This window comes from Erythranthe guttata, chromosome 4, assembly GCF_056151865.1.
Source record: "Erythranthe guttata isolate IM_541 chromosome 4, IM_541, whole genome shotgun sequence".
In the NCBI taxonomy this organism is placed as follows: Eukaryota; Viridiplantae; Streptophyta; class Magnoliopsida; order Lamiales; family Phrymaceae; genus Erythranthe; species Erythranthe guttata.
Window position 1 is genome coordinate 13,464,177 of NC_142536.1, and position 68,195 is coordinate 13,532,371.

General features: G+C 36.6%; 1 protein-coding gene and 11 non-coding genes across 12 annotated transcripts; 2 read left to right on the forward strand and 10 right to left on the reverse strand.

The window, feature by feature from the left end:
- The first annotated feature begins 12,002 nt into the window (after positions 1-12,002).
- TRNAL-CAA (transfer RNA leucine (anticodon CAA)) lies at positions 12,003-12,086 on the forward strand. The gene has a single exon. It is a non-coding gene; the product is annotated as a tRNA-Leu (tRNA).
- Positions 12,087-13,878: 1,792 nt separating this feature from the next.
- On the forward strand, positions 13,879-13,962 carry TRNAL-CAA (transfer RNA leucine (anticodon CAA)). The gene has a single exon. It is a non-coding gene; the product is annotated as a tRNA-Leu (tRNA).
- Positions 13,963-20,458: 6,496 nt separating this feature from the next.
- ATP3 (gamma subunit of Mt ATP synthase) lies at positions 20,459-25,960 on the reverse strand. The gene is made up of 9 exons (XM_012998515.2): positions 25,531-25,960; positions 23,997-24,040; positions 23,713-23,865; positions 22,426-22,539; positions 22,180-22,307; positions 21,412-21,534; positions 21,182-21,301; positions 20,956-21,077; positions 20,459-20,825 (listed from the first exon to the last, which is right to left on the reverse strand). The coding sequence occupies exons 1-9, from the start codon at positions 25,629-25,631 to the stop codon at positions 20,756-20,758; spliced, it is 975 nt and encodes a 324-aa protein (XP_012853969.1). The 5' UTR covers positions 25,632-25,960; the 3' UTR covers positions 20,459-20,755.
- A 2,154-nt stretch (positions 25,961-28,114) lies between these two features.
- Positions 28,115-28,188, reverse strand: TRNAI-AAU (transfer RNA isoleucine (anticodon AAU)). Its single transcript has one exon. It is a non-coding gene; the product is annotated as a tRNA-Ile (tRNA).
- Positions 28,189-30,235: 2,047 nt separating this feature from the next.
- TRNAI-AAU (transfer RNA isoleucine (anticodon AAU)) lies at positions 30,236-30,309 on the reverse strand. Its single transcript has one exon. It is a non-coding gene; the product is annotated as a tRNA-Ile (tRNA).
- Positions 30,310-31,987: 1,678 nt separating this feature from the next.
- Positions 31,988-32,061, reverse strand: TRNAI-AAU (transfer RNA isoleucine (anticodon AAU)). The gene has a single exon. It is a non-coding gene; the product is annotated as a tRNA-Ile (tRNA).
- A 1,646-nt stretch (positions 32,062-33,707) lies between these two features.
- On the reverse strand, positions 33,708-33,781 carry TRNAI-AAU (transfer RNA isoleucine (anticodon AAU)). The gene has a single exon. It is a non-coding gene; the product is annotated as a tRNA-Ile (tRNA).
- A 1,651-nt stretch (positions 33,782-35,432) lies between these two features.
- TRNAI-AAU (transfer RNA isoleucine (anticodon AAU)) lies at positions 35,433-35,506 on the reverse strand. The gene has a single exon. It is a non-coding gene; the product is annotated as a tRNA-Ile (tRNA).
- Positions 35,507-37,155: 1,649 nt separating this feature from the next.
- Positions 37,156-37,229, reverse strand: TRNAI-AAU (transfer RNA isoleucine (anticodon AAU)). The gene has a single exon. It is a non-coding gene; the product is annotated as a tRNA-Ile (tRNA).
- A 1,647-nt stretch (positions 37,230-38,876) lies between these two features.
- TRNAI-AAU (transfer RNA isoleucine (anticodon AAU)) lies at positions 38,877-38,950 on the reverse strand. The gene has a single exon. It is a non-coding gene; the product is annotated as a tRNA-Ile (tRNA).
- Positions 38,951-40,599: 1,649 nt separating this feature from the next.
- Positions 40,600-40,673, reverse strand: TRNAI-AAU (transfer RNA isoleucine (anticodon AAU)). Its single transcript has one exon. It is a non-coding gene; the product is annotated as a tRNA-Ile (tRNA).
- Positions 40,674-42,322: 1,649 nt separating this feature from the next.
- TRNAI-AAU (transfer RNA isoleucine (anticodon AAU)) lies at positions 42,323-42,396 on the reverse strand. The gene has a single exon. It is a non-coding gene; the product is annotated as a tRNA-Ile (tRNA).
- Positions 42,397-68,195: the final 25,799 nt, after the last annotated feature.

Below are 68,195 nucleotides of genomic sequence, written 5' to 3' on the forward strand. Positions count from 1 at the left end.
GAACCCTCCAAGAAGCCTAAACTACTAGGAAGGGGAGACGACACCCAAAAATCCGACAAACGGAAGTGGGTCAATGCGATCATTGAGGACAATAAAGAAATCCTCATCAGTGTACCAGACGATAGCATCAAGTTGGCAGCTGTCGAAGAGCTTAAGTTCATAGAGCTCACCCCTGGAGATGGCTCTAAACTCCTACGCATCGGATCAGATTTAGATCCTGAAATGGAGAAGCAATTAATCAAATTCTTGCGACACAATGGAGATGTGTTCGCCTGAAAAGCTCAAGATTTGTCGGGCATTCCCCCTCATGTAGCCCTACATCGGCTTAACATCGACAAAAGGTTAAAGCCGATCAAACAAAGAAAACGAACATTTGGACCCGAACGCAACAAGCACATCAAGGCAGAAGTGGCGAAACTTCTAGACGCGGGACATATACGACCAGTTCAGTATCCTGAATGGTTGTCGAACGTGGTACTCGTTCCCAAACCCGGGGGAAAGTGGAGGTTATGCGTGGATTTCACTGACCTCAACAAAGCCTGTCCCAAGGACCCTTTTCCTCTACCTAGAATCGATCAGCTCATTGATTCGACATCATGATGCGAGCTCCTCAGCTTCCTCGATGCATACCAAGGGTATAACCAGATCTTACTTGCGCCAGAAGATCAAGAGAGGGCTAGTTTCATCACTGACCAGGGCATCTACTGCTATCAAGTCATGCCCTTCGGGTTGAAAAACGCAGGAGCCACCTACCAGCGTCTAGTGAACAAAATGTTCGCAGATCAGATCGGTAAAAATATGGAGGTGTACATCGACGATATGCTCGTCAAAAGTATTAAGGTCTCGGACCACATAACGGATCTGGAACAGTGTTTCGCCACCTTGCGAAAATATAAGATGAAGCTCAACCCCCTCAAATGTTCATTCGGAGTTCGGGGAGGCAAATTTCTGGGATATATGATTTCGCACCGAGGAATCGAAGCTAATCCCGCGAAAATCGAAGCAATTACCTCCATGGCTCCGCCAACATCGATAAAGAAAGTTCAACAGCTCAACGGTTGTTTGGCATCCCTGAACAGATTCATTTCAAGATCAGCGGACAAGGCTCTCCCCTTCTTCAAGATTTTAAGGGGAGGAAAAAAGTTCGAGTGGGATGAGGCATGTCAAACGGCCTTCACAGAGTTAAAGTCATATCTCGCATCACCACCACTGCTCACAAAACCTCAGCCTGGAGACACCCTCCTACTATACCTAGCTACCTCAGCTAATGCCGTCAGCGCAGTCCTCATCCGGGATGGGGAAAAGGGCCACCAACCCATATACTACATAAGTCGCGCACTCCAAAGAGCCCAACAACGCTACACCAACATGGAGAAACTCGCTCTCGCCCTTATCAACGCAGCTCGGAAGCTTCGACCGTACTTCGAGTCACATCAAGTGGTGGTTCTCACAAATTATCCTCTGAAACAAATACTAAGAAGTCCCGAAACATCCGGGCGATTAGAAAAATGGGCGATAGAGCTAAGTGAATATGGAGTGGAGTTCAAACCCCGCCCAGCTATCAAAGCGCAAATATTGGCTGATTTTCTAGTCGAAATGACTTCAATGGAAGAAAACACCTCTCTACCTACTTGGTCTGTCAGCGTGGATGGATCTTCCACTGCCACAGGAGGGGGAGCGGGTATCGTCCTAACGAGCCCTGATGGAGACGAGTTCGAATATGGTCAACGATTCGAATTCACAGCCTCAAACAACGTCGCTGAATACGAAGCACTGATAGCGGGAATTCGCCTCGCCCTAGCAGCCGGAGCGCGCAAGCTCCTAATCCAAAGCGACTCTCAGCTCGTCGTTAACCAAGTACTCGGAGTTTACGAGGCCAAAGAAGACATCATGGCCAAATACTTAGCTCTCGCGCACACTCTCTTATCTAAATTCGAGAGCTATGAGATAAAGCAAGTACCTCGCTCCAATAACGTCCATGCAGACAAATTAGCTAGGTTAGGAAGCTCCATGGCCAGCATCGGAAGTCGGAAGGTGACGCTCCTCACCTCACCTCAGCCGGAGATAAATTCGCCTACTGAAGTACACTACACCGACGAGGATGAACCATGCTGGTTCACCCCAATTCTGAAGTATCTCAAGGAGGGAGAACTTCCAACGGATCCCAATGAAGCACGGAAGTTAAAAACAAGAGCCGCCCGCTTCACCATAGTAGGAGAAGAACTGTATAAACAGGGTTTTTCATTCCCCTATCTCAAGTGCCTCGACCCGACCACAGCGGATTATGTACTTAGAGAAGTACACGAAGGCATCTGCGGCAATCACTTGAGCGGGAGAACCTTAGCCCTCAAACTACTGAGGCAAGGCTACTATTGGCCAATGATGCGTGAAGATGCGAAAAGATTAGTCCGGAGGTGTAAGCCTTGCCAAGAGCATGCCAATATCACTCACCTACCAGCGGCATTAATGCAACCGATTGACAGCCCCATCCCTTTCGCCCAATGGGGGATGGATTTAGTTGGACCATTCCCGCCCGCCACAGGTGGACGCAAATACCTCATTGTAGCAGTGGACTACTTCACCAAATGGGTGGAGGCTGAACCCTTAGCACGCATCCGAGAAGAAGAAGTCATCCAATTTCTATGGAAGAACATCGTGTGCCGCTTCGGAATCCCACGTTCCATCATCTCGGATAATGGAACCCAATTTTGCGGCGACAAAGTAAAAAATTGGTGCCTCGGCTTGGACATCAAGCAGTTCTTCACATCGGTAGCAAATCCACAAGCTAATGGCCAGACGGAGGTTACAAATCGCACCATCCTCCAACACCTTAAGACAAGGCTGGGAAGTGCCAAAGGAAAATGGGTGGAAGAATTGCCTAACGCGCTATGGGCGTATCGTACAACCCCACGAGCAGCAACCGGAGAGTCGCCCTTCAATCTAGCTTTCGGAACAGAGGCTATCGCACCCGTCGAAATCGGAGAACCATCCTGGCGAATCACCAACTATGATCCAACAGCTAATGAGGAGGCTATGCGGGGAAGCCTCGACCTCGTAGATGAATTACGTGAAGTCGCATACATCCGACAACAGATGTATAAATCACGCATGGCCAAGGCATATAACTCAAAGGTCCGCCCTCGCTCCTTTCAAGTTGGAGATTTAGTCCTCCGAAAAGTTGAAGCCTCTCACCCCATCGGTAAGCTCGACCCAAAGTGGGAAGGACCGTACAAAATCACCAAAGTCGTCAACACCGGAGCATATCGCCTCGAGAACACTGACGGGCACCCTATACCCAGAACTTGGAATATAGGGAACCTCAAACGGTTCTACGCCTAAGGTACACATCTACCTTACTTCAGATCAGTTGAGATCATCACCCATATTTCTTCTATAGGAAAATTACTCACGAATTACTACCCATGCAGGCTCCACGACCTTCCACGTCAATTGTCTTGTAAAGCTGCTTATACATGGTTGGAAATTTGACACCACATAACGAGGTACGTGAACGTCCCACCTAAACTGGGGGGCTAGTAATTTTTACTTACATCAGCGAGTCATAATTACATCCCATCATCTTCTTACAGGTTGAAAACCTATTACGGGAGGATGCATATTACTCAATCAATCCCCCAAAGAATGAAGATACTCTATACCACATCGTCAAGGGTAATTATTATACATCTACTAGAATTCAACACACAGATAATCTTATTTACGATTACTAACATGACAAAATAATCCCACCAGCAGGCATGATTGCATAGCAACTCGCAGCAACTCACGAATTCATTTCATATCTGAGAGCGCGAGAAAGAAATATCAACCCCCATAGTAGGGTACGTGAAAGAGCAATACACATTACCATAGCTTCAATTACTACATCATCAATACAAGTGATTAAATAGATTCTCTTTTTCTCAATTGTACTTGACAGGCATAGAGACGCCAAAAGAAGTCAATCTACCATCCGCACAGTGAAACGACCAAGTACAAGGAAGACGTGGAAAAAGAACAAGTGTAGCACAATCACTCAGAAGCATTTTTTTTTTTTTTTATTATCAAGACAATTTATTGCTTTAGCAGTAGTTAGTTACCTCCACCTCATGTAGGCCCATCGCATTAGCGATTTATTTAAATTCGCCTCACATCGGCTTGTAACAACTCTCCTTTGCTATCATCGAATATATCACAATTTTCGTTTTACTATTTGTGCCTTTACATCGATAAAAACTACTTCTCATCAGGAGTCTAATTCAATACCACCCTATAAACACTTAGAGAGATGTAGATGATCCATATAGCCTGGCCAGCTGGATTATCTAAGTCCCTTTACTTGTTTCACGAGGTGTTAATTTTAAAACGTGGCCACGGACAAATATATTTAAGACCCACGCGGTCCAAACAAAGGGCACGACCCTTAACAAAAACCTTGAGAGACTGATCCCCTCCTCAAGTACATCGCGTACAATGCTAAATGTAAATACATATAAACAACGCAGTAATTCAAATGAAATAGTAGTGGACATACCCATCTACATCAGCGATAAAAACAAACTAAGAAATCCATAAAAAAAAAATGAACATAATAGTGATAAAAAAAAAGGGGGGGGGAGAAGGATAACTATCCTAGCAACTAAGTCTAAGCTCCCATACCGCGAGCGGACGACGTACCCACAGTGGGGTCATCCGCAACCATGTCGTTCACGACCTTTGTGCCCGTCCCATTAACATCTACCTCATCCTCCTCTTCATCGGATATGCCAGCTTCCATTCCACGAATCACTTCCTCGCTGATCCCACCCGCATCACGCAGATATTTGCGACAAGCACGCACTAATGGCTTATAAACCACAGCCAACGCATGCTCCTCAACCATAGCAGCACACTCATCGCTACCTCGGAAATTAACCTTGGTCTCCTCCACAATGGACTCCTTGTAAGCTGCACCACCTGATGTCGTGAGGAACCTTTTCCCCGTCGTCTTCTCGACATCGTATTTCTCCTTAAGCTGGTCGTAGCATTCGTTCAACTTGTGAACATCATCCTTATACGCCTGCACATCACCTCGGATGACCTCGAGCTCCTCTGTCTTCTCGGCAAGCTCCGCTGTCCTCCGAGCCAACTCTTCCGAGCGTTGAGCAAGATCGAACCGCGCTATCTCCAATTGGCTTAGAAGCTCATCCTCACGCGCTTGACCTCGAGCCCTCTCCTCTTCCTTCATAGCTTCCGCATTCCTACCATGCTCCATGAGATATCTCCAAGTCGCTACCAACTATATATATATAAAAAACAAAAAAAATATTTTCCACAAGTCAAAAAAAAAAAAAAAAAAAAAGAATTTTAAGTAGACAAGTACTCACCCGACATATGTCTCCACCAGCTAACTCTGCATATGAGAAGGACCCTTACCAGACATCCGAGCACGATCATACTCTCGAACGAAACCCTCGGTACTCAACATCGGCAAATCATAGTCCGACACATCCCAATACGACTCCTTACCGCGGTTTACTCCATAAGTAAACAGTTGTTTCCCTCCTCCACCATGGAAAGCATAAGTCTCCTCTGGGTCTACCCGTGGACGCTTAGGCACAACCACATACTCGGTATCCACCCTCTTTCCCTTGCCACGGTCCATCGTCGGTGGACGCCCCTCCACTTCACCAGCACTGCTACGATCATCTGCGACTACTCGAGGAGCTTCTACATGGACCTCCCCACGAGGCAAACCATTTGAAGAACCTCCCAAGGTAGAGGGTACCTTCTTCGATGCCTTCTTCGACGTCCCATTCGCCTTAGCTTGAAGTGCCGCAAAGGTGATACCCCCATCTACAAGAGATAACGAACACATAAGAAACATGGGATATACACTACAAAAAAAAAAACAAAAAAAACAACAAAGAAGAGGAACACAAGTCAAGGCAACAAAAGGATATACGATGCTGACCCTTCACCGTCGGTATCAAACTCCTCGGATCAAATTCCACATCACACAACCCAGATTCCTCAATCCTCTTCGCCATATTTGCAGTCATCGCGAAACTCTCACACGTAGGATTCCAAACTAAGGGAAAGTCAAAAGTGGGAGCCCTCACGTAAAAAAAATAGGTCTTCCATTTCCCCAAAGATAGCTTCACACTCTTCACGAATTGGTAATGAACGCGAGGATGAAAGCAAAAGAAAGGCATCTTATTGGGCCGATGTAACGTAAATAACGCCTTAAATAAACTCACAGACACAGGCAGACCTACTCGAGCCACCCTAAAATGAAACGCCTGGAACATCAGAACAGCACTGGACGTTAGCTGACTATACCCAATCTTGAATTCCTCGCAGACCTTCAACAAGGTCGGATGCGGTGTAATCTGAGATGTACACGTCAAGTAACCCAAAAACACCGTATGAAATCCATTGGGTGGCGAATACAAACGGTCACCCTTCTGAGGCAACAACAACTCAACGTTACTTGGCGCTCCAGATAAACGACGAATAGAGTGCAGATGCTCTTCCGTCAACACACTATCAAAATCAACTAAGTCCAAATTAATTGGCTTAATTTTCTTTTGCTTCATCTTATCAATCTCAATATCACCTGGCGGAATATCATCTTCCTCCTCCTCTTCATCCGTCACCTCAACTTCACTACTTAACACCGCTTCATCACTCGCCAAAGGAGCTTGATTCGAATCATCACTATCGCTCCCAAAATCCACGACTCGACGCCCATAGCGACCTCTACTGGAATCCGCTTCATCAACGGTAGAGCAAATAGTCATATTGTTATGCACTTCTACATCATCACTCCACGATTCAATGATTTCTCGCCGACCAAAACCTCCCCCATTTAAAACAACACGCGCATCAACACCCTCGGAAATTTGCCCTTCAATTTCGCCCGAACCGCGCCTGAAACCGACCACTAACGCGCTCTCACGCGCGCGCGTGACCCCAAATGGGGCTGATTCACGCGCGCGCGCGTCTCCAGTACGCCCCGGCACACGTGTCGCCGCTCCACTCGCCAGAAAATCAGACGCGCGCGCGTCACCAATAGGAAGCGCGGCTGACGCGCGCGCACGCCCCCCAATTCGCCCTCCGCCTCCACGCGCGTTTGAGCCACACTCACCAATCGCGCGCGCGCGTCCCCCCACACCCGACGCGCGCGCGCCTTCTTCTGCCCCCAGCTTTGACGCGCGCGCGCGTGCCTCGGCCACCGTACCCGACGCGCGCGCGCGTCCTTCCGCCATTGGCCCACGTGGAGAAGCAGCATCTCCACTCCTCTTCTCCTTCCCAAGGCAAGCCGACGGCTCACGGCTCCGGCTCGGCTCCCCACGCTCCACAATAGAACAACTCCTCTCACAGGTCTTGGAGCGGCTCGTGGCACGGCTTGAGTCGACAACTGCATCCAAGCCACCTTCTATACCCACCTCTCCATTAATTCGTGCACCTCCAGATGTAGATCCGATTTTCACACCCGATACCACAAGCTTCTCGCGTTCCATGCCCACGGAACCAAAAGTTTTCTTGCCCCCTTCAACCGGATCTCGAAGTTTAATTCTCAAAGATTTCGAATTACCCGAGTTCGACATGAGAAAATTTTCTCCCCGAAGAAATAATCAAGAAACAAAAAATCTCTACTCTACCGCAAAAAAAAAAAATTCAAGAGAAAAATAGCACAGCGGAAGACCTAGAGTTAAAGATACATACCCATATTTATTCCGCAAGAGTTGAAGTTTTATTCTTTCCACCACCAAAGGAGTCTATTTATCTGGCCCTGATATATTATTTAAAACCCTTAAATATATACCTTGCTGCCAAATAAATACAATATTCCCTTATTTAAGCTAAGGAAATAATTCACCACCAATGGAAACAATTCAATCAACGCCGCAATTAACTCTCGACACGACCCGGATCCCTCTACACAAGGCCCCGACTCGAATCGAGAGTTGGGGGGCTTAATGATATACCTAAATGGGCCGGCCCAATGGGCCCTCAAATTTATCTAATAATTAGGCCCAATACACGAAACCCCAATCACATACAAGTGGGCCCATTACACGAAAGCCCAAACTCCTTCAAAATAAGGCTTGGGCCCAACAAAGTAAGCCCAACCCATTCAACGATATATAAATAAGTGTTTACTCATTCGAAAAGGTACGTTCTCATTATTGATAATCGACCACGAGTTTATTCTCTCTACTCTCTCTACGATCCATACATCTGACTTGAGCGTCGGAGGGGTTTCTGCCGGATCAACCCCCGGCTTAGTTCACGTGTGTTTATTTTGTAGGGATCTCAGGATCATCGAGTTATCCAGCTACTGATCCGCTTTGCTCTCCCAACTCATTTTTCCATACCCCCTAGGTGAGCTACACTTTAGCATCATCAACACAGATAATTAATATGAAACAGAGATAGTATAGTTTCCACTTTCCACGTTAAATTTGATTATTTATTCCATATATCATATTTGATATCATAATTTAAAGGGGTTTTTCTGCATAAGTCTCTAACCAACCATCTTTATTATTCTAGGTTCAGGGGTTATATCTCTTTCGTCAATAAACACATCCCTTCATATGTATTATAAATAGATGTCTTAAGATATAGGTCCCTGGTGACAAAATTAAATAGAATTAAGTGACAATCTTAACTAAACATTTGCTTCACATCCTTTCTTATATTCATTCCAAAAATGTCCTTCCACTCATCTTTATTTTTTTTCACTTTAGCATTTTTTACAGTATTATAAACAACTTATTTGTTTCCTTATTTTTATTGAAAATTACGAAAAAATATATTTTTCACTTTTTGTTAAATAATACATCAGATTTTAAAAACTATTATGGTGTACTATGGTATACTATGTTGTATTAGCTAGATTAAACTATTTATTTTAAATCTTTTTTTTTCTACATAATATTGAAAATTACAAAAATAACGCGTTTTTCGTTTTTTTAATTCAACCTACAATTTTTTAATTTTTTAATTTAATTTTTTTTCACTACTGTAGTAGATTATGGTATACTACGGTGTACTATGATATACTACGGTGTACTATGGTCTACTATAGTGTACTACCAAACCCTAGCAGCAAATACCTAATCTCGCCAACCCTAGCAGTCAACATTCACAGCCGTCGAAATCATAGTCACCTACCAACTTTGAGGAAACCTAGATTTACCATTTAGAACCCAAATAAAACAAAATCTCTTGAAGATCAATAAAATCAGATGAAATTGGTAAAGAATATACTTTCAATCAAATCTCCACCATAACCGCATCCCCCTTGCTGCCTCGACCTCCACAGCCCCCCGCCGCCGCCTCGACAACCTCCCTCCGCCGCCTCATGCACCACAGGGCCTTGCCTCGTGCTACTACTGAAGAAAGCAAGAGAGAGAGAGAGAGAGAGAGAGAGAGAGAGAGAGAGAGAGAGAGAGAGAGAGAGAGAGAGAGAGAGAAATCGAGAGTACATAAATAAAGGGAGAAAATTAACGAAAAAGATGGAGGGGGAGTACGCTTCAATTCATCTAACTAAATACATAAATATGACTATAGTCCTATTCGAATATGACTATAGTCATGTTGCTGCTAATGTACATATTTCCAGATCTGTACAAAAAAACAAAAAAAACACAGGGAGAGAGGTAGAGATAGAGAGAGAGGGAGAGAGAGAAATCGAAAAATACATAAATAAAGGTAGAAAATTAACGAAAGAGAGTGAGGGGGAGTCAACGACAACGGCGATGGCGGCGGTGGTGAACGAAGATAGAGTGAGAGAGGCGGCGACGGTGGTGGTGGTGGGCAGATCTGGAAAAAAATGGAGAAAATTAACGAAAAAGATGGAGGGGGGGTACGCTTCAATTCATCTAACTAAATACATAAATATGACTATAGTCATATTCGAATATGAATATAGTCATGTTGTTGCTACTGTACAGATCTGAAATTGTATTTTCAGATCTAGAGGAAAGAGAGAGAGAGAGAGAGAGAGAGAGAGAGAGAGAGAGAGAGAGAGAGAGAGAGAGAGAGAGAGAGAGAGAGAGAGAGAGAGAGAGAGAGAGAGAGAGAGAGAGAGAGAGAGAGAGAGAGAGAGAGAGAGAGAGAGAGAGAGAGAGAGAGAGAGAGAGAGAGAGAGAGAGAGAGAGAGAGAGAGAGAGAGAGAGAGAGAGAGAGAGAGAGAGAGAGAGAGAGAGAGATGCAGAGACAACGTGGGAGAGAGATGGAGAGAGAGAACGTGAGAGAATACCAAAACAAATAAATCTGAATTGGAGAAACGTGAATATGTAAGTTAGAGAATTTAGGGTATAGAGGCAAGAGAGGAATATAAAAAAAATTAGGATGTGGCTATATTATTTCAAGCTAAGGATTTAAATTAAAGAATGAATTTGGACTTGTCAATTAGTTCAAATTAGGTTTTGTTTGAGGGACTCATAGCATATTATACCTTATAAATAAAGGAAAAATTAATGTAAATGACAAAATTACTCTCAACCCTTTAAACCCAACTCTTAATTGTAACCCCAATTTAACTTCAATTTAATCAATTTTGACTACAAAAATTCAATTTTAACTTTTTTTTTAAAAAAAAATTTCTGAAATATTATTTTGCCGCAGGTTTCCAGCATTGACTGGCGGCCAACGCCAGACTCCGGTGTTGACTTTTGTCTTATTTTTTTCGCCGCCGGTTTCCGGCGTTAACTTTTTTTTTTCCGCCGCCGGTTTTCGGCGTTGACTTCTTTTTTCCCTAACATTTTTATCCATTTTTTTACGACCGATGCTGCACGTTGACCATAATTGTACTGTCACTCACAGTAATTATACTGTCGCTAAAAGTACATTTACGTAATTGTACTGTCAGCAACAGTACAATTACAGTCAACCACAACAATATTATTATTTTTTTGGTAATTTTTTTATTTTGTGTGATTTGTTGATAAGTCAACGTAATTATACTACTGTCATTGACGCTAAAATTACTGTAAACACAATAATATTACTGTCAATCAAATCAATATTGTTATTTTTTTGCTTTGTTGTTTTGTTTAATTTGTTGACCGATTAACGTAATAATATTATTGTCTACTATTGTTATATTACTGTAAACACAATAATATTACTGTGGTTGAGGTAATATTATTGTTGTTACAGTAATATTACTGTCAACCACATCAATATTACTTCTTTTGATTTTTTATTATGTTTAACTTTATTGAAAGATCAACTTATTAATCTTATTCTATTACACAATAATAGTGATTTTTGTTGCGTTAATATTACCGTGATAGAAAGTAATATACCAATATTATTGTGTTAAACTGTAGTATAGTTAATATTAATGTGTTAAACAGTAATATAGTTCATATGACTGTCAACCACAGCAATATTGATGTTTAAACGGGGCAAAAAAATGTTAAAGTAAAAAAATAATTCTAAAAAAAAAAATGAAGTCACCACCGGAAATCAGCAGAAAAATCAAGAGAAAAAAAATATTGAAAAAATCAACGTCGGAATAAAAAACAGTAAGTCAATGCGGGAGACCAGCGGAAAAATCAGGAGAAGAAAAGTCAACGGCGGCGACGGACGAAATTGTAGTCAAAGTTGAGTATTGAGTCAAAATTGAATAATTTGTGAAATTTGAGGTCAAATTGAGCTTAAATTAAATTAAAGGATAAAATTAGAACATATTAAAATGTGATGGGGTATTGTAGTCATTTATACATCTCAAGACAGTGTGTGGACTTTTTTGTAAAAAAGTTTTTTGCCTAGATCATTTTATGAATAAGTATGAGGATGATGGGCTTATTTGTAATGGACTCTAATTTAAAATTATTATTTGTTGTGTTTATATTGATGATAGTATTCTATACAAATAGTATGCTTATTTTAAAACAAGAAAGAATGTAATAAAATAGGAATATTTATGTCCTCTAATATAATTTGTATTATGGGTAAACATAGGATCAGAATAGAAAAAACGGTTAACTTTTGTAATTGTCAGGATGGCCGAGTGGTCTAAGGCGCCAGACTCAAGTTCTGGTCTTCGAGAGAGGGCGTGGGTTCAAACCCCACTTCTGACACCATATTTTTAATTTTTATGGCCGTGGCTATTTGCAGTATTAGATCCATTAACAGGTCGAATTTTATCCGCAAACTCGACATCAAGATGTCGAGTTTTGGGAAACAAGCTTATTTCGACATCATAGCGTCAATCAAAATGCACAAAATTCTACGATTACATGTCGTGTCCGGTGTACAAAAACCAACATTTGGTTGCTATAGAAAAATATTGACATTAGACGACATGCAAATGTCGAGCAAATATACCAAAATCGACATTTGAAGGTCGAGTTCCATAATAGATCGAAAATGTTCTAAAAGCATCAAATCTAACACAAAATCATCGACTATTAAGCATAATCCCACAACTACGTACTCGTGGAGAATTCTAATTAATATTTTAACAAAATAGTGAAAAAGTTCGATTGTCAGAAAACTCATTCGATTTTTCGTCCTTTTAAAGGCGTTTGGGCTTGGTCTTCGGTGTTGGATTGCGTTTGTGTTGGAGCACTCATCGTCGTGAAGGATTGGATCGCAGTGGCAGCGGCGAACTCAGGCAGCGGCATTTAAGGGGTCTTGGTCTTGTACGTTCCAAATATGTTTTCTTATTACACTATTTCCTTTTTTTTGGGCTTTGGACACTTAAACCTTGTTTTTTGGTCATGAATAAAAAATAAAAGGAAAATAAGTAATGGGTATATTAGTCATTTAGATTTTTTTTTGTGGTTTTTCTTTTAATTGGTCTTACACTTGGTGAAACGAGTATTTCGAATAGCCGCGGCCTATTTATAATTCTTTGATTAAGACAATTCTTCAACTGCAGTTACCTTCATTTTGAACCGTTGAAACTTGGAAGATATTCGTCAATAAGGCTCTCCAGGCCCTTTCCTCAATGGACTAGATGAATTCCCTATCTTCATGGATGCAGATAATTGAATTGAGAATATGGTAAAATGACGAGTCAAATTATTAAATGATGAAAGATTTTTAAATTTCTTAAAAAATTACATGAAATAAAAATATATCTCTTTTTAAACTCACAAAACAAGTAACTAATTATTTTCTAGCCAAAAGGTTAATGAGGGTGCAAATTGTCAATACCCATAGTAGAGTTGGGAATGGGTTGGATTGGTCGATTAACAGCCTAAAAGTCGACCCATCCGACAAACCAATTTTGCTCAAATTTGAAAACCGTTGCCGACCCAACCTTTGTGGGTCGGTTGATGGTTGACAACCGAATATTTGGTTACGGACTGGGTCGGTTGATGAGTTATACCCCACCTAGTGCACTTAAAAAAAATCAAATTTTGGAGTAAAAATAGCACATTCTTCGTAATGCCACTGTGCGATCATCATTTATCAGTTCAAACTAATTAATAGCAATCTGAAGAAAAAAAATATAATTAAGAAATTCAAAGTAATTATGAAAACACACTCTTTATTTTATAATTTTTAATAAAATTTTAATTATATAGTTGATTGACCGATAATTATCGGTCAACCAACTTTTGATAATATTAGAAACCACTAACCGACCATTATAGATGTGTCTAGTTGAAATTTTCGACCCGATCCAATGGGTCGGTTAAAAAGTCATTATCCATCTAAAAATATAATCGGTAATGGATCAGTTAGTGGATAAAAACCAACCCAATCCAAGTCTTAACTCATAGTATTCCATACAAATAGTATATTGTTTATTTTTGAAACAAGAAACAATGTACCGTATAAAATAGGAATATTTATATCCTCTAATATAATTTGTATTATGGTAAAAAACATCATTAGAATAAACCAAATCCTTAATGTTCTGTCAGGATGGCCGAGTGGTCTAAGGCGCCAGACTCAAGTTCTGGTCTTCGAGAGAGGGCGTGGGTTCAAATCCCACTTCTGACACATATTTTAATGATATTTGGAAAAATTATTGTGCTCATATTTTTGTAACCAACATAATCACTAAAACTATGGATACTAAAAATAAAATTTGACTCGCCTCCTTTTATTTTTGTTTAACCCGAAAATACTTTTAATATAAATAATAAAAGGTTAGGCTTATCTCTCTTCTCACGGTCTTTTTTTTTTTCCACTCGCCACACCTCAATCTTTTCTCTCTTCTTCTCAACCGTTCCACATCTCTCTCCTTCTCTCATATTTTTGTCGTCAGCCCATCACGTTCTCTCTCTCTTGCAAATCAATGGGTGCAAATCGAGGATGCCACCGCCACTATGCCGAGATCTGAAGATTTTGAGGATCCATCCAGATCCGTCGCCGAGCAGTAGAGTAGAGTGAAGGAGGCGATGAATAGATCTGAAGATCTCGAGGTTCGTGGAGACCTCGGCGACGGTGCGGTGGAGGAGGAGGGTGTAGAAGGGGGCAACGGAGGTGGGTCTATGGCGATGGCGGTGGTGGTCGTGGTTATAGATCAGGTGATAGTTATGGTGGAGGTGGCCATTGGAGATGGTGGTGTGAGGTTAGATCGATGGTTGGAGGCAAATAACCCGAAAATACTTTTAATATAAATAATAAAAGGTTAGGCTTATCTCTCTTCTCACGGTCTTTTTTTTTTCCACTCGCCACACCTCAATCTTTTCTCTCTTCTTCTCAACCGTTCCACATCTCTCTCCTTCTCTCATATTTTTGTCGTCAGCCCATCACGTTCTCTCTCTCTTGCAAATCAATGGGTGCAAATCGAGGATGCCACCGCCACTATGCCGAGATCTGAAGATTTTGAGGATCCATCCAGATCCGTCGCCGAGCAGTAGAGTAGAGTGAAGGAGGCGATGAATAGATCTGAAGATCTCGAGGTTCGTGGAGACCTCGGCGACGGTGCGGTGGAGGAGGAGGGTGTAGAAGGGGGCAACGGAGGTGGGTCTATGGCGATGGCGGTGGTGGTCGTGGTTATAGATCAGGTGATAGTTATGGTGGAGGTGGCCATTGGAGATGGTGGTGTGAGGTTAGATCGATGGTTGGAGGCGATTGCATCAGCCTAGGGTTTTTTTACGGCGCTAGGGTTTTGGTTGACGGCTAGGGTTGGCGGATAGTAGTTGGCGGCGGTTGTGATTTGTTTGCCCTAGGGTTTGCCGGCGGCTGATAATTTTTTTTTATGCTAGGGTTTGGAATACTACGCCGTAGTAAACCATAGTACGCAGTAGTAAACTATAGACTATAATACACCGTAAACTATAGTACATCGTAGTATATCATAGTACACCAAATTCTACTACAATATTATTAACAACAGATAAAATTAAAACAAGATAGAAAAACATATGTAAATTGGATTTAAGAAAATAAAAATAAAAACAAAAACGTGTTTTTTATGTAATTTTCTATATTATATAGAAAAGAAAGGATTTTTATTTAGTTTTATATTAGTGTAAAAAATGCTTAAATGAAGAAAGAGAAAAGAAAAAAAGAAAAAAGAAAAACGTGTCTTTTGTAAAAATAAAAATAAAAATATAAAATGGAAAAATGATAATATTCCAGAGTAAAAAGATGATAAATGCAATATGAACTTTAATTAAAGCATATTTCAAATTTGTGAGTGAGGGGGCATTTTTGGAATGAATTTTATAAAGGATTTGTAGCAAAGATTTAGTTAAACTTGTCATTTAGTTCTAATAAGTTTTCTCACTAGGGACCTATATCTTAAGGCCCCAAAAATTTATTAGACTTCAAAAGACATCTAAAAATTTTATGTAAACATCGTGTTTTAATTAGTAACTCTCCTCGTGGTATGCACGGCATATATATTTTTTATTAGTAATTATATTAAAGTATATGCATGCATACGATAAATTATAAACATTAGAAATGAGGGAAAAATTATGTGCATGCATATGATAAATAAAAAAAAATGAACACATCATACAAGTTAAAAATTAACACTCAATTCTTAAATACCAAGAGAAAAGGGGAACCACAAACTTCTGGTAAATGGATATTGTAATTAAATTTTCCAACTGTTAAGTACAGAAATAATTATTCAATTTAATAGAAAAATAGATTATAGAAATCAGAGAGAGAGAGAGAGAGAGAGGCGCAATCCGAGCATAAATTATTTGAGAAATAGCTTCACTAACTCCAGTCTCTGCAGAAACTCACAATATACAAATAATTATATCTATGTTTACATGTGCATGAACTTAGCAAATAAGAAAAAAGTACCACCGGCATCACAAAAGGGCAGCAAAGCAACAAATATGTTCATAGAATGTAATTACTTAATCAAATTAATCCCCTTAAATAGCGACAAAGTAAGTGAATTTTAATAAATATAAAACGGACGTACAATTAAGTTATACAGTGGCATAGAAAAACGAATTCCCAACTGACTGTAACGAAATCAAACAACATAGAGAGAAAATCAAATCCAATTTAAGATAGAAAATAGCAGAGAAAATAGAGAATAAGTATATATATAAAAAAAAAAAAAAAAAAAAGAAAAAAAAAAAAGAAAAAAAAAACAAAAGAACATTGCCGAACATAATTTTTAGTAGCTTCTCCAAGCCCCTAAGTTAAGTATCATATAGTCAAAAATCAACAAGCCAAAAATAGAAGTAACACATACATAAATATTCTAAAAACAAATTTGCTTCAAGCAACAATAACAAAATGAAAACGACATGGAGCGTTTTTTTTGCTTCGAAACATAATAAATAGTGGGCAAATTCAAGACAGAAGAAGAAAAATATATCAAACAACAAAATATATAGTTTGAATTGATTAAATATAGAACATGAAAACGGATTTTTGAGTTACAAATAGATAAAGGAAGCAGCTCGAACAATTTCTTAGAATGCGAACATAAATAACGTTCACAAAGTGATTTCTTATACAACTAGGATAATCTTTATTAGATCACAATTAATTTGGACTTTCTTTTAGATAATCATACACATTTACATCACATATGTGAGCCAACATAGTTATTAAAATAATTCCTACACATACAAGACTTGCAAAATGCACACTGCAAATAAAAACACCATGTGTAAGTAAACAACACATGAATTAGCGAAACAAAAACAGTACATGAAAATATCAAACCATCATACGCAAATGCAAACAAAGATTGCAACATTAAAATTTCAATTTAAATTTTTTTTGTGAAAAACTAGACAATGAAATCTAACACGGTACCTAATATATGCGTAATCTCATTTTGCACTTTGCACACTGCTCAAATAACTAAGGAGTTTGTAATCTAGAAACTGCATATTGAAATTTGCAAACTAGAAACTGCAAATTGGAATTAACAATTCTAAAATACATACGATAAAAACAACAAATTATTATCAACAACAACCAACAAGCAACACCAACATCAAATTCTTGGAATTTTGAAATTTCGAACATCAAAACATTAATATACAAATTAAAAAATACGATAAATAACGGTAGGAAAATCTTTGAAATTTGTGAATAATGTACCGGAGATCGATGCTTCAACATCAGCTTTCCTTTTCCGGAAATAAAATGACCTATAACATTTTGTAGTTAAACCAACATCAAAATGTCTTATAGCAGATGAATAAAATGCGAAAACTATATACCCATGTTTTTTTGTTTCTGCACCATCTTGTTTGCTATTGAAAATCTCCGATTTCGCGTTTCTGAGAATATGGCCGAGATGCAAAAGTGAACAACAAGTTTTGCTAGGGTTTGCAGATTTCTAGAGATTTCTTTGCAGAAGATGTTTATGATTTGCGTAACAGGTTACAATGTTGAAGAGTTTTGTTATTCTAAAAACTCTTTCTTTCTTTCTCTGTTAATGACGATTTTCTTATTCCATAACATATGGCATTTGCCCTATTTACTTAAGGGTATTTCCGCCATGAAAAAATCAATGGACTTATACAAAATATGACTTATGACTTGAATTTACACCCCTAAAATCTAATACTTAAGGACCTATAACAAATTGCCCCTAATCATTAATATTATTGCATGATAGACACTTAAGCTGCTTAAGGTTGCCATTGACTGAAGCAAATTACAAACATTCAAGTTACACCTGATTTCAATCGAAAAAATTCAAGTTACACCCAGTTTTATACTATTTTGTGATTTAAAAAAGGGGTTATTTGATAAATAAAAAATAAATAAATAAAAAATGATGATAAATGCAAATTCTCCTAATTAATAGCATCCAAAAATATGCCTCCAAATCACGCTCCAAATCAACTTGAAAATTATCATTAGCCTACCATTTACACCAAGCCCACCCAACAATGGATAAATCATTTCAGGAAGAAGAAAATCAAAGACAGAGTCTGACATTATGAAAACCACTCTGTATAAACAGCTCTATAAATATGAACTCATTATGTATAAACAACTATATAAACATGAAAACCACTATGTATAAACAGTTAGATAAACAGGAAAACCACTATGTATAAATAGCTATATAAATATGAACACCACTCTGTATAATTACAAAGCCACTTTCTTGCTCGGATAAACAACAACATAACGTTCAAGCGAAACAAACATGTCCATACATCTACAATTTATTTATCAAATTAATTCAGGTACGATAATATGAAACCTACACAAATTACAAAAACTACGAAAACGACTCTTTATATTTGTAACGCCACTTTCCTGTTCATACAATTGTGGAAGAATTTCCGAGAATTATAAATCCTACTACGATGAAAACGGTAATCTGTAATTAAGGAGCGAGATTCGTGAATTTATTTAAACATGGTGTATTGATGGAAAAGATATTGCGTATCTTTTATTTTCAATCATAAATATGCCTTACTTTTAACTAAGGGTATAATGGTGATAATTAATATTTATTAATAAAGGGTTTTTTGTGCATAAGTCTCTCACCAACCATCTTTATTATTCTAGGTTCAGGGGTTATATATCTTCCGCCAATAAGCCCATCAATTTAATGTGTATTATAAACAAAGGAAAAATTAATGTATATGACAAAATTACCCCTAACATTTTACACCCAATTTTTAATTGTAACTCCAATTTAATCAATTTTGACCACAAAAATCCAATTTTGACTTTTTTTTTTTCTGGTCTGTTTTCTCCGCCGCCGGTTTCCGACGTTGACTTTTCTTAGAGGGCTTTTTTTTTTTTTTTTTTCTTCCGCCGCTAAATGTTGACCGTAATTGTATTGTCATTAACAATAATTATAATGTCACTGACAAAAAAGTAACGTAATTATAATGTCACTAACAGTACATTAACGTTAATGTACTGTCGTTGACAATACATTTATGTAATTGTACTGCCGTTCACAGTACAATTAGAGTCAACGATAATATTATTATTTTTTTTTTGTTATTTTTTTTTTATTTTGTTTGATTTGTTGACAAGTCGACGTAATTATATTAATGTCGTTGATAGTAAAATAACTGTAAACACAATAATATTCTTGTCAACCACATCAATATTATTTTTGTTTTTGGTTTTTTGTTTTGTTTGAGTTATTGACGGAGTAATGTAATAATATTACTGTCTATTATTGTAATATTACTGTAAACACAATTATATTATTGTTGTTAACCACACTAATATTTATTTTTTTGGCTTTTTATTATGTTTACATTTGTTGAACTGTTAACATATTAATATTACTCTATTATACAATAATAATGACTTTTATTGTGTTAGTATTATTGTCCTAGAGATTAATATAACAATATTAGTGTGTTAAACTGTAGTATAGTTAATTTTACTGTGTTTAACACTAATATTGTTAATATTACTGTCAACCACAGCAATATTGTTGTTTAAACGGGGGCAAAAAGATGTTAAAGAAAAAAAAATCAAAAATTAAAAAAAATAATATTCGAAAAGTCAACGTCGGAGACCGGGTCAACATCGGAAACCGGTGCCGGAAAAATCAGGAAGAAAAAAAAAAGTCAACGCCAAAGACCGGCGGTGACAGACCAAATTGTCCATAAAATGATGAAATTGAATAATTTGTGAAATTTGGGGTCAAATTGAAGTTAGATTAAATTAAACGATGAAATTGGAGCATATTAAAATATGGACGGCTATTTTAGGCTTTTACTAACCTCTGGACCATGTGTGGATTTTTGTGTAAAAAAAATTATTGTCTGAACCCCTTTATGAATAAATACCCATTGATGAATTTATTTGTAAAGTGTCCATTAATAAAAGCTGCTTTGAATTTATATTATAAATGTCAAATAAAATTTAGACCCACTATAACTGTACTTGTGTGATAGGGGTTTTGTCAAATTTTCCCTTTTAAAGATGCAATTCAACATTGGGGAATAAATCCATCAAAAACATTCCAGTAATACCATCTAATCCATCCTCATTTGCCTGCTCACAAACCAGATACGTAATGCAAATGTAACAGGAAATAAAAGAATGTGCAAGAACATCATCAAAATAAAGATAGAAACACTTGTTTTGTATTTTGAGTTTCTGACAATGAAAGAGAAACATAAACACACCAAGAGAACAAGACCATAAAACTGGGTTTCATAGAAGGTGAACGGGCACAAGCCGGTATATCCCTTTGCATGAAGTTATAGCCAAGGAGATTATTTAAATTAAACAAAAAAAAAAAAAGCTGAAAAATGCTTAAGTTCTCGCCAAACACGGAAAAAAAATTATTCTCCACAAGTAACTTTTATTTCGTCAATATCCGACTAGGGCAGACAAGGAGACTAAAGACTTGTTGAATTTAGCCCGTCAATGCTGATGCTCCAGATATAATCTCAATCAACTCCGTAGTGATGGATGCTTGACGAGTTCTGGTAATGGACAAAAAGAACATTCAGATTTATCCGAAAGAAAATTGTATCCGAATCATAATATTCAAGATAATAATAAAAGAAACAAAATAAGCTCAAATAAATACAAGCTGAGATATATGAAGGGAACCTGTTATAAGTAAGGGTGAGACGGTCAAGCATATCTCCAGCGTTTCTACTGGAGCTGTCCATTGCAGACATTCTCGCTCCCTGCTCACTGCAAGCATTTTCTAGTACTGCATTGAACATAACCTGAAGACAGCAGCATTCAAAAGTTTCCAATTTATCAGACAAAATCCGAGTCAAATTCAGCCCTAGTTTAGTTTTTCAACCAATCTCGAAAGGTAAAAACGTACACATGAGAATTGGAATTCTGTGAGGTTCTGAAGCACTTCTGACTTTGTTTCACCACCTTCAATTTCATAGGAATCCAATTCCCCAAGACTGCCGCCAGCTTCAGCTTCTCTCTCCACAATCTTTTATCAAAAAAAATAAAAATACACATGGAATTAATTAGCATGCAACAGTTATATTATATGTATATAATGGTTCATGTGTGTAAATTCAGTTATGCAATCAATACAACCTCGGGAGATAATACAGTTGATGTTGTTGGCAGAAATGCAACCACAGACTGGAACTTGTTGAACACGATCCTTAGTGCATCATACTCTACATTCTTTAAGATGTCATCTGCAATCACGGCAACCTGCAACGAACAATAGAATTTGAGAATCAGATATCAAGTACGAATTAAAAAATTCATAGCATTTTCTATTTTCTGAATTTTCAGACACATTAACAGGAACACCATCCAATCTTGGTATTAGCAATGAACAAAGTGGATGAAAATAAAAACCAAATCTGTTTACATCATATGTGGCCACAAGCCTCGAATAATCTGGGAAATTGCCTAAGGGTGAATAAAAAAATCCCAGCACAGCATGAAATGAAGCTGACAAAGGATAATCAGCTTGTATGCCACAATTCACATGGTGCCATGGCCTTTAAAAGCAAGTTCAGTAGTGTTTTGAACACACTATTACTCAGCCTATCTTAACTTAATCCCTAAGCTTATGCAAGTAAGAACTGCATCTAGCTGAACTCAGATATAGCCAAGCAACCTAGAAAAAAACACTCAAGTTGGTTTAGTTTTACAAACTACAAAGTAATTGAAAGTTTCAAACGCAACGGAAAAAACTATAATCAGGAAGTTGGAAAACGATGATAATTTAGCACCCAAACAGGTCAGTAAGTAAAAATATGATCATTAAAGTAATATTTGGCATGCTGGACAAAATTTTGAATTAATACGCAAGCATTTTGAAACACAACAGGCCTGAACAAAGACAACCTGAGTATAGTTAAGAGGATTCTTCTGCAACTCAGTTATCGACAGCCCAATGTCTTTCTTTGAGTCACGCACAAGTTGGGCCTTTGCCTTCTCTCCCAAAATGACATATTTGCATTCCTTTTCAGGACCTTGAATTACACATTTTATAGTTAATGACCACTTTGGTAACTAGCGAGGAAAGGGAAAAATAAAGAAGAAAAAAATATGGAGAGTACAGCTCAGGGATTTAGCAAATGCTTAATATACCAGAATTTAACTTGTAGAGCGCCCTGCTTATCTTCACAGAAGTAGAATTAATTCCACCACAGAGACCTTTGTCTGATGAGATTGTGACAATAACATTCTTCTTGACATCAACACCTAATGCAAGAAAACAGATGGACAGTAAGTACAAAATAAGAGTCAATGTGTTTGATGAACAGTCATAATCAGAGCTGCAGTTAGCTAAGCTAAGCATCCAGCTGAGGGGGGCTTTCAGTGTACAAGGAGGTTGAACAAGAGATGGCAATGCCTTGAAAGAGCTAATAGAGAAGGTAGTCTCTACAGACTTGATCTAAAACAGACACGGCTGGAAATAAGCCATCCATTATAATGGTTAAAGAGAGAGTTTATTAGCAAAGAGAGCAGATTGATGAGGCATACAGTCCTGGTTGAAAAGATAAAAGAAAACAAAATAAAAGGTCAACATCAGCATTCTGCAATGTAGCAAGCAAGGTGAACTAGTCTTAGTTTAACCTTATGCAGTAATAGCACATGACCTGACAATTTGCATCTTGTGTATACTGCATGAGTTTTCTTCGTAAATAAGAGAAACTTGCAACAATTCTCAATGTTGAGCACAAAAAAAAACAAGGACTTGCACATACTTGAGAAATCTAAAACGAATAAACTACAAGAGATCAGCAGGAACAGATAAGTCATACGCAATATCCTACTGGCTACTTCAGATGGAAGTAATTGTAATCACACCTAATGCTTAGACAGGCATTACTTTAGGCTAGCCAAAGGAAGTATTCAACACAAGGTGAATTCAACAGCAAACCTACAGGGATATGAACATAATGAAGGAATTGCCTAATTGTGAATTAAATACCAGAAAAATCACTTTTATCATGAACTCATGATCACATGATGTCTAACTTGCCTGCGTGACAGTAGTTGATAAATTTCCAGTTTCTGGCAATAATGATGAAATGATGAAGAAACACGGAATACGTAAAAGAGAAAAAAAATGATGTAGAAGAAATGTGAAGAGATATGCAGCTATGCACCTGCACAGACCTTCCAATAGAAACAATTCAACATTGCTCCATCATTACATAATCACTTTCAGAAGCTCCAACATATTAGCAAGCCAATAACACATCAACAGGCAATTCATAATGTACATAATGCATGGAATCAGTAGACAGCGAAAAACAGATTGAATTAAAATTATTAGAAATTTCATGAAGAACTCAAGCTTCAGTGAAACTTCGTCTCAGAGAAATTGAGGCACGATGGATATATATATATATATATATCTAAACTTACTTGGCATGTCACCAAGAAGAGCAGTGAATGGCTGCCATAGACCACGTGAATTTTCAGCTCTGGTTTGAATAGCTCGGAGTTTCGAAGCTGCAACCATCTTCATAGCCTTAGTGATTTTCTGAATATTCTTGACACTCTTCATACGAGTGCGCACTGCAGATTTGCAACATCATCATTAATATTTTTTTCCCAGAAAATAAGAGTTCAGAAAAGGTAAGAAGGTTGAAATATCAGGCAAATAATAACTAATAAAAAGTGCCAACAGGTTAAAGAATTGATCTTACCAATTTGAGTAGAGATGAAACGAACTCCTGAGAATGCCTGCTCCCTGTTGGCATGTGCTAAGTCTTTTAGAGGCAAAGAAAAAGAAAATGACTAATCGCAACAAAAAAATACATGACTTGCCGAGACCAGAGCAAGTGATAGACTGGAGTCATCGGGTATACCTGAACACTAGTGAGGATATATAATATTCTCTTGTATGACCTTAACTAATATTATAATTAAAACATATTCCGTACAAGTTTCCTTCAGAATACAGTAGTAGAGACAATCATTTTTATCACCATCTGATAAATGTATCGACACTACATATGTTCTTTTGACTAATTTTTCCTTTTGTTTTAGCTTTAGTATAAACCTGGTTTCACCTTGCTTTAAATACCCTCTCAGTCCACAATTTTATTCCTCTTCAACGTAATTATTTAATAAAATGTAAGAGCTTGATTCTCCGTTTTGATCTTGATCTATGGAACACAATGACTTTCCCACCACTAAGCTTATTTTCAATTACTCGTGTCTGATGCTTTTCATGATAATAATACTTCCAGGGGAATCTTGATCTACATTTGTGTTAGGCTGGCCAAAGGAAGTATTCAAGTATTCAACACAAGGTGAATTCAACTGCAAACCTACAGGGATATGAACAGACCCAAACACACTACTCTCATATTCTAAAAGCAGCTAAATCACCTTGTTAAGGTAAAAATATTAACCAGCTCAGGTTATCCACCTCGGGAAATATATTGCAAAAATATGAGCGTCATACTTTTAACATATTTAAGTTTAAAACAAATTGAACCGAGTCCGCCTACTTCAACAAAAAAACCAAAAAAATAAAGAAAACCACATCTCTACAAAGAAAAATTCGGTACAAGAAAACCACAACTCTACAAAATTGAGGTAAAATCATTTTGAAAAAACCCCACCAATTAAAAAAATAGTTTATGAAGCCTTGTTGTCGAACAATCAAATTTGAACTTTTAAAAAGAAATAAGCCCCACTCAATCTACATAAGTTACAATCAACACAACTGCCTGTAAATCCGTGCACCCAGTTCGCAGAAGTTACAACTACAAAGCTGCTGAGAAACCCCTGAAACAAATCCTGGACGAAAATGCTAAGTTCATTTCTCATTGGTGCAAAAATCAAATTACCCATCAGAGAAATCTCCACAGAACAGAGTAACAACTGATCATTTTCACCCATATCTAGATACACAGTAATTAAACATAACAGAAAACCCTCATAAACCAAATGCTTCATAAATTTGATAAAATCATACGCAACCAAGCAAAAAAACATGAAACAGAATCATGTGGTACATTACGCTGCAAAAGACACACCTCGCTCTGAATATCCGGAAACCATTAAGGAAAACAAAACAGTACCCATGAAATTTATCGATTCAGTGACATTTCTAAAAGCAACAACAGCGAAATCGACATAGGCTTAGAAATGCTAACCCAAAACCACCACAAATCCGCCATGAAGACAAAAATATAAATCTAGAGAGAGAAGAGAGAGATCGAATCGTACTCGGAGGAAGCGAGGGAGGAGCGGAGGGGATTGATTGGGTGAGGAGAGAGAAGAGGAGCAGCGATCCGTCTACCCTCGCGTCTCAGTGCGGCCATCGCCATTTCTTACTTCTTCAGATCGGAGCTGATCGGAACGGTTATCTAACTTTCTGAGCGGTGGTGGTGTGAATTCTATCTAGGGTTTGTTTCAAGTGCTCGCAAATGGAGGCTCTTCTGCGAAGGAGATGCTCTTTTTAGTGCAGTGATTTGTTTGGGGGGTGTGGCGTGGTTTACGACGTCGTTTCGCTGCTTTGCCTTGGACCGGGTTACACGTTGACTCCTTTAAGAAGATGAAAATTCCATTTTCAGGCTGTTTAGTTTTGGGTAGTTATCATTTTGGTACTTGAACTTTTATATACCTTTTCATTTACAAAATTCAAATCTTTTTTTATAAACATTCTTTCAAAATTCACGTATTTTACAATTGGTGATTGATTTTTCCTTTTTTTTTTTTTACTTTAATCATCTTATGAGGTCCTACATCTGATGCAATATTTTTAAGGAGTGATAAGTTTTTAGATCTCAGTTTCAAAATAAAAATCTAAAGTGCTCGAATTTGATAATTATAAATTATTTTTAGATTCTTTTTTTTAAGTTGAAGTGTATGAGCGATATAAGCTTTTTTTTTTCATAATTCATAATGATAAAAAAATATGTTGTAACTATTATGTAATCTGTGGTGGATGTATACGGCAGTTACACAATCATTAGTGTATGTAATTAGAGGGGATAGTGGTGGATATTAAGGTCATTCGTTTCCTTGGAACTCATGACCATTTGAATGGTCTTCCTTGTAAGAGACACTGTTGTATGGAGTTGAGACACGCTTGAATAAGAATATCATATATACACACACATTTGCTCCCTTCTTGTAATTTTCTTTGTTCTATAATACGTTATCAACACGAATGCTCTAATCGTACACAAAGAATCATGGAAAATGATAAGACTCGTGTGAGCAACTTGGATGGTGGAGATATTTGCTTTGACATTAATGGAACAACACACACTATTCTTCGAGATAAAAAAATATTTCTCGAGGTTGAAATTGGCAAGCAATGTTAGTACAATTTTCGGTTCGACAAAAATAGTTGATGGCTTTGGAAGAGCCAATATAATTTTACCCAGTGGAACAAATATTTTTACAAAAGAGGCTTTGTACTCTTGCAAATCGAACAAAAGCTTATTAAGTTTCAATGGATTTCATATCGAGACAATAGATCAGCGGAATATGGAATATCTTTGTATCACATCCAAGGTTTCATGCAAGAAGCATGTGAAATACAGACTCCCAGTTTTCTCATCGGAATTATATTATGCGACCATGAGCACAATAGAATCAAACGTAGTGCTGAACAAGAAGTTCAATGATCAAATTTTTTTTATGCTTTGATCGATTAGGCCACCCAGAGTCGATTACATTGCGTCAAATAATCAAAAAAATCACATGGGCACACTCTAAAGAATCAGAATATTATTTTACCTGAAAATGTGTGTGTTGCATGCTCACAAGGAAAATTGACTGTAAGATCGATCATCTCCAATGAAAGTTCGTAATGATTCCCCATGATTTTTACTAAGAATTCAAGGGGATATTTGTGGACTATTGATCCACCTTGTGGGACAATTTCATTATTTCATGGTCCTATAAATGCATAGGACCATGGACTCCAATTTTTATTGTTATAATATTCAAAGAGATATCTATGTGAACTCCACATCTGATGATTTAAGTTTTGTCCAATAGAGAAAACATAGACAACCCATTTATGTATATGATGAAGCTCAAGTGTCGATTGCGCAACCGAAGAGTTTTGTTTTTAGCCCAAGAGAATAAATAATATTCACAGTCATTGCCACTTGTGCGAGGTGTCGAAGAGCAGAACACCGCTCGTTAACCTGCAAAAATAATTCATGACAAATTCTAGGAGACACGCAAGGGGTGGCACGACAATTATCCTCTGACACTCAGTCAGACATCGGTTGGAGAGTATAAGCAATAAAACCTTCAACATGCGAAATAGAGCGTTGATTCATATGCGAATGAACACACACATTTATAGGTAATGAAGTGGAATATTTCACTTGTGATACTAACGTGGGACAAGAAACATAAGGCGTCTTCTCATAAGCTTTTCAGACAGACTTCACATAAGGGCTTTCCGTTGGGCTTTTCCCTTCTATGAGCTAATATGCCACCGGAGATATTTTCGAAAGACTACTATCTTATCCTACAAAATAGAGTGGATCATGTATTAGTTACTATACTTTATATTATATGTATTCATTAGTACATTATATCGTGTATATTAATAGTATTATTAACTTTTTAGCATATTACAATAAAGACAATACAAGATTAATATTGGAAGAAAAAAATAATTATAAAAAAATTATAGTAAAAGCCAAATTAGGGCTAAAATTTTAAATAATAAAAATATTTTTTAAGTTCAAATAATATGTAGGATGATGTTTATGGCCTTGTTTAAATTTATGATTTTTAATATAGAAGAGATTTTGATTTTCAACGGTTATGGAATTAGTTATGGCCCATGCAGGTCTCGAACCTGCAACCTCCGCGTTATTAGCACGACGCTCTAACCAACAGAGCTAATGGGCCATTGTAAATATATTCAAAGACTAAACTATTGTTCATGGAAAAATAGTTCGGATTCTCTATTAAGTTACTAATAGTTTATATTTTTTATATTTTTCAATACATATATGTGTATATTAATTATATTATTAAGAGTTCAATATATTTAATAGATATAATACAAGTGAAGTCTTGAAAAAAAATGGTAAACTATTTTGAAAGTTATAGCAACACTTAAACTCATATAAATATAATAAAAAAAAATATGGCTTTGTTGTCTTACAAAGTGATGAAACAACTAGATAAAGGCTAGGGGTTACCGCTACGACCTACTCTACTCTAGCTACAGCTAACTAGTCAGAACTTATTAAGATAACCTAGTTATTTCCATATTTAAAGCAAAGCCTTCTAATTCCAACACTGGATCCACAGTTCTCGAGTGGAGATACTCTACGTTTGCTTTTCAAGCCCGGACTTGGTAAGAGAATTGCGTTTGACATATTGCCCTTCTCTAAAAATGAAAGTTAGCCCCCTTTTCTTCAAATCAACACCGCTTCACCTCTTTTATTAACCAAAATTCCAAGATGTAAAACCTAATCACGATATTTGTCCCACCTTTCTTCAGCCATGTCTCATAGCTGCACGTTTGGATACGTCTTCATCATCCCCTCTGCGTCTTCCCAAGTGGCCTCTTCGACAGGCAAATGAGTCCACAATATACAATAAAGTCAACATAATAAAGTGAGATAGTTTTTTCATAGCTCCTTCATCTGAAGCACAAACGCATCTTTTTAAATTGCAACAGACAAGCCAAAAAAATGGAGTTACAAATTAAATATTTTGCATTTATGAAATTGGTTTTATCATTTCGAAGATATTAGGATAGTTAAAATAATACAAAGCCGAGATGAAATAAAATGCTACAATAAATCAGAAAAACCCATAAAATATGAAATGATCGTGAAATGCATTGAAATATTGTAGAATCAGTTATACTTATAGTATAATAAGTTATAATTAGAGTATAGTACGGTGGAATGGTTACAAACATACAATTTTTGTTGTATATGTAATATTCATCACAGCTCACCCAAATGAACTGTACAAGTTCAATTGAAAAGCTAGCCAACATATAGATCTATAACTTTCTGTCTTTTATTTTGTGAGATTCTGTTATAATTTTCAAAGATATAATAAAAATAAATAAATTAATACAAACTTTATTGTTATAATATTCAAAGAGATATCTATTTGAACTCCAATTGCACTGATTTTAGTTTTGTTCAATAGAGAAAATATAGACCAATCGTTTATGTGTTTGATGATGCTCAAGTGTCGATTGCGCAACCGAAGAGTTTTTTGTAGCTCAAGTCTTGACAGTCACTGCCAGGTTTGCTAGGCAGTCGAAGAGGAGAACACCGCTCGTTAACCTGCAAACTAAATCATGAAAAATTCTAGCTGGCACGCAAGGGGTGGCTCGACAGTTATCCTCCGGCACTCAGTTAGAAATCGGTTGGAGAGTATAAGCAATAAAACCTTTAACTTGCGAAATAGTACTTTGATTCATATGCGAATGAACTCGCATATTTATAGATACTGAAGTGGAATATTCACTTGTGACACTAACATGGGACAAGAAACATAAGGCGTCTTCCCATAAGATTTTCAGACGACTTCACATAAGGGCTTTCCGCTGGGCTTTTCCCTTCAATGAGCTAATGGGCCACCGAAGATATTTACGAAAGACCACTGTCTTGTACTAGAAAATAGAGTCGATCATGTGTTAGCTACTATACTTTATATTAGATGTATTCATTAGTACATTATATCGTTTACATTTATAGTATTATTAACTTTTTAGCATATTTCAATGAAGATAGTATAAAATTAACATTGGAAGAAAAAAAATTAATTAAAAATTATAGTAACAACATAATTCGGACAAAAAATTTAAATAATAAAAATATTTTTTAAGTTCAAATTATATGTAGGCTAATGTTTATTGCTTGTTTAAATATAACATTTTTAATATTGAGGAGATTTCGATTTTAAGCGGTTATGGAATTAGTTATGGCCCATGCAAGTCTCAAACCTGCGACCTTCGCGTTATTAGCACGACGCTCTAACCAACTGAGCTAATGGGCCGTTGTAATTATATTCAAAGACTAAACTATTGTTCATGAAAAAATAGTTCGGATTCTCTATTATGTTACTAATAGTTTATATTTTTTATATTTTTCAATACATATATGTGTATATTAATTATATTATTAAGATTTCAATATATTTGATAGATATAGTACAAGTGAAGTCTTGAAAAAAAAGGTAAACTATTTTTAAAGTTATAGCAACACTTAAACTCATATAAATATTATAAAAAAAATATTTAAATGCATGTTTGGATGCATCTTCATCATCCCCTCTGCGTCTTCCCAGGTGGCCTCTTCGACAGGCAAATGAGTCCACAATATACAATAAAGTCAACATAATAAAGTGAGATAGTTTTTTCATAGCTCCTTCATCTGAAGCACAAACGCGTCTTTTTAAATTGCAACAGACAGGCCAAAAAAATGGAGTTACAAATTATATATTTTTCATTTATGAAATTGGTTTTATCATTTCGAAGATATTATGATAGTTAAAATAATACAAAGATGAGATGAAAAAAATACTACAATCAATCAGAAAAACCCATAAAAATAAGAAATGATCGTGAAATGCATTGAAATATTATAGAATCAATTATACTGATAGAAAAATAAGCTATAATTAGAGTATAGTACGATGGAATGGTTACAAACATACATTTTTTGTTGTATCTGTAATATTCATCATAGCTCACCCAAATGAACTGTACAAGTTCAATTGAAAAGCAAGCCAACATGTAGATCTATAACTTTATGTCTTTTATTTTGTGAAATTTTGTTATAATTTTCGAAGATATAATAAACAAAAATAAATTAATATAAACTTTATTGTTATAATATTCAAAGAGATATCTATTTGAACTCCAATTGCACTAATTTAAGTTTTGTTCAATAGAGAAAACATAAACCAACCGTTTATGTGTTTGATGATGCTCAAGTGTCGATTGAGCAACCGAAGAGTTTTTGTAGCTCAAGTCTTGACAGTCACTGCCAAGTGTGCTACGCAGTCGAAGAGGAGAACACCGCTCGTTAACCTGCAAACTAAATCATGAAAAATTCTAGCTGGCACGCAAGGGATGGCTCGATAGTTATCCTCCCGCACTCAGTCAGAAATTGGTTGGAGAGTATAAGCAATAAAACCTTTAACTTGCGAAATAGTACTTTGATTCATATGCGAATGAACTCGCATATTTATAGATACTGAAGTGGAATATTCACTTGTGACACTAACATGGGACAAGAAACATAAGGCGTCTTCCCATAAGATTTTCAGACGACTTCACATAAGGGCTTTCCGCAAGGCTTTTCCCTTCAATGAGCTAATGGGCCACCGAAGATATTTACGAAAGACTATTGTCTTGTACTAGAAAATAGAGTGGATCATGTATTAGCTACTATACTTTATATTAGATGTATTCATTAGTACATTATATCGTTTACATTAATAGTATTATTAACTTTTTAGCATATTTCAATAAAGATAGTATAAAATTAACATTGGAAGAAAAAAAAATAATTAAAAATTATAGTAACAACATAATTCAGACAAAGAATTTAAATAATAAAAATAATTTATAAGTTCAAAATATATGTAGGCTAATGTTTATTGCCTTGTTTAAATATAAGATTTTTAATATTGAAGAGATTTTGATTTTAAGCGGTTATCGAATTAGTTATGGCCCATGCAGGTCTCGAACCTCCGACCTTCGCGTTATTAGCACGACGCTCTAACCAACTTAGCTAATGGGCCGTTGTAATTATATTCAAAGACTAAACTATTGTTCATGAAAAAATAGTTCGGATTCTCTATTATGTTACTAATAGTTTATATTTTTTATATTTTTCAATACATATATGAGTATATTAATTATATTATTAAGATTTCAATATATTTGATAGATATAGTACAAGTGATGTCTTGAAAAAAATGGTAAACTATTTTGAAAGTTATAGCAACACTTAAACTCATATAAATATTATAAAAAAAATATTTAAATGCATGTTTGGATGCATCTTCATCATCCCCTCTGCGTCTTCCCAGGTGGCCTCTTCGGCAGGCAAATGAGTCCACAATATACAATAAAGTCAACATAATAAAGTGGGATAGTTTTTTCATAGTAAATTGAAACAGACAAGCCAAAAAAATGGAGTTACAAATTATATATTTTTCATTTATGAAATTGGTTTTATCATTTTGAAGATATTAGGATAGTTAAAATAATACATAGATGAGATGAAAAAAATGCTACAATCAATCAGAAAAACCCATAAAAATAAGAAATGAACGTGAAATGCATTAAAATATTGTAGAATCAGTTATACTGATAGAAAAATAAGCTATAATTAGAGTATAGTACGGTGGAATGGTTACGAAGATACATTTTTTGTTGTATCTGTAATATTCATCACAGCTCACCCAAATGAACTGTACAAGTTCAATTGAAAAGTAAGCCAACATTTAGATCTTTAACTTTATGTCTTTTATTTTGTGAAATTGTGTTATAATTTTCAAAGATATAATAAACAAAAATAAATTAATATTAACTTTATTGTTATAATATTCAAAGAGATATCTATTTGAACTCCAATTGCAATGATTTAAGTTTTGTTCAATAGAGAAAACATAGACCAACCGTTTATGTGTTTGATGATGCTCAAGTGTCGATTGCGCAACCGAATAGTTTTTTGTAGCTCAAGTCTTGACAGTCACTGCCAGGCGCGCTAGGCAGTCGAAGAGGAGAACACCTCTCGTTAACTTGCAAAATAAATCATGAAAAATTTTAGCTGGCACGCAAGGGGTGGCTCGACAGTTATCCTCCGACACTCAGTCAGAAATCAGTTGGAGAGTATAAGCAATAAAACCTTTAACTTGCGAAATAGTACTTTGATTCATATGCGAATGAACTCGCATATTTATAGATACTGAAGTGGAATATTTCACTTGTGAAACTAACGTGGGACAAGAAACATAAGGCGTCTTCCCATAAGATTTTCAGACGACTTCACATAAGGGCTTTCCGCTGGGTTTTTCCATTCAATGAGATAATGGGCCACCGAAGATATATACGAAAGACTACTGTCTTGTACTAGAAAATAAAGTGGATCATGTGTTAGCTACTATACATTATATTAGATGTATTCATGAGTACATTATATCGTTTACATTAATAGTATTATTTACTTTTTAGCATATTTCAATGAAGATAGTATAAAATTATCATTGGAAGAAAAAAAAAATTAAAAATTATAGTAACAACATAATTCGGATAAAAAATTTAAATAATAAAAATATTTTTAAGTTCAGATTATATGTAGGTTAATGTTTATTGACTTGTTTAAATATATGATTTTTAATATTGAGGAGACTTCTATTTTAAGCGGTTATGGAATTAGTTCTGGCCCATGCAGGTCTCGAACCTGCGACCTTCGCGTTATTAGCACGACGCTCTAACCAACTGAGCTAATGGGCCGTTGTAAATATATTCAAAGACTAAACTATTGTTCATGAAAAAATAGTTCGGATTCTCTATTATGTTACTGATAGTTTATATTTTTTATATTTTTCAATACATATATGTGTATATTAATTATATTATTAAGATTTCAATATATTTAATAGATATAGTACAAGTGAAGTCTTGAAATAAAAGGTAAACTATTTTGAAAGTTATAGCACCACTTAAACTCATATAAATATTATAAAAAAAATATTTAAATGCATGTTTGGATGCATCTTCATCATCCCCTCTGCGTCTTCCCATGTGGCCTCTTCGACAGGCAAAGAAGTCCACAATATACAATAAAGTCAACATAATAAAGTGAGATAGTTTTGTCATAGCTCTTTCATCTGAAGCACAAACGCATCTTTTTAAATTGCAACAAACAAGCCAAAAAAACGGAGTTACAAATTATATATTTTCCATTTATGAAATTGGTTTTATCATTTCAAAGATGTGATGAAAAAAATGCTACAATCAATCAGAAAAAACCCATAAAAATAAGAAATGATCGTGAAATGCATTGAAATATTGTAGAATCAGTTATACTGATAGAAAAATAAGCTATAATTAGAGTATAGTACGGTGGAATGGTTACAAACATACATTTTTTGTTGTATCTGTAATATTCATCACAGCTCACCCAAATGAACTGTACAAGTTCAATTGAAAAGCAAGCCAACATTTAGATCTTTAACTTTATGTCTTTTATTTTGTGAAATTGTGTTATAATTTTCAAAGATATAATAAACAAAAATAAATTAATATAAACTTTATTGTTATAATATTCAAAGAGATATCTATTTGAACTCCAATTGCAATGATTTAAGTTTTGTTCAATAGAGAAAACATAGACCAACCGTTTATGTGTTTGATGATGCTCAAGTGTCGATTGCGCAACCGAATAGTTTTTTGTAGCTCAAGTCTTGACAGTCACTGCCAGGTGCGCTAGGCAGTCGAAGAGGAGAACACCTCTCGTTAACTTGCAAAATAAATCATGAAAAATTTTAGCTGGCACGCAAGGGGTGGCTCGACAGTTATCCTCCGACACTCTGTCAGAAATCAGTTGGAGAGTATAAGCAATAAAACCTTTAACTTGCGAAATAGTACTTTGATTCATATGCGAATGAACTCGCATATTTATAGATACTGAAGTGGAATATTTCACTTGTGAAACTAACGTGGGACAAGAAACATAAGGCGTCTTCCCATAAGATTTTCAGACGACTTCACATAAGGGCTTTCCGCTGGGCTTTTCCCTTCAATGAGCTAATGGGCCACCGAAGATATTTACGAAAGACTACTGTCTTGTACTAGAAAATAGAGTGGATCATGTGTTAGCTACTATACTTTATATTAGATGTATTCATTAGTACATTATATCGTTTACATTAATAGTATTATTAACTTTTTAGCATATTTCAATGAAGATAGTATAAAATTATCATTGGAAGAAAAAAATAATTAAAAATTATAGTAACAACATAATTCGGATAAAAAATTTAAATAATAAAAATATTTTTTAAGTTCAGATTATATGTAGGTTAATGTTTATTGCCTTGTTTAAATATATGATTTTTAATATATAAGAGATTTTTATTTTAAGCGGTTATGGAATTAGTTCTGGCCCATGCAGGTCTCGAACCTGCGACCTTCGCGTTATTAGCACGACGCTCTAACCAACTGAGCTAATGGGCCGTTGTAAATATATTCAAAGACTAAACTATTGTTCATGAAAAAATAGTTCGGATTCTCTATTATGTTACTAATAGTTTATATTTTTTATATTTTTCAATACATATATGTGTATATTAATTATATTATTAAGATTTCAATATATTTAATAGATATAGTACAAGTGAAGTCTTGAAAAAAATGGTAAACTATTTTGAAAGTTATAGCAACACTTAAACTCATATAAATATTATAAAAAAAATATTTAAATGCATGTTTGGATGCATCTTCATCATCCCCTCTGCGTCTTCCCATGTGGCCTCTTCGACAGGGAAAGGAGTCCACAATGTACAATAAAGTCAACATAATAAAGTGAGATAGTTTTGTCATAGCTCTTGCATCTGAAGCACAAACGCATCTTTTTAAATTGCAACAAACAAGCCAAAAAAACGGAGTTACAAATTATATATTTTCCATTTATGAAATTGGTTTTATCATTTCAAAGATGTGATGAAAAAAATGCTACAATCAATCAGAAAAACCCATAAAAATAAGAAATGATCGTGAAATGCATTGAAATATTGTAGAATCAGTTAAACTGATAGAAAAATAAGCTATAATTAGAGTATAGTACGGTGGAATGGTTACAAACATACATTTTTTGTTGTATCTGTAATATTCATCACAGCTCACCCAAATGAACTGTACAAGTTCAATTGAAAAGCTAGCCAACATGTAGATCTATAACTTTATGTCTTTTATTTTGTGAGATTCTGTTATAATTTTCAAAGATATAATAAAAATAAATAAATTAATACAAACTTTATTGTTATAATATTCAAAGAGATATCTATTTAAACTCCAATTTCACTGATTTAATTTTTGTTCAATAGAGAAATCATAGACCAACCGTTTATGTGTTTGATGATGCTCAAGTGTCGATTGCGCAACCGAAGAGTTTTTTTAGCTCAAGTCTTGACAGTCACTGCCAGGTTTGCTAGGCAGTCGAAGAGGAGAACACCGCTCGTTAACCTGCAAAATAAATCTTGAAAAATTCTAGCTGGCACGCAAGGGGTGGCTCGACAGTTATCCTCCGGCACTCAGTTAGAAATCGGTTGGAGAGTATAAGCAATAAAACCTTTAACTTGCGAAATAGTACTTTGATTCATATGCGAATGAACTCGCATATTTATAGATACTGAAGTGGAATATTTCACTTGTGAAACTAACGTGGGACAAGAAACATAAGGCGTCTTCCCATAAGATTTTCAGACGACTTCACATAAGGGCTTTCCGCTGGGCTTTTCCCTTCAATGAGCTAATGGGCCACCGAAGATATTTACGAAAGACTACTGTCTTGTACTAGAAAATAGAGTGGATCATGTGTTAGCTACTATACTTTATATTAGATGTATTCATTAGTACATTATATCGTTTACATTAATAGTATTATTAACTTTTTAGCATATTTCAATGAAGATAGTATAAAATTATCATTGGAAGAAAAAAAAAATTAAAAATTATAGTAACAACATAATTCGGACAAAAAATTTAAATAATAAAAATATTTTTTAAGTTCAGATTATATGTAGGTTAATGTTTATTGCCTTGTATAAATATATAATTTTTAATATAGAAGATATTTTTATTTTAAGCGGTTATGGAATTAGTTCTGGCCCATGCAGGTCTCGAACCTGCGACCTTCGCGTTATTAGCACGACGCTCTAACCAACTGAGCTAATGGGCCGTTGTAAATATATTCAAAGACTAAACTATTGTTCATGAAAAAATAGTTCGGATTCTCTATTATGTTACTAATAGTTTATATTTTTTATATTTTTCAATACATATATGTGTATATTAATTATATTATTAAGATTTCAATATATTTAATAGATATAGTACAAGTGAAGTCTTGAAATAAAAGGTAAACTATTTTGAAAGTTATAGCACCACTTAAACTCATATAAATATTATAAAAAAAATATTTAAATGCATGTTTGGATGCATCTTCATCATCCCCTCTGCGTCTTCCCATGTGGCCTCTTCGACAGGCAAAGAAGTCCACAATATACAATAAAGTCAACATAATAAAGTGAGATAGTTTTGTCATAGCTCTTTCATCTGAAGCACAAACGCATCTTTTTAAATTGCAACAAACAAGCCAAAAAACGGAGCTAGAAATTATATATTTTCCATTTATGAAATTGGTTTTATCATTTCAAAGATGTGATGAAAAAAATATTACAATCAATCAGAAAAACCCATAAAAATAAGAAATGATGGTGAAATGCATTGAAATATTGTAGAATCAGTTATACTGATAGAAAAATAAGCTATCATTAGAGTATAGTACGGTGGAATGGTTACAAACATACATTTTTTGTTGTATCTGTAATATTCATCACAGCTCACCCAAATGAATTGTACAAGTTCAATTGAAAAGCTAGCCAACAAGTAGATCTATAACTTTATGTCTTTTATTTTGTGAGATTCTGTTATAATTTTCAAAGATATAATAAAAATAAATAAATTAATACAAACTTTATTGTTATAATATTCAAAGAGATATCTATTTAAACTCCAATTTCACTGATTTAATTTTTGTTCAATAGAGAAATCATAGACCAACCGTTTATGTGTTTGATGATGCTCAAGTGTCGATTGCGCAACCGAAGAGTTTTTTTAGCTCAAGTCTTGACAGTCACTGCCAGGTTTGCTAGGCAGTCGAAGAGGAGAACACCGCTCGTTAACCTGCAAAATAAATCTTGAAAAATTCTAGCTGGCACGCAAGGGGTGGCTCGACAGTTATCCTCCAGCACTCAGTTAGAAATCGGTTGGAGAGTATAAGCAATAAAACCTTTAACTTGCGAAATAGTACTTTGATTCATATGCGAATGAACTCGCATATTTATAGATACTGAAGTGGAATATTTCATTTGTGAAACTAACGTGGGACAAGAAACATAAGGCGTCTTCCCATAAGATTTTCAGACGACTTCACATAAGGGCTTTCCGCTGGGCTTTTCCCTTCAATGAGCTAATGGGCCACCGAAGATGTTTACGAAAGATTACTGTCTTGTACTAGAAAATAGAGTGGATCATGTGTTAGCTACGATACTTTATATTAGATGTATTCATTAGTACATTATATCGTTTACATTAATAGTATTATTAACTTTTTAGCATATTTCAATGAAGATAGTATAAAATTATCATTGGGAGAAAATAAAAATAAAAATTATAGTAACAACATAATCCAGACAAAAAATTTAAATAATAAAAATATTTTTTAAGTTCAGATTATATGTAGGTTAATGTTTATTGCCTTGTTTAAATATATGATTTTTAATATAGAAGAGATTTTTATTTTAAGTGGTTATGGAATCAGTTATGGCCCATGCAGGTCTCGAACCTGCGACCTTCGCGTTATTAGCACGACGCTCTAACCAACTGAGCTAATGGGCCGTTGTATATATATTCAAAGACTAAACTATTGTTCATGAAAAAATAGTTCGGATTCTCTATTATGTTACTAATAGTTTATATTTTTTATATTTTTCAATACATATATGTGTATATTAATTATATTATTAAGATTTCAATATATTTAATAGATATAGTACAAGTGAAGTCTTGAAAAAAATGGTAAACTATTTTGAAAGTTATAGCAACACTTAAACTCATATAAATATTATAAAAAAAATATTTAAATGCATGTTTGGATGCATCTTCATCATCCCCTCTGCGTCTTCCCATGTGGCCTCTTCGACAGGCAAAGGAGTCCATAGTATACAATAAAGTCAACATAATAAAGTGAGATAGTTTTGTCATAGCTCTTTCATCTGAAGCACAAACGCATCTTTTTAAATTGCAACAAACAAGCCAAAAAAAATGGAGTTACAAATTATATATTTTCCATTTATGAAATTGGTTTTATCATTTCAAAGATGAGATGAAAAAAATGCTACAATAAATCAGAAAAACCTATAAAAATATGAAATGATAGAGAAATGCATTGAAATATTGTAGAATCAGTTAAACTGATAGAAAAATAAGCTATAATTAGAGTATAGTACGGTGGAATGGTTACAAACATACATTTTTTGTTGTATCTGTAATATTCATCACAGCTCACCCAAATGAACTGTACAAGTTCAATTGAAAAGCTAGCCAACATGTAGATCTATAACTTTATGTCTTTTATTTTGTGAGATTCTGTTATAATTTTCAAAGATATAATAAAAATAAATAAATTAATACAAACTTTATTGTTATAATATTCAAAGAGATATCTATTTAAACTCCAATTTCACTGATTTAATTTTTGTTCAATAGAGAAATCATAGACCAACCGTTTATGTGTTTGATGATGCTCAAGTGTCGATTGCGCAACCGAAGAGTTTTTTTAGCTCAAGTCTTGACAGTCACTGCCAGGTTTGCTAGGCAGTCGAAGAGGAGAACACCGCTCGTTAACCTGCAAAATAAATCTTGAAAAATTCTAGCTGGCACGCAAGGGGTGGCTCGACAGTTATCCTCCGGCACTCAGTTAGAAATCGGTTGGAGAGTATAAGCAATAAAACCTTTAACTTGCGAAATAGTACTTTGATTCATATGCGAATGAACTCGCATATTTATAGATACTGAAGTGGAATATTTCATTTGTGAAACTAACGTGGGACAAGAAACATAAGGCGTCTTCCCATAAGATTTTCAGACGACTTCACATAAGGGCTTTCCGCTGGGCTTTTCCCTTCAATGAGCTAATGGGCCACCGAAGATGTTTACGAAAGATTACTGTCTTGTACTAGAAAATAGAATGGATCATGTGTTAGCTACGATACTTTATATTAGATGTATTCATTAGTACATTATATCGTTTACATTAATAGTATTATTAACTTTTTAGCATATTTCAATGAAGATAGTATAAAATTATCATTGGGAGAAAATAAAAATAAAAATTATAGTAACAACATAATCCAGACAAAAAATTTAAATAATAAAAATATTTTTTAAGTTCAGATTATATGTAGGTTAATGTTTATTGCCTTGTTTAAATATATGATTTTTAATATAGAAGAGATTTTTATTTTAAGTGGTTATGGAATCAGTTATGGCCCATGCAGGTCTCGAACCTGCGACCTTCGCGTTATTAGCACGACGCTCTAACCAACTGAGCTAATGGGCCGTTGTATATATATTCAAAGACTAAACTATTGTTCATGAAAAAATAGTTCGGATTCTCTATTATGTTACTAATAGTTTATATTTTTTATATTTTTCAATACATATATGTGTATATTAATTATATTATTAAGATTTCAATATATTTAATAGATATAGTACAAGTGAAGTCTTGAAAAAAATGGTAAACTATTTTGAAAGTTATAGCAACACTTAAACTCATATAAATATTATAAAAAAAATATTTAAATGCATGTTTGGATGCATCTTCATCATCCCCTCTGCGTCTTCCCATGTGGCCTCTTCGACAGGCAAAGGAGTCCATAGTATACAATAAAGTCAACATAATAAAGTGAGATAGTTTTGTCATAGCTCTTTCATCTGAAGCACAAACGCATCTTTTTAAATTGCAACAAACAAGCCAAAAAAAATGGAGTTACAAATTATATATTTTCCATTTATGAAATTGGTTTTATCATTTCAAAGATGAGATGAAAAAAATGCTACAATAAATCAGAAAAACCTATAAAAATATGAAATGATAGAGAAATGCATTGAAATATTGTAGAATCAGTTAAACTGATAGAAAAATAAGCTATAATTAGAGTATAGTACGGTGGAATGGTTACAAACATACATTTTTTGTTGTATCTGTAATATTCATCACAGCTCACCCAAATGAACTGTACAAGTTCAATTGAAAAGCTAGCCAACATGTAGATCTATAACTTTATGTCTTTTATTTTGTGAGATTCTGTTATAATTTTCAAAGATATAATAAAAATAAATAAATTAATACAAACTTTATTGTTATAATATTCAAAGAGATATCTATTTAAACTCCAATTTCACTGATTTAATTTTTGTTCAATAGAGAAATCATAGACCAACCGTTTATGTGTTTGATGATGCTCAAGTGTCGATTGCGCAACCGAAGAGTTTTTTTAGCTCAAGTCTTGACAGTCACTGCCAGGTTTGCTAGGCAGTCGAAGAGGAGAACACCGCTCGTTAACCTGCAAAATAAATCTTGAAAAATTCTAGCTGGCACGCAAGGGGTGGCTCGACAGTTATCCTCCGGCACTCAGTTAGAAATCGGTTGGAGAGTATAAGCAATAAAACCTTTAACTTGCGAAATAGTACTTTGATTCATATGCGAATGAACTCGCATATTTATAGATACTGAAGTGGAATATTTCATTTGTGAAACTAACGTGGGACAAGAAACATAAGGCGTCTTCCCATAAGATTTTCAGACGACTTCACATAAGGGCTTTCCGCTGGGCTTTTCCCTTCAATGAGCTAATGGGCCACCGAAGATGTTTACGAAAGATTACTGTCTTGTACTAGAAAATAGAATGGATCATGTGTTAGCTACGATACTTTATATTAGATGTATTCATTAGTACATTATATCGTTTACATTAATAGTATTATTAACTTTTTAGCATATTTCAATGAAGATAGTATAAAATTATCATTGGGAGAAAATAAAAATAAAAATTATAGTAACAACATAATCCAGACAAAAAATTTAAATAATAAAAATATTTTTTAAGTTCAGATTATATGTAGGTTAATGTTTATTGCCTTGTTTAAATATATGATTTTTAATATAGAAGAGATTTTTATTTTAAGTGGTTATGGAATCAGTTATGGCCCATGCAGGTCTCGAACCTGCGACCTTCGCGTTATTAGCACGACGCTCTAACCAACTGAGCTAATGGGCCGTTGTAAATATATTCAAAGACTAAACTATTGTTCATGAAAAAATAGTTCGGATTCTCTATTATGTTACTAATAGTTTATATTTTTTATGTTCCATTTATGAAATTGGTTTTATCATTTCAAAGATGTGATGAAAAAAATGCTACAATCAATCAGAAAAACCCATAAAAATAAGAAATGATCGTGAAATGCATTGAAATATTGTAGAATCAGTTAAACTGATAGAAAAATAAGCTATAATTAGAGTATAGTACGGTGGAATGGTTACAAACATACATTTTTTGTTGTATCTGTAATATTCATCACAACTCACCCAAATGAACTGTACAAGTTCAATTGAAAAGCTAGCCAACATGTAGATCTATAACTTTATGTCTTTTATTTTGTGAGATTCTGTTATAATTTTCAAAAATATAATAAAAATAAATAAATTAATACAAACTTTATTGTTATAATATTCAAAGAGATATCTATTTAAACTCCAATTTCACTGATTTAATTTTTGTTCAATAGAGAAATCATAGACCAATATGTTTGTGTTCTTGCATGTATATTCCATGTTAAAATCTGTGAATCTAAGCATTTTGTGTTTAAAGATTTAATATTTCGATTTTTTGGGAATTTTGGAAAAAGAAAACGAGTTTTCAAGATTTTTTGGGGTTGTATGTGTAGATCTATGAATCTTTAGGGCTAATCTGCAATTTCTGGAAATTTCAGCATGAAAAATGTTTTCGCCTTTAAAATCTCAGTAGGAGTAAGTGGATTTTTTGTTATTTTCTATTTGGTCATAGTTTGGGATCAAACTTTGTTGGAAAAATCATTTTTGGCTTCAATACTACTTGCCGAGTATTTTAATTTTTATAAATTCGATTTTTGAGGAAACTGCAAAATTCTTTTTGGATCTGTTCATTTAGTCAGTTAGGTAGCATGTAATTAAATTTGAGAATTTTTAGATGCTATTTGCTATTATTTCGAAATATTGCTTGTGCATGTGCCATAAATAGAACTTTTGTGTGTCAATCATTATGTCTTGTGTATTAATTGTGAGAAGGTGAATTGATGGTTAAAAATCTGCAGCTGAACTATGTTAAGGGGCTGTAAGAATTTTAATACATTAAATGAATAAAAGTGGGAGAAATCCCATAAATGAAAAGATACAAATGTTGGTGCTTTAAGAACATGGTTTGCTAATTAAATGCTAATTAAAGTGTGTTTTGGGGGCTGCATGTTATGTGTGAGTATGTGTGCCGTGTGTGTGTGTATGTGCTGCTGTGTGTGTCTGTTTTATATAAATACATAATATGATAATAATGTGAATTATGTGATATGCTTAAATGGCTATATGTATATGTGTGTATGATATGTGTGTGATTGCCGTGTGTATGTGAGTATTATGTGGATAATTGGATTTTGTTGGTATGCTCGTTGATTGATATTTGTGATGTCGCAAATGGTCATTTTTGTATTAGAGTCTCATTCGTCTCATGGTCTTGCATAAAAAGAGATTTCATTCTTACGAAAGGAAAAGTTAATGGAATGCTTGGGTTAATTAGATAAGTCGGGATACGGGGGGCCGGTATTCCAACCATAGTTAATATACTTAAAGGGGTGGTTTGATTCCACCAAAAGAACGGGCTCAAAATAATATGCTTATCATCCAAGTAAAGAAGTTAATTTTTCACGGATCCGAACAACAGAAAATGTTTTCATTCATGCATTTGCACGAAACAGGTAATTTGGTAATTTTCAGCAATTGAGTCAATTTATGTGATTTACGTGTTTAAATGGAATTACGTGGTTGTGTGTGTTCGTTGCCGACGAATGGTAAGGTGTGATGCTTATGTGTATATACTAATATAAGTACGTAAAACCATATTTTAAAACCTCGTTATCCATTCGGATTTCTTACTGGGCTTAATAGCTCATATAGATACTTCTTTGATTGCAGGTAGTAGTAGGAATCCCTCAACGGAATGGACCGAGTAGTGGATCGGAGTCTTGGCCGGAGGTTTTTGTAGGGTCGTACGAGGGGTCTATAAACTATGCTTATTTTATTTTGGTGATGTAAACTATAGATAATTTCCGTATTTCCGTTTTCTTTAATTTCTAATATTTCCCCGTTAGGGAAATTAAACTCTTACCTAGGGGTGCAAGTCGGATGGATCGGATCGGAATTAGCCTTTTCGGAAAATTTCCAAAAAATTCGGAAGTACAAAATCAATTCCAATTCCAATTCCAAAATTTTCGGAATCTAAAAATTCATTCCAATTCCAAAAGGCCCGGAAATTTCGGAATTTCGGAAAAAATCGGAATTCACATAAGCTTAAATTTTTCAAAACTTAGCGAAAATTTTCTAAAATGTTCATAAGTTTTCAAAAAAAAAAAATCCACGTCAATAAAAATAAAATTAATAACTACTAAATTTCAGTTCAAAAAATAAATAAAAATAAACACAACATAATATCTAATAAAACTTTTAACAACAATTCATTATGTCAAAATCCTAAAACCAAACTTATAGGTGTATTTTTCGAAAAAAAAAAAGTATTATAGGTGAATTTTTCGGAAAAAAATCGGAATTTTTCGGAATTAATTTTGGAAATCAAATCGGATCGGAAATCGGAAATTCCAAATATATTTTATATAATTCCAATTCCGATCTAAAAAAATCGGAAAAATTCCGAAATCGGAATTTCGGAAGTCGGAATGAAATAAGTTGTTCCAAAATTGGAACTTTTCGGATCGGAACCGGCGGAAATTGGAATTTGCATTCCAACTTGCACCCCTACTCTTACCCTAGTACGGGCCTTATTTTGGTATTAATATAGTTGGTCCGCTTATTTTGATAATTGCATTTCTCACCCGAAATCCCTACTCACCAAATAGCTTTAAACTCTGATTTCTTTTCGAACCAAAAGTGAAACCATAGTTAGATAAATGTAGCACTCGAATAATAATCTCCCTTTCCAAAGTTATTTTGAAACGAAAAATTTAAACAACCAAAATAACCCTAAGGAGTTTTAGAAATTCCCAAGGTTTTTCAAGATTTTTCAAATGACCCAAAAGGATATTTTTAGAAATTACATTTTGGTCCTACTCGAAAGTTTTAAAATTTACAAAGAGATCCATTTTTGCTTCCGCTATCTAAAGTTTTCCGATAAACCGGTTCGATTTATCGCCCAACCCGAGGGGGGTGCTACAGAGAGTGGTATCAGAGCATTGTTTATAGAAAACTCGTACGAACCAAAAGCCGGACTTGAAGACTAATGAGACACGATGACTCGTCCATTCGGTAACATTATGTGTATTATATGTTTTATTTATTTATGTGCTTTAATTATAAATTGCATAATAGGTTATAGAAATTATGGCAAGACGACTCACCCGGAATACCCAAGGCACTCCCACTAATGAACCAACCGACCTTAACCAAACCATTCATAACCTCTCGAACCTTATTCGAGAACAAGCCGAAAACCACCAAAGACAAATTGATCAACTCCTCCGACGAAACCATCCTCCTCCGCCTCCTCCTCAAGCAGCACCTCATGCCATTTACAAACGATTTCTCAAAATGAACCCCTCCGAATTTCATGGTGGAACCGATCCGACAATAGCCGAAGAATGGGTCAAGTCCCTAGAAGTGATCTACGACTACATGCAAATGACCGATCGTGATCGTGTGCATTGCGCTCTATTCCTACTCTGAAACGAAGCTCGTCACTGGTGGGAAGGAGTCAAAGAAGGAGTCGACCTCGACACTATACAATGGACCGACTTCAAACTACAATTCTTCGAAAAATATTTCTCCAAAGACGTACGTGCCCACAAACTGAAGGAATTTCTAGAACTTCGTCAAGGTGAATTGCCAATGATCGAGTACATCCGTCGCTTCGAACGTGGCTGTCTCTACGCCCCGTTCATCGCTCGAGACCCCGAAGAGAAAAAGAATCACTTCATCCGTGGCCTACAACCTGAAATCCGACGAGATATCCGTATGTCCGACGCCTCGACTTTCAGACAACTAGTGGACAAAGCCCTGATGGCAGCCCAAGACGAAAAAGAGATCCAACAGAACCGCCGATCCCAAGGCACGAGTCAACGCTCGTGGAAGAAGCCTAACCTCGGCACCCACAAATTCAAAGGAAACCGAGGCCAACCATCGAATTAATCTGGACTCCCACAGCCTCCCAAACCAATTTGCTCACAATGCGGGAAAGCACACTTTGGAGCTTGTGTACAAGGGACGAACACGTGCTTCAGATGTAGAAAGACCGGACACATGGCAAGGGATTGTCCGAACGCTCAGAACCGTGCTCAAGGACGTGTGTTTGCCATGACAAAGGAGCAGATTGAGCGAGATCCCTCAATGATAGCAGGTAATATATACATTTTTGACAAACCTGTCTACGCCTTAATTGATTCCGGTTCTACTCACTCTTTTATATCGGAGAATATGATTAGAAGCCTTAAGATCGAACCTAGTCAGTTGAATCACGACTATAGTACACTCATTCCCTCTGGCGAAGAAATGATCTCGAACCAAGTGGTAATCAACTGCTCAATCCGAATTCATTCCCAACCTATGAATTTCGACCTCATCGTCCTACCGATCCGCAATTTTAATATTATTCTAGGAATGGATTGGTTAAACGAATATAAAGCCCAAATTGACTGTGCCCCGAAAACTGTTATTTTTCCTCTACCTAACGGCCAAATCCTAAAATTCCAAAGCCAAGCCAAAATTTCGATTCCAATTATCTCAGCCATAAAAGCCGTCAAACTCATTCATAAAGGACATTTCGGCTATCTAGTAGATGTCGTGAATTCCGAACCCGACGTCAAACCTCAATTGTCCGATGTCCGAACAGTACAAGAATTTCCCGACGTATTTCCCGACGACATTCCCGGACTTCCACCCGACCGAGAAATTGAATTCGAAATCGATCTAATTCCCGGAGCCGAACCAATTTCCAAAGCCCCATATCGCATGGCCCCGCTCGAATTGAAAGAATTGAAAGATCAGATCCAAGAGCTACTCGACAAAGGTTACGTTCGACCTAGTCACTCACCATGGGGAGCCCCAATACTGTTTGTCAAGAAGAAAGACGGATCCCTTCGTCTTTGTATCGACTACCGAGAGCTCAACAAAATCACTATCCAGAATAAGTACCCTCTTCCCCGAATTGATGATCTATTCGACCAACTCCAAGGTTCTTCTGTCTTTTCCAAGATTGATCTTCGATCCGGGTATCACCAACTCAAGATCAAAGAATCCGACATTCCGAAGACCGCCTTCCGAACAAGATACGGCCACTACGAATTCATTGTCATGCCTTTCGGTCTAACTAATGCCCTCGCCGCATTTATGGATCTCATGAACCGAGTCTTCCACCCGTATCTAGACCAATTCGTAATTGTCTTCCTCGATGATATTCTCATTTACTCCAAGAACGAAGAAGATCATTCATCTCACCTCCGCACCGTTCTCCAAACTCTTCGATCTCATCAGTTGTACGCCAAATTTAGCAAATGCGAATTCTGGCTATCAAGTGTCTCTTTTCTTGGCCACATCGTCTCAGCAAGTGGAATCTCCGTCGACCCCAGCAAGATAGAAGCAGTTTCCAACTGGTCAATTCCAAAGAATGCAAAGGAGATAAGGAGTTTCCTCGGTCTAGCCGGTTACTACCGCAAATTCGTACAGGATTTCTCGAAACTCGCCTCGCCACTCACTCGACTCACTCGAAAGGACATCAAATACCAATGGACCCTAGAATGCGACGCTAGCTTCACCGAACTCAAGAATCGACTCACCTCTGCCCCAATTCTAGCACTACCGGAAAGAACTGGAGAATTCATAGTCTACAGCGACGCCTCGAAGCTAGGGTTAGGAGTCGTACTCATGCAAAATGGAAAAGTTATAGCCTACGCCTCTCGACAACTCAAGGAGTACGAACGAAACTACCCGACCCATGATCTCGAACTAGCCGCCGTCGTCTTCGCACTCAAAATATGGCGACACTACCTTTACGGCAAAAAGTGCACCATCTACACCGATCACAAGAGTCTTAAGTACTTTTTCACTCAGAAGGAATTAAATATGCGGCAAAGAAGATGGCTCGAACTAGTCAAGGACTACGACTGCGAAATACTCTATCACCCTACTAGGGGTGGGCATTCGGGTCGGGTCGGGTTATTCGGGTTATTTGGGTCGGGTTATTCGGGTTTTTTGCAAAAAAAAAATTACCCGAACCCGACCCGAGATAACCGGGTACCCGGCAATCGGGTACCCGGTTATCTCGGGTCGGGTCCGGGTCGGGTTCGGGTTTTGCTATTTTCCTCTTTTTTTTTTTCCTTATAATTATTTACTACAAAAGAATTACTAAATTTATTACACAAAAACAATTAATCACAAAAAAAATTATCAAACAAACAGTAAGTAAATTTACATAAACTATACATATATATATATACATACACACACACACACACACATATATATATATATATATATATATATATATATATATATATATATATATATATATATATATATATATATATATATATATATATATATATATATATATATATATATATATATATATATATATATATATATATATATATATATATATATATATATATATATATATATATATATATATATATATGCTTCTTCTTTTGGTAACCGAGTTTAGATTTTGTTTCTTATCTTCTTCTCCATCCTATTGACTGTGTGCCAATTAGTTTACATCTTTTTCCATCATGGCTTATAGGTAATTTGAATATGTTAAATTATGTGTTTCATTAATTTATACCAAAGTTTTCAAATTTTATGTATAACAATTATTTCATTTTATATGTTATTGGACATGTTATTAAAAGAGATGATTTGACAAAATTAACCAAATGCAATTTGTTGTCCCGTGCATCGCACGGGTACAATTACTAGTATATATATATATATATATCAGTGTTCTAAAAATCGGCCGAGGCGGCCGATTAATCGGTCTCCGAGGCGGAGGCGGTCCAAAACCTTTACGATTTCAGTGTAAAGGTTTGAAAAATCGGTTTTTTGCCTGTGAGGCGGTTTTAAGCGGTCTGAGTCGGTCCGAGCCGGTCTGAGGCGGTCAAACCTTTAAGGCGGGTCAAACTCGGTGGCAAAAATCGGTTGAAAATCGGTTTTTTTTTTTTTTTTTTTTTTTTTTTATAATTCAAAATAAAAGTTGGATTTTAATAAAAGAAAATATGAGTTTATGCCTTATTTTGTTTATGTTAATTCTTATTATGTATGCCACGAATGTTCAAAAATAAATGTAAATTCAAAAAAGAAAAATTTTATTTATATTTTATAAGGATATTTATGTATTATGATCTTATGATTATTAAACTTTTATTATGTTATTAGGATATATACATGATGGAGATATAACTATGTTTAAATATCTTTTTATATATGTTTGGAGTATTTATAAATAATATTTAGAAATATATTATATTAAATTTTAAAAACCGATTTATTTCCGATTTATCACCGATTAATCACCGCCGCACCGATTAATCGTGAGTCGGTGCCTGACCGACTCGGACCCGATTACCGATTTTTACATCCTTGATATATATATATATATATATATATATATATATATATATATATATATATATATATATACAGACATATATGTATATATACATACAGACATGTACCTATATATATACAGACATATATATATATATATATATATATATATATATATATATATATACAGACATATATATATATATATATACAGACATATATGTATATATACATACAGACATGTACCTGTATATATACAGACATATATATATATATATATATATATATATATATATATATATATATATATATATATATATACATAGTATATATTTACATATATAATTTTTTCTTTTTTTTTTTTAACCGGGTACCCGACCGGGTACCCGGGTAGAATTTCTAATACCCGGACCCGACCCGGTTTGGGAGCACCGGGTACCCGAACCCGGGAAAAACCCGGTTAAGTAAAAAATTACCAGATCCGGTCGGGTAATACCCGATCCGGTCGGGTAATACCCAACCGGGTCGGGTCATACCCGAATAACCCGACCCGAATGCCCACCCCTACACCCTAGTAAAGCAAATGTCGTGGCAGACGCTCTTAGCCGCAAATCGATCAACGCCCTCGTTGTTCAAGCAAAATCTGACAGAAGCAATCAAGACCGCTCAACAAGCCGATCCTCAAGTTCTTAAAGTTCGCGACAACCTCGAATCCAATCCGAATTTCCGAATCTCCGAAGAAGGAATTGTCCGATTCCAAAGTCGCCTCTATGTACCTAACGACCCCAAGATCCGCCGACTAATCCTAACCGAAGCCCATCAGACCGTGTACACTTGCCATCCCGGAGCAACCAAGATGTACCGAGATCTGAAGAAACTCTCCTGGTGGCCCGGAATGAAAAGAGAGATTGCCCTATTCGTCGCCGAATGTCTAGTTTGCAAGCAAGTTAAAGCGGAGCACCAAAGACCCGGAGGTCTACTGCAGTCCAATCTGATTCCGGAATGGAAATGGGAAGCTGTCACTATGGATTTCGTTCAAGGGTTTCCAAAGACCCAAAGAGGATCCGACGCCATTTGGGTAATTGTTGACCGATTAACCAAGTCCGCTCATTTTCTTCCCGTCCGAATGACCTTTAGCCTAGAGAAGCTAGCGGAGCTATACGTCCGAGAAATTGTCCGACTCCACGGTGTTCCAATCTCTATCATTTCCGACCGAGACCCTCGATTCATGTCTAAATTCTGGAAAAGCTTACACGGAACCCTCGAAACTCGCCTCAACTTTAGTACCGCTTTTCACCCGCAAACCGACGGCCAATCCGAACGAACCATCAAAACCCTAGAAGATCTACTTCGCGCCTGTATTCTCGATTTCGGAGGAAATTGGGAATCGCGACTTCCACTAATCGAATTCGCCTACAACAATAGCTTCCAATCATCTATCGGAATGGCACCATACGAAGCTCTCTACAGTCGCAAGTGTCGATCCCCACTCCATTGGGATGAAATTGGAGAAAGAAAATTCCTCGGCCCAGAGCTAGTCCAACAAACCGTCGAAATAATTCAGAACATTCGAGAGAGAATGCGTACCGCCCAAAGTCGACAACAAAGTTACCCCAATTCTCGAAGAAGAGATTTAGAATTCGAAGTTGGAGACTCCGTATTCCTTAAAGTGGCACCTTTCAAAGGAATAATGCGATTTGGAAAAAGGGGAAAGTTAGCACCTCGTTTTATCGGACCATTTGAGATTCTCGAGAAAATCGGCACCTGAGCCTATCGTCTAGCCCTACCGCCTAACCTGTCCAATTTCCACAACGTATTCCACGTGTCCATGCTCCGTAAATATATCCGCAGCCCAGATCATTTTCTAAAACCCGAACCTATCGAATTAACCCCCAACCTAACCTACGAAGAAAAACCCTCCCAAATCCTCGAATACAAAACCAAAACCCTACGTAACCGAAACATTCGCTTAGTTAAAGTCTTGTGGCATAATCATACTTTAGAAGAAGCCACGTGGGAACGCGAAGAGGAAATGCGTAAACACTTTCCGGAATTATTCGGGTCAGGTAACAATTTTGGGGACAAAATTATTTTAAGGGGGGAAGATTGTAACACCCCACATTTTCGAAACCTAATCCCTAACCAAAATTCCATAACCCGAAAATTCTCACGTAGAAATCATTAGGAATCTATTCACTTTATTAACTTAAGTGCCTTAAGTGCCTTATTTGCTTAGACTATTAATCCTTATATGCCGATTTGATTTTATGCCTTATGTGCTAGGAATTTATTAATAATTATGTGCCAACTTTATTTCGGTAATTATGTGCTTAAGTGGATTAAGTATTAATAATTGTGTGCTAAATTAAATTATGTGATTTATGTGTATAATTAAATTGTTTATGTGATTTCATGTTTTAATCATAATTACATGCATAATACATGCATATATACGTACATGTATGCATACATATATGCATATGCTATATAAGCTATGTTACTCTAGACTATAGGTATGTGTATTTAAATGTATGTGTGTGTGTTTTCGGATATGTGTGTGTGTGTGAGAGTGAATAAGTGAATTTATTAATTAATAAATAAAATTAGAAAAGATGCATGCTTGTCCACTTGGCAAAGAGTGAGGAGTTACACTAATCCTACACTCAAGCATGCTAAGTCATCCCAAGAGACACTCATCTATCTTCATCTTCTTACACCTACACCCCCACTTGTCTTCTCCTCACCATCACCACCGTAGCACCACCTCCTCCATCGGCCAACACCTCAAAATTCTTCAAGAAAAAAAATAGAGAAATCAAAATACAAATCCCCTATATAAGCTCCACCCTTGAATATGCCAAGGACACCATCAAAAACACTTGCCCTCTTACGGGAGATTTAAAATCCTCCCAACTTGATATCAAAGCTCTTACCTTCTCTATTCAACTAGCTTGGTTCAATCTTGGAGCCACTTCTTGAAGGAGGTAACATTGTATCTTCGTGTTCTTCATCTTCTTCATCCTCCCTTTCTTTCTTTCTCTAAAAACCCTCTTTTCTTTTGAAGGTTTTTCTTTCTTCGGCCAACACTCCTTGATAGATAAGAAATCTCGAATTTCTTGCTGCAATCGAAGGGTATCATAGTATGGAAAAGGATTTTTGAAACTACCTAAAAGATTTCCTCACTTTTCGAAAAAATTAGGGCTTTTTGTGTAAAATCCGAAATTTAGTGCTAATCTTGATGTTTGTGTTCTTGCATGTCTAATCCATGTTAAAATCTGTGAATCTAAGCATTTTGTGTTTAAAGATTTAATATTTCGAATTTTTGGGAATTTTGGAAAAAGAAAATGAGTTTTCAAGATTTTTTGGGGTTGCATGTGTAGATCTATGAATCTTTAGGGCTAATCTGCAATTTCTGGGAATTTCAGCATGGATAATGTTTTCGCCTTTAAAATCTCAGGAGGATTAAGTGGATTTTTTGTTATTTTCTATTTGGTCATAGTTTGGGATCAAACTTTGTTGGAAAAATCATTTTTGGCTTCAATACTACTTGCCAAGTATTTTAATTTTTATAAATTCGATTTTTGAGGAAACTGCAAAATTCTTTTTGGATCTGTTCATTTAGTCAGTTAGGTAGCATATAATTAAATTTGAGAATTTTTAGATGCTATTTGCTATTATTTCGAAATATTGCTTGTGCATGTGCCATAAATAGAACTTTTGTGTGTCAATCATTATGTCTTGTGTATTAATTGTGAGAAGGTGAATTGATGGTTAAAAATCTGCAGCTGAACTATGTTAAGGGGCTGTAAGAATTTTAATACATTAAATGAATAAAAGTGGGAGAAATCCCATAAATGAAAAGATACAAATGTTGGTGCTTTAAGAGCATGGTTTGCTAATTAAATGCTAATTAAAGTGTGTTTTGGGGGCTGCATGTTATGTGTGTGTATGTGTGCCGTGTGTGTGTGTGTATGTGCTGCTGTGTGTGTGTGTTTTATATAAATACATAATATGATAATAATGTGAATTATGTGATATGCTTAAATGGCTATATGTATATGTGTGTATGATATGTGTGTGATTGCCGTGTGTATGTGAGTATTATGTGGATAATTGGATTTTGTTGGTATGCTCGTTGATTGATATTTGTGATGTCGCAAATGGTCATTTTCGTTAAAAGTGTTTAAGAGATACAATGAGAAGTGGCTGGAAAATCTCCTTACCAGTAAAGGGGGAGATGATTTCAATATATAGAATAATTACATAAGAGTGATATTCTACAAAATAGGAAAAGATATATTTACGTATATCTACAACTAAATCAATGGGATATTAAGGATCCAAATTGATTTTCTCTAGAATCATGGAGAATCTTCGATTCTCCCTTATCACCCCCTGCAAGGTGTGCGTGGCTGAAGGTATAACGCTGAGCTTGCCGCGAAAGAGAATGAACTGTGGCTTGGAGACGCCTTTGGTGAAGGAGTCAGCAAGTTGCAAATGTGAGGGAACGAAGTGAATTTTCAGAGTGCCACGAGCAACAAGTTCCCGTACAAAGTGATAATCGATAGCAATATGTTTCGATCGAGGTAGAGTAATTGGATTGACTGCCATAATGATCGCACTTTGATTGTCACAAAGAAGTTTAGGTGGCGCCACGAGTGTAACACGAAGCAATTGAGTAACCCAAACAATATCGGCAGCGGCGACAGCCAATGAACGATATTCAGCTTCGGCACTTGAACGAGAGACAGTAGTTTGTTTCTTAGAGGAACATGATATTAGATTGGCACCAAAAAAGATAGCATATCCCGTCGTTGATCGCCGTGTATCGGGACATCTAGCCCAATCCGCATCAGAGTAGGCCAGAAGTTCTCGAGTGGATTGTTTATGAAGTTGAAGTCCATGATTAGGAGTGCCTTTAACATAGCGTAAGATACGTTTAAGAGCACGAAAGTGGTCCTCGGTAGGGGCATGCATGAATTGACATATGGAATTCACACTAAAGGAGAGATCAGGCCTGGTAATGGTCAAGTATTGAAGAGCCCCGGCAAGAGAGCGAAACAATGTAGGATCTGGAAATAATTTTCCTTCGGGAGAGAGATGTGCACCGACAACAAAGGGCGTAGAGATAGGCTTTGCATCAATCATCGCAGCACGCCGTAAGAGATCAAGAGCATACTTTGTTTGAATGAGAAATAAACCTTTGTCATTAGATTGAACTTCAACACCGAGAAAATAATGAAGATCACCCAAGTCTTTCATTGAGAATTCCTTGGAGAGCCGAGAAATGAGGTTTTAAACCAGAGAAGGATTACTGCCAGTAATAACCATATCGTCGACATAAAGAAGGAGATAAATCGTTCCAAGTGAGGAGTGGTAGACAAACAATGAGGAATCCGCCTGACTCGAGATAAAACCAAGGGTAATCATAAAGGAGTTGAACCGATGAAACCAAGCTCGAGGAGCTTGTTTCAAACCATAAAGAGCTCGCTTCAAGCGACAAACATGCTGAGGGAATTGTAGATCGATGTATCCCGGAGTTTGTTCCATATACACTTCTTCATTCAAAAAACCATGAAGAAATGCATTTTTAACATCTAACTGGTGTAAACGCCATCCAAGCGTAACGGCCAACGACAAAATAAGTCGAACAGTGGCAGGACGCACAACAGGGCTAAAGGTATCTCCAAAATCAAGACCGTGAATCTGAGAAAACCCTTGAGCGACCAAACGGGCCTTGTGGCGCTCAATAGACCCATCTGAGTGGAGTTTGGTTTTGAAAATCCAACGACAACCAACGACATTATGATTTTGTGGACGAGGGACAAGAGTCCATGTATCATTTTTCATCAAAGCTTGAATTTCATCATCCATAGCCGAGAGCCATTCAGGGTGTTTTGCTGCTGATTTAAAACCCCGAGGCTCTTTGAGAGCAAGAAGAGCCTGAAAAAACTGAGACGAAGACACAACATTCATAGCATGATATAGCCGTGGTTTGAATATACCAGCTTTACCTCTAGTAATCATTGGATGGCTGGAAGTGGTCACTTGAGGAGGCGGAGGAATAGGTGGGGAAGGGGCTGCCAAAGTCGATGATATAGGCTGCAGAGAATCACTACAAGGCAAACATGGTGAAATGGAAATCGAAGGTAAAGAATCAACATTAGAAGAATTAGAGACACAATCATGACATTCTGAAAATTGAGTGTAATCAATATCAGTTTGGAGATCATGCATGGAGTTACCATGATAAGGGAACTTATGCTCATAAAATAGCACATGTCGAGAAATATAAACACGATTTGTCTTGCGATCTAGACACCTATACCCTTTATGAAGAGTACTATAACCTAGGAAAACACAAGGAGTGGATTTCGGAGATAATTTATTAGGTGAGTAGTCACGCAAATAAGGAAAACAAAGACAACCAAAGGTGCGCAACATAGAGTAATCTGGTGACTTACCAAACAAGAGCTCGTAAGGAGTTTTGCCATCAAGAGACGGTGATGGAAGTCGGTTAATGAGAAAAACGGCCGTGGAGAAAGCTTCAACCCATAAAGAGAGCGGTACATTAGCATGAAACATAAGGGTTAGGCCAGTTTCGGTCACATGACGGTGTTTGCGTTCTGCAATACCATTTTGACTTGGAGTGTAAGGGCAAGACAAACGAAGCACAATACCACAAGAGTGCAAATGAGAGCGAAATTTATTATTTGTAAACTCGGTTCCACCATCACACTGAAAGGATTTAATTTTGGTAGAAAATTGTGTCTCAATAAATTTTTGTAAGCGAACGAAAGTTTCAAAAAAATCAGATTTTTGTTTTAGTGGGAATATCCAACTAAATCTGGTACAATCATCAATAAACACCGCATAATATCTATATCCAGTAAAAGAAAGAATAGGCGAAGGACCCCATAAGTCGCAATGTAAACGATCAAAAGGCATGGCACAACGTTCATCATTAAGAGAAAAAGGTAAACGATGGCTTTTCCCAAGTCTACAGCCAACACAAACGTTGGAGTCATTACTCACGAGTTTATTAGTGCAAGAAATAGATCCTAATCTAGAAAGAGATGCAACAATGCGATAATTGGGATGACCTAGACGAGCATGCCACAAATGAATAGAAGCTCGTGGTGAAGAAGTTGTGGTAGACAAAAAAGCATGATGTCGTTGTTCCAAAATATAGAGACCATTTTCACATCTTCCGACTCCCAGTACCGTTCTTGTGACCCGATCCTGTATGGTAAAACCAGAGGAAGAAAAAATAACAAAACAATTATTTTATTTAGTAAGTTGACTGATGGAAATAAGATTTTTCTTAATGCCAGGAACAACTAAGATGTTAGATAGGAGAAGGGGACTAGACGGAACAAGAGATGAAATAGAACCGGTATGAGAGATAGCTAAAGACTGACCATTTCCAACCATAACACGTTCATTACCAGAGTAGGGAGCTAATTGATCCAAACCGTCGACGTGACTTGTCATATGAGATGTTGCGCCCGAGTCTGGGAACCATTCAGAGTCATTTATATCTTGAAGTGAACATGCGGAAAATGCTTCAGCAAGATTAGCCGATTGTTTCTTCTTAGTTTTCAAGAATGTCCAACAACGTTTAGCTTTATGTCCATCTTTGTCACACAACTGACAGTGAATCGGAGAAGTGGACGACTTTGGATTAGCACCGTTTGTCGAGAAAGAGAAATTTCGAGGTTTGCCTCGTTTCGCTCTTCCCATTTTCGGAACCTGCTGCACATAATAAGAAGAATTGGAAACCGAGTGAGAAATAGATGTTTCGAAAATTTCATGACTCAAAGCTCTTGGAACAATCTCAGCAAAGGAGGGAATCGGATGCAATGACATCATAGTGGTTGAAAAGATCTTGTACTCAGATCCTAATGCTCGAAAAAACCAGTGGACTTTGTCGGTGTCATCAACGGGACGTCCAATGGAGGCCAATTGATCACAAAGACCTTTGAATGTGTGGGAAAACTCAGCAATGGACTGAGAGCCGCGTTGCATCAATTGGAGTTCGTCCTTGAGTTGCAATTCACGGGTCTTTGATCGATTAGAGAAAGAGACTTCAAGAGCACGCCAAGCCTCACGGGAGTGACGTAAGCCCAGTACCTCACTCATAGACTCTTCTGTAAGGGAAGAGTAGAGTAAACTGAGTAACATCTGATCAGTTTGTAGCCAAGAAGTATATGCTGGATTTGTTGTTATGGTGCCGTCAGACGCCGTAGTCGTAGGCGAGGGAGCTGCAACGGTACCATCCAAAAAACCAAACAAATCTTGACTAGTTAAAAGAGGGCCAAACTGATTTGTCCACAATAAATAATTGGAGGAAGTCAGTTTTATGGTTAACATATGAACCATTGTATTAAGCAGAAGAGTGGGAGAGGATGAAGGTGAAGCAGCCATGGTGGAGTCAAAGAAAAAACCTTGACACTGATACCATAAAAGTGTTTAAGAGATACAATGAGAAGTGGCTGGAAAATCTCCTTACTAGTAAAGGGGGAGATGATTTCAATATATAGAATAATTACATAAGAGTGATATTCTAGAAAATAGGAAAAGATATATTTACGTATATCTACAACTAAATCAATGGGATATTAAGGATCCAAATTGATTTTCTCTAGAATCATGGCGAATCTTCGATTCTCCCTTATCATTCGTATTAGAGTCTCATTCGTCTCATGGTCTTGCATAAAAAGAGATTTCATTCTTACGAAAGGAAAAGTTAATGGAATGCTTGGGTTAGATAAGTCGGGATACGGGGGGCCGGTATTCCAACCATAGTTACTATAGTTAAAGGGGTGGTTTGATTCTACCAAAAGAACGGGCTCAAAATAATATGCTTATCATCCAAGTAAAGAAGTTAATTTTTCACGGATCCGAACAACAGAAAATGTTTTCATTCATGCATTTGCACGAAACGGGTAATTTGGTAATTTTCAGCAATTGAGTCAATTTACGTGATTTACGTGTTTAAATGGAATTACGTGGTTGTGTGTGTTCGTTGCCGACGAATGGTAAGGTGTGATGCTTATGTGTATATACTAATATAAGTACGTAAAACCATATTTTAAAACCTCGTTATCCATTCGGATTTCTTACTGGGCTTAATAGCTCATATAGATACTTCTTTGATTGCAGGTAGTAGTAGGAATCCCTCAACGGAATGGACCGAGTAGTGGATCGGAGTCTTGGCCGGAGGTTTTTGGAGGGTCGTACGAGGGGTCTATAAACTATGCTTATTTTATTTTGGTGATGTAAACTATAGATAATTTTCGTATTTCCGTTTTCTTTAATTTCTAATATTTCCCCGTTAGGGAAATTAAACTCTTACCCTAGTACGGGCCTTATTTTGGTATTAATATAGTTGGTCCGCTTATTTTGATAATTGCATTTCTCACCCGAAATCCCTACTCACCAAATAGCTTTAAACTCTGATTTCTTTTCGAACCAAAAGTGAAACCATAGTTAGATAAATGTAGCACTCGAATAATAATCTCCCTTTCCAAAGTTATTTTGAAACGAAAAATTTAAACAATCAAAATAACCCTAAGGAGTTTTAGAAATTCCCAAGGTTTTTCAAGAGTTTTCAAATGACCCAAAAGGATATTTTTAGAAATTACATTTTGGTCCTACTCGAAAGTTTCAAAATTTACAAAGAAATCCATTTTTGCTTCCGCTATCTAAAGTTTTCCGATAAACCGGTTCGATTTATCGCCCAACCCGAGGGGGGTGCTACAAAATACAACCTCATTCCATAACTCCATTGGAGTAGAAAATTCCTATCTTCAATTATCAAAACTGAGTTTTACAAATAACTAATTTATAAAATAACAAAAATACTACAAAGTTTTTCACGGATTATACTCTATAGGGATCATCATAATAAACCATAATACCTACGGGATCATTCCAAACAATATGGAAGCAATTTATCCGCAGAATACAAACAACATGAAATGGAGTCCAACCAACAAACTGAATATTTACCCGTAAAGCATTTCAGTTCTAACAAAAAAAAATGTGGATTATATACCTGCAAAACAAAGGTCAACTACCGCACAACCAAACCACACAGTATACACACAATATCATCAAAACGCAAAATATATTGATACTGGGATCAACCCATATCCAAAATCCAAATAAAAATTAAATATTCAAACATAAACAAAAAATAAAAATAAAACATAAGTAAATTTAAATTGTTTTAAATACAAACCAAAATATAAAAAAAATTGTCTTTTAATTAATTGGGGTGGGATGATGGTTGTCCGGGGCCTCCGAGCATCGTACTTGGGCCGGCATCGGGGAGAGTATCCAACAACGACTGCAAATAGGGAGGACCGACAATTGAGCCCGGTCTACCCGAAGCCCGATAGCTCGGCTCGATTTTATTTGAGCCGAGCCCGATTAACTACGAGTCGGGTCGAGTTTGAACCGTTTCATTAAACCCTATTAAACTATGAGCCGAGTTTGAGCTTACCATGGCTCAACCCGAATAAAGCCCGACAAAATTAATATATATATATATATATATATCTATATATATATATATATATATATATATATATATATATATATATATATATATATATATATTTGTTGTCATTTTTTTTTCCGGTCTCAAGATTTCCGAAAAGAGTTAGGAGGATATTTAGAATTGTTTCTAGTTATTTTATTTTATGTTTTTCTACATTTTGGAGTCGGATGCATTTTTTCATATAATTAATTAAGCCTTAAATATTTACATCATTAAGCTTTATTTGTTGTAATGAACAGACTATGGTTTTTTATTTTTTCTTCTTATTTTGGATTTTCAATGAATAGTCTAGATTTTTCTCTTAGACTGTGAAGTTTTTTTTTGTTTTTCTTTAACATGTCCGACTGTAAAGTTATAAAATTTGTAATTTATTTATTGCCCGATATAAACCCAAAACCCGAAAAAATACGTGAGTCGAGTTTGAGCCTATAGGCATAAGGCCCGATGGTATTTGAGCTTGAGCCTATAATAATGAGGCCCGATGGTATATGAGCTTGAGCCGACCTAGGCTCGGCTCACACGGACCAATTGCCAGCCCTACAAATAGGCGACCTTCTGGCGCCTTAAATCTTGTTGCCTCTAGATATGTGCACGAAATGTACCGAGCAACAACAAATAGGCATCATTGGACGCCGTTGTCGGATTAGGGTGGAGGATTGGCAGTATAGGCAGATCGTCAACCCTATCGCTCAGAGGCTCCGTTTGAAAGTTCCAAGCAGACCCAGCCAAAGAGGGTCTGTACCCCTGCTCACATAACAACGAAAATATAAGAATGGGAAATGTAATTGTGAGTGGGTTTACCTCTGCCTTTCGCATGACGTAGCGGAAAATGAAATCTCCCAAGTTGATATCAATCCCCCGGCCGAGACATATCAAGAACTCCGCCTCCTCCTCGGTCACGTACTCCTTGTCGAATCTCGAAAACCAGTTTGAACAACCCAGTTGGTGTAGGAGAAATATTTCTTTGACGGGTACCAGCTATGCATCCCAACACCATGCGACCATTCACCTGCTCTCCCACCCGTGAGCTCCATGGTCAGGTCTTCGTACTATGCTCCGGAGTGTTTGCCCTCATCTGCTCTCCCCAATATTCCATTTATCTTCCCCGGTGAGAACTCATACCACCTCGACCGGACGTACACACGGCCGAAACCCGGAGATCCCACCTCGAAAGTCGCCATTTCAAGATTGGCGTAGAACTCGAGGATAACATCTTTCTTAAACCTCCTATTACGGGGATGTTCAACCATCTCCGCGTGACTTAGAAGGCCCCTCCCCTTCAGCAGTGACTCCACCCCAAATTTCTCAAAGGTTGCGTGGTCGATAGTCCTCTCAACCAAGAACCTTGCCGCAGCAAGGTACAATCGCCGACTTTCAGCCTTTTCAGTTAAAAAATGATAAGTGTATGCTTGTTCCAAGTCAAGATCCATTGTTGTGGTGAGAATGAGGGTTTTTCTGGTAAGAGAGATATTTGCAGAAAGAGAGAATGGCAGTGAGAATAATTTGAGAGATAGAGAAATGTTTGTGGAATCCCGGAGATGGAGGGTTAGGGTTAGAGAAGCGTCAAAAGGTGTAGCATTGCACGATTATCGAGACAGTTAAACGAAGGATTTCCTCGACCCTAAACCTAGTGGCTCATCTGCTGCCACGTGTCCTTTGTTGTATTTTTTTAATGGAAGATGCTCAAAAACACGAAACCCGAAATTACCTAGTCGGACGATAAATTACACACTAAATCGTTTTTTTAATTATTAAATAATTTGTGATGGGAATCGGACACGTGTACGCAGCGGAAAACAAAAAAATTATGTGAATTGAAACAAATTTAAATCACATAATCACATGCCCGATAATTGTAAATAATTAATTGCGTACATTTGCGCTTCCAGCAAAATTAAAAACAACATACATGCGAATTATTTAATCGACATTAAATCAACTAGCATGCTCGCATTAAATCAATTAACATGCTCGCAGTAAATTACGAATTTCATGTAATCACATAATACATATAAATTCATACAATATACTACGATACGAACATACATATTTAATCTTAATTAAATCAATATCGAATAACTACGGATTCGAAACTTTACCTCTTGAAGCGTGAGGTAGGCGCACGAAACGAAGCAAGATTGCCACGGAAACCAATCCGTGCAATCCGGGAGCGGCGACGGTGAAGCAGCGGCGGCGACGGCGTGAGCAACGGCGGCGCGTGAGGATCACGCGCTGTCTTCGGTCGCCGCGTGCGTCGTTGGCTCGGTGGCTGCTCCTCGATTCTTCGATCTTCCTCCTTTCGGATTTCACCTCGTATACTTCGATCTACTAAAACGTGGCATTGGACACGAAATAGTTAGAATAAAACGGAATAAACGAAAAGAGAAAAAAACTACCAAGACAATCGGCCAAGGGGGTGGCCGATTCCGGCGAGTTGACGGCGGCGACGGCGGTGGTGGCCGCGGGAGAGATTGGCCGAGAGAGAGACGAGAGCGGCTAGGGTTTAGTATTAGGGTTTTATTTTTGTGCAAGACCTATAAATCAAGTATTTATAGTGCTTGTATAAAAGCCCTAACGGGCTTAAGTTGGACCGGGCCCAACAACTTAAGCTCGTTAGTTCTTTACTTTCTCTTTTCTCTCAATTCAATGATCATAAAATTGTAACGATAACATTTTCGGAATCATTATAATGTCCTCTTCATTACGAGTGCCAATTCTCGATTTCCAACTTTCTGAAAGTGGAAACCCTAATTCAGTGCACTTTCTAAATTTGGAAACTTCCTGATTTAGAAAGTTCACTAAGATTTTCGCCTAATATTTTCCTTTTGTTATTCTCATTCATAATTCCAAATTACGAATGTCGGACTCAATCATATTGACTTCCAATCATGCAAAGATAAAACATTTTTATCTTTGACCGTTTATTCAAAGATCTCATGTGCACGAGCAGTGTGACCCTCGATGGTTCAGGTGTAAGCTAGCCGTAGGCCCACAACCCTTTGTGGTCAAAACTCGTCCCTAGAGTTACGATTAAGATGAAGATCGTTTCACCTTAATCACCCAACGAATCAAGATTGGCGTCTAGCAACTACGCGTCATGATTCTCTAGATACAAATGAAGTGCCTGCAAGAACCTTTTGATATAGTTAGCGTACAGTACGATCCCTTCGATTCATATGTCCCGATTGAACTAGAGGCATTGGTTCATCGAGACCTCTTTAGTAGTTCAATGATTGTGCGGTCGTTCTAAGTGTTGTAATCTTTACATGCATGACTTAGAGAATCGAATTCTCTAATTAATCATCACTTTGTCAGCTCTGGCCAGAGACTTAGAAATTACAAACTATGAGAACACACAGTACATCCAAGACTATTCTAGCGATCAAATCCCCGACTACAATGCACAGACCTCCCACTAGATTTCGGACTGCACGGACACTGGCCCTTGGGGTGGTCCTCGGTGGAACTCAGTGACATGTCACAATACAGCTGGTCCTCTAGTGAAGTCACGGTGATGTCTAGGTCATAAGAACTAATGGTGTACAACTATACCCTAGATATCTCTACTCGATTATTGAGAACCACTTAGAGATTTCTAGGGTGAGGGAGTTCAGTGAACTCGTCAACTTACGATCACCCACTTATGCATGCCGATATCACAATACCGTTTACTGATGAGATGCATTACACATACACTAAGTGCTAGTCTCTTAATGGGAAAGGCCGATATCCTCATTGGTGGCGTAGCCCTTAGACTAGGAACACGTTTAACAGTTATAATACTAAAGTACATATCTCACGATCCTAACGATCAAATACTAGTACATGTAATAACTGTAAGGATTGTATCTATGTTTGTGACAAAGGGACAAAGATATAGAATGCCAAGGTGTTTTATCATTAATACGAAAAAGGTTTATTTACTACAATAATAAATGGAAAGACCACAGCCACAAGTTGGTTTGTTGGTCACCTACTTTAACAATCTCCCACTTGACCTAAAGCCAACTACCCATGAATCGCAATCCCATCGACTCTCGATGTTTCTCGTGGACCGACCTTGGTAAAGGCTTCGTGAAGGGGTCTGCAACGTTCTCTTCCGAGGTGACTCGTTCTACTTTAACTTCACCTCTATCAATGATCTCTCGGATCACATGATACTTCCTCATAATATGCTTGGACTTCTGATGAGATCTCGGCTCCTTAGCTTGCGCCACGGCTCCGGTGTTATCACAGTACAACGATACTGGATCATTATCATTAGGAATGACACCCAACTCTTGGATGAACTTCCTTATCCAAGTCCCTTCTTTTGCAGCTTCAGACGCTGCAATGTATTCAGCTTCGGTAGTGGAATCGGCCGTCGTGCTTTGCTTTGAACTCTTCCAACACACGGCACCACCATTAAGCGTGAATATAAATCCCGAGTTCGACTTTGAGTCATCCACATCCGATTGAAAACTAGAGTCGGTAAAGCCCTCTTATTTCAATTCGGCACCCCCATAGATCAAAAATATATCATTAGTCCTTCGTAAGTACTTGAGGATATCTTTCATGGCCCTCCAGTGAGCTGGACCGGGGTTAGACTGATATCGGCTTGTGACACTCACATTATACACGATATCGGGTCTCGTACATAGCATGCCATACATTATGCTTCATATGGCAGAAGCATAAGGCGTCCTTTTCATCTCCTCCGTTTCATTATGTGTCTGAGGACACATGGATTTCGAGAGACGAACCCCATGGGACATTGGCAAGAATCCCTTCTTGGATTCTTCCATGCTAAACCGTTTCATAACGGTATCTATGTACAGGCTTTGGGATAAGCCAAGCATATTTCTTGCTCTATCTCTATAGATGCGTATTCCTAATACAGAAGATGCTTCTCCCAAATCCTTCATTGAGAAACGTGTGGACAACCATGCTTTCGTTTGTTGCAACATTCCTACGTCATTCCCAATGAGTAGAATGCCATCAACATAAAGCACCAAAAATATTACTGCCCTCCCACTAACCTTCTTGTATACACAAGGTTCCTCCGGGTTCTTCTCAAAATCAAACTCTTTGATAGTTGAGTCGAACCTAATGTTCCAACTACGGGATGCTTGTTTCAATCCATAAATGGATCGCTGGAGTTTGCAAACCTTTTGCTCACTTCCAGAAGATATGAAGCCTTCCGGCTGCGCCATGTAAATTTCTTCCTCAATGTCTCCATTAAGGAAAGCGGTCTTCACATCCATTTTCCATATCTCGTAGTCGTACCACACAGCTATGGCCAGCAAAATCCTAATGGACTTCAGCATCGCGACTGGTTTAAAGGTTTCCTTATAGTCAACACATTGCCTTTGAGTATATCCTTTCGCTACCAATCTAGCTTTATAGGTCGATACCTTTCCATCCACTCCAATTTTCTTCTTATAGATCCACTTGCAGCCTATGGGAACGATTCCCTTAGGTGGATCTACCAAGGTCCACACCTTGTTGGAGTACATGGAGTCCGTTTAGGATTTCATGGAAGTTAGCCAATGTCCCATGTCCGCATCCGATACGGCCTCATTGTATGTTCTTGGATCTTGTCCAAGATCAATATGATCTTCATCATTTTTGAGGAGGAATAACCTATCCGGCCTTTTCCGAACTCTTTCGGATCTACGCACCGTAGGTTCAAAAGGTATATTAGTGGATTGTGGTATTTGTTCGATTACTTGTTCTTGCGCTTGAACATCACTTTGCGGTTCTATTCCGACGTTCGGAAACTCCATTAAGTTGAGGAGTTCCAGGTGGAGTCCATTGAGATTGTATTATATTCTCTATTAGATAGTCAATGAACTCGATGCTCAAGTATTCTTCACCACAATCGGATCGTAGTTTCTTAATACTTCGTCTGAGTTGCTTCTCTACTTCGTGTCTAAAATATTTGAACTTTTCAAATGTTTCGGACTTGTACTTCATCAGGTACACGTACCCATACCTAGAGTAATCGTCGGTAAAGGTAACGAAGTAGTTGTATCCACCCTTCGCACTAACACTTAGTGGACCACATACGTCTGTATGGATCAAATCCAAAAGACATTCGGCCCGCTCCATTTTCCCTTTGTAGGGTGACTTGGTCATTTTCCCTTTAAGGCAAGAGTCACAAGTTTGTAGTGATTTCACGTCGTCCAAAGTGAACAATCCTTCACTAACAAAATCGTTCATCCTTCTTAAAGAGACATGACCTAGTCTAGCATGCCAAAGTTGTGCGGGGTTTTGATCTATCTCTTTACGTTTTGCTGATATAACATTAATAGGTATTTCATTTGGATTTAGTTCATACAAGTTGTTTAATAGTCGTCCCTTGCAAATCAAATTTCATCCTTTTGTATAATGCAAAACGAATTTCCAAAAACAAAAGTAAAACCTTCAATATCTAATACAAGAATAGAAATAAAGTTTCTAATGAGAGACGAAACAAATAAGCAATCATTCAAAACAATAGGAAAACTAGAATCCAAAACATTTAAGTAAATTGTGCCAATGGCTTCAGCAGCAACTCTTGCTCCATTCCCCATCCTTAGGTAGGTCTCACCCGCTGTAAGCTTTCTACTTCTTGTCATTAGCTGCAAATCATTGCATAAGTGTGAGCCACAGCCCGTATCTAATACCCAAGAAGAAGAATTGACAGACAAATTTACATCAATGAAATACGTACCTTTTTCAGAACGTTTCTGCTTTAGGTAAGCCTTGCAGTCGCGGCGCCAATGTCTTTTCTTTCCACAATGATGGAAATCATTATCAACTTGCTTGTTGACCTTTGCCTTGGGACCCCCACTACCTTCACCCACTTCGAACTTGCTGTTTAGGAAGGGAACTTTTTCCTTTCTCTTCTTTTGGGAAGAACTCTTCGTTTCAGAAGTAGCAGCAATGAGAACAGACTTATCTTTCTTAATGGTGGACTCGAAACTGACCAACATGTTCATTAACTCATCCAAGGGAGGATCTAGTTTGTTCATGTTGAAGTTCACTATGAACGATTCATAGGAACTAAGAAGAGACAACATGATCAAATCCAACGAGAGCTCGGCAGGGAGGGTGACATCGAGATTCACTAACTTTTAAAGGAGAGTGATCATTTTGAGACAGTGCTCGTGGACCGAAGTCCCTTCGCGCAGTCTAGTAGTGATCAACTCCTTTGTAGCAGTGTACCTCGATGCCCTAATATTCTCACTATACATGCTATCGAGATGAGCCTTGATATCAAAAGCATGTAAGTGAGACTCAAATTTCCTCGCAAGCGCGGGCTTCATGGCGGCTATCATATAACACCTAGCATGAGTGTCATCTTTCTTCCATGCTTCATAAGTTTCCTTTTCATCATCAGTCGTTGTGGCAGGTATAGTGGCATGAAGTCTCTCATTAAGAACATAGAGACGCCCCTCAACGGTTAGCACAAGTTTAAGACTACGCAACCAATCTAGGTAATTAGGGCCATTGAGTTTATTGTCGAGGATTGACATTATGGGATTCTTAGACATGATTATCTGAGAGGTTTAGAGAACAGGATTATTAGAGATTCGTATTAAATGAATTTTACAATTAAATGTTTGGACTTATGTTATTTAATTGTTCTCAAACTAATTTTACTGAGTTCCACTTCCCTCTAGTAGACA

Excerpts from the sequence above, each read along its gene's own strand:
- ATP3 (XM_012998515.2), bottom strand. The coding sequence starts at position 25,631 with ATGGCGATGGCCGCACTGAGACGCGAGGGTAGACGGATCGCTGCTCCT. Across the intron at positions 23,866-23,996 it reads TTTCATCTCTACTCAAATTG|TGCGCACTCGTATGAAGAGT; the intron begins GTAAGATCAATT and ends GCAAATCTGCAG. Across the intron at positions 20,826-20,955 it reads CTCACCCTTACTTATAACAG|AACTCGTCAAGCATCCATCA; the intron begins GTTCCCTTCATA and ends GTCCATTACCAG.